Raw genomic sequence first — 72089 nt, 5'->3', positions numbered from 1 at the left:
CAACCAATAAATAAAAGTGTTTTTTTTCCAAATTATTTATTAGGTTTTGGGCTTAACTTAGGGTATTGGTGTCATTTTATCTGTCCAGTATTGAATTTAAACACTGTAAAATGTCTTCTCGGTACAAAAAAACTGTCTCCACACATTTAGCATTGAAGCACCATCTAGTTGGAGCTGCTTTCGGTAGACGCACTTTGACGAATTCATCTAATATTTTCGTTCTTTTTGGTGATCTCGAAAAAAAGACAGAAAATGATTGGACGGTGGCAAAAAAAACTTTCAGACCAGTCGTTATGGTGGATGCTTTTTGCATAACTAAATTAAATTGGTGAGCATAACAGTGGATGTACTGTGCTAGTGGAAAAGTTTCGCGGACTCTCGTCTGAACTTCTCCAGTTTTCCCACTCATTATTGCCGCTCCGTCGTAGCTTTGCGCTATTAGCTGTCGAGGATGAATTTCCAAGATTCTCAGCTCTTTTAAAATTTCTTCTGTTAATCCTGTTGCCGTGCACACCTCTGGATTTACAAACTTCCAAAATCTTTCACATACTATATTGTCTTTTAAATATCTTACAACGAAAACCATTTGCGTTTTTGTAGAGCTGTCTGTCGTTTCGTCAACTTGAATAGCTACGTAATTAGATTTTTTTATGTCACATCTAATTTCTTCTTGAGTGACTTTTAATATTGAATCTAGCAATTCGTTTTGGATAGTCTTCGAAATTCCTTTGAATGAAGTTGACCTTTCTAAATGCTCCTTCATAACAATATCTATTTCCTGCATGAAATTTATTAATCCACGAAATATACCAGGATTATCAGACTCTTTAGACTCATCATGGCCTCGTAAGGCCAGCTCAAACGATCCGCAAAATTGAATACACTTTAAAATTTTTGTTAAAATTAAACGATTTTTATCGACAGTTTCATTGTGATCAGCAATCGATCTGCGGTATGCACTATCTAACTGAATTCGGATGTCTGTTGTTCCTAATAAAACAAAACTCATATAATTATTTATGTGTGCTGTTGACTTGCTATGCTTTTTTATTTTTTCTTTAAGATGTTTTAGATCACCAACACCAAATTCTGTCCATTGCTTTTCATTTTTGCAATCAAAAATTAAACAATGAAAACAAAAAAATAAATTCCTTTCATTGCAACCACATATCCATTCACAAAAATGATAGCTTTTCTTGTTGAAATATCTGTTAACATCTTTGCTTTTCTCTTTTGTTGTTTGAATTATTTTCATATCCGGCATGTACCTGCCTAATATCTTCGCTTGTAGACGTTTATCATAATTAAATGTCTCATTCTTTATTTCGTTTAAAATATAATCCACTGAATTAGACATTTTGTGTCAGTTCAAACAAATAAACCGTCGTAAATTCCACAAAACTTCACGAAAATGTAATAAATCACTAAAAACCAAACTTTGTGTGTAAATTCGTATAATAACTACACCAAAAACTATTTAAATACGTTTAAAACAACCAAAAGACATTCGTTGAAACTTGTCGACTGTCAGAACCAGTGTTGCCATATTTTGAAAGTGGAATTATAGTACAGAGCCTCCAAAATTATAGTATTTGGGGATAAAATATAGTACGCGTTGTCATCTGTTGAAAATGAAAATTTTCCCAATTTTTCATAGTCGGCTCATTTTTATTAGGAGAAATATTTCGCCGCGGGCCGCAGATTTCCAAATTTTCGAAGACTACTCGATTGCGAAATGGCAAATGCAAAATTATAGTACTTTTATATTAAATTATAGTACGATTTTCAAAATTATAGTATTTTGGGCGTACTATACCTATTTTATATCGTACATAGTACGCGGGCCAACATTATAGTACAAATACTATAATTATAGTACGGTTGGCAACACTGGTGAGAACAAAATACAGTATACAATAATTTTCGGCGTGGCAGTAGCATGGGACTCCATAATTCAGTCGACTTTATCATTCTGTTTCGCAAAATTAGCTGAAAATATTTTTTGTTTCACACTCGGACAATGGGCGAGAGGCCTGTAATGCACGGATCTTTGGAACTCAAAGCGTCGAATATTGAATTTATCTTTCTCTGTCTAATGTATGAGAAATGAGAGAGAAAATTTTATAAAAATACTAATTTTGGGTCAAGAATTGAATTGTCCGGCAATTGGCGGGGAATTCTCGCCTATCGAGAATACAAAACAAAAACAAGCGTGCGCCTTATAATTTCAAATCCACCGATTATTATTAAATATGACATTGTAGATATTATTAATATTATTCTGTCGATTGTAAGGTATTTATTTTGGGAGGTCATTGACTAATTGACCTAAGGAGGGAGCCGCGCATGACATGGTTATAATATAATATACACACCGATTGTTTACACAGTAGGTAGAATAAAAGGAATGACATTTTAGAATAAATTTTCCACTTTATCTTCCTATTGCTTTCAGATAGCAATATCTAAAATATTAATTTTAATCTTAGTTGAACCTTAGAGTTTAAAAATAAATATCGACTGTCAAACAAACGTGACTTATTTTTAAAATTAGTAAAAATTACCGTTGGTATTAGATAAAATATTATTTTTCATTCCAATTTTCATTCATACAGATTAATAATTGTGACTACGAATAAAAACTAAAGACTAATAATGGTGGATTGTTTTTACAGTTTAAGTTTAAGTTTTTACTCTTGAAAAATTTTACGTTGTCTTTAGGCTTTATAACTAATGAAGTAATTGATTGATGATTACATTATGTATGTTTAATATAAATTATATCTTTGTTACTCTTTCAATTTTTTATGATATCATTATGTTTATTTTAAATCAACTTAGGTATATACATAGCGAGTGTAAGTATAATTTCATCCGCAGATGAAAAGATTAATAATTAAGTGAACCTTTTACGGTACGCTTGATGTTATGATGTCTTCCCGTAGTTCAGTTTGTTGTCACGAAGAGTAAAGTTTGAACTCGCCGTTATAACAGAATCTCGTCAAACTTTGTTGCACTGCGAGATGTCAGCCATTTTAGTTTAAGCACACCAGTGTACTTACAAACAAATTTACTTAAACGAGTAACTCTGCACAGAATAATTATTGGAGACTTCACAATGCAAAACCTTCTACGCTATCTCGGAATTACTTTTAAATTTACACGTGTAGTTATTTTATAAAAGTTAAAAAAATATAATTCTCAAAGTTACTAAGTTACTATTGGTGCCTGATAGTAACACAAAGGTTAGTTTCAATCCAACATATTATGTTACGACTGCCATCAAGTATTGTTTTTTTAATTTAAAAAAATAATAGTTTTTTTTTTAATTTTATTTCTTTTGGTATGAAATTATTATATGATAATATTTTTTTTTACTTTTTACTCTAAATGTCATGTTGTGAACGTCTTGAATTAATATTTTTTTATGTGCCCAATGTGGCTTTTTAAATATATATATATATATAATATACATAGTTTTGAAAAACACTTTCTGAGAAAATATAATTTTATAACCAATAGAAAAAATCTTTTTTGAAAAAAATAAGCCACCCCGAGCGCTGATGAGTGGATATTAAATGTGGCCAATAGTTAAAATTTGTCGCAATTAGTATGGCACTGCGTAGCATAGAGGTAATGCGCGGATGGGGCGTAAACCCGGGAGATGCAGGGTTCGATTCCCTGCCGGGGTGGCTTACTTTTTTCAAAAAAGATTTTTTCTATTGGTTATGATATATTTTCTCAGAAAGTGTTTTTCAAAATTATGTATGTTCAATAATTAGAATGGTACATTCTTAAATCTTATGAATTATTCGTTGAATAAAAGAAATAGGTAATTATAAATATAATAGTAATTAATTACCGATAACTGACTAATCCAAGTTAAAATCAAGGCTTCAAATAGCTGTTATTTTGGTAATGTTTACTACTAATAAAATTCTATCTTTGGCTGTTTCTTAAGTATGATTCATTTTCATATACAGACTATTCTGACTGTTCTTTATCTTCCTGGCGCTACAACCTTATAAGTGTCTTGACCTTTTTCAGCATTTACCTCCATCCGAGTCTGTCAAAAGCTGTTTTCTTACAGTTTAAAATGTTCAAAGTCTTTAAATCCAACTTAAGACACTAACCCTACATAACGTACGGTGTCAACCGGATCTTCGTTTGCCTTGCGGTTTCCACCAAAAATTAATATCTTAATCACGTGACTCGTGTAAAGTGCCCCAATTTGATCGATTAAAAAATATGTGCAGGCTGTCGAATAAGGCTTACGATTCGTATTTCCCGTCTTGGCATATGAAAGATTATGACGTATTTAATGTGATTTTTTTATAAATCGTACCTCACATTACACTCACTAATATTTAGTATATTTACATGTTAAATACCAGCTTATGGGCCCACGTGCGCTGCGTAGGTCAAAATTGAGCTTTTATGGTATTTTCAGAGCATGATCCTGGACATTTCTTAAACGTTGTTGATAGTCTATTTATATAATTTTGAAGCATTATTATTCTTTATATTTATTTTAAACATTTGATGACTGCATAAAGTCTTTTTATTACATCAAATAGTATTCTTTTAAACCTCTCGATCTAATGTTTTAGAATATAGTCATATTTCATTACATCCGTGTACAGTGGTGTTAATATTTTTTATATTTATTCATTTTTAAACGCATTTATAAATATATTATTAAAATAAATGTTGCATTGTTATCAAACAGATAAAAACTGATATTTGAAGTTTTTTTTTATCATGCCTTGAATATACTTATAAGGAATCGAAATATATTGCGTACTGATATGAGGTGCAAGGTTTTTCCAAAAGGCCATCAAAATTATGACGTGGGCACACCATGTGCAGGAAAAGTTTAGCTGGAGGAAACCGTTCGTGTCTAGACGGAAAGCGAAACTTTCATCGAGATAAACAAGTTTAAACGAATACGTCAGAGCTTATCATGTGAGAAGCATCCGGCCGCCGCCATGCTTTTTCGCGCAGATTAATACGGCACGATTACGCGGGAAGGCTCGCTCGAGGTTAATCCGATAAGAGACTTTAGAATGCTGTGGTGTTCGCTTCATGTTTTGAGTTAGCAGTCATTAGCGGGGTTCGTGAATTATGCCCTCATACTTATTAAGGGCGCAAAGTATTACCATAAAAGACACCAAACGTTATTTTAACCCAGTTATGACACACTGTCACGTTATTATTTTTCATTCCTCGTCAGAACCTCACAGATAATACAATACATATTTTCTTTACGAAGTTGTATCTCTAAATTAACTTAGTGCTGTCTGAGTTTTATTTCAAATAAACAGATTACTTCATTTAATTGTATCTGATAATTTCTTTGTTATTATTACTTGAATTCCAATATACTATACTTCAGAGCGTTATATATTGTTCACAACATTAAATGAAAAACGAAGAAACTGTATTAATAAAGAAATAGAGCAGGGGCAATCAAGTTGTTTGTTGTTGAGATCACCTTTTCGCGTATAGGTATAGTTTTAAACTTATAAAGAATTTTTAATACTTACCGTAGCATCCGAATTTATTTTGAACTCGCTTCGCCATAAGGTCGTATTTCAACTGATGTGGGCCAAACAAGCGACCCACTCTTAAGCCGGCTTCTAACTAAGGAGTTATAGAGAATTTTAATACCGTAATATCCGAAAAAACCCGGGAAGTACGCAAGACGAAGCCCAACATTTGTAGTGCCTTTTTACAAATGACAGCCATATTACCAATTATGTATATTTAATATCGTGAATTGCTGCTCAAAGTTAGTAAGTAAGTCGATAGTTTAAGTATTTAATATCGGATTATGTGTCTATGTATAAATATGTATGCTAGAAAAAAAATCTAGGCCATCCAATATTATGTTCTTCTTCTTTTGCCATATCCGCCCCTTAACTGGAGTATATGGACACCACGCAGCGCCTCCAAGAATCCCTGTCCCTTACCACTCTTCTTGCTTCGTTTCAGGTCTAGCATCCCGTAGCTCCACCGTATATACTCTATATATAGTATTTAGCGGCCTTCCAGGAAGCCGGTATCTGGTAGACTTGAAGAACAGGAAAGCCAGATTGAGGTTCTCTTCTGGCATCCGCAGCACTTGGCCGAGCCAGGTCCAACGTCGCCTCTTTACTCTTAGCGTAATGAGAGGCTGCTTGGTGCGTTCTCGTATCTCCTCGTTGCTCCTAAAGTCACACCCAGTATCCGTCGCCGTCTGTTTTCGAAGCTCACGGTTGCTCTGAGCCTTCGTAAGGTACCGTGATTTGCAACCGTAAAGCAGCACCGTTAAAATGCAAGCATCGAATAGGCGGCATTTGGTTTTGACCGAGTACAATCGTGAGTCCCAGATACTCCGCATCGAGTTGAATGTTATTAGTTAATGTTTTCTGAGATTAACCAGTCGTAAGTATTTAAACGAGTCAATATTGAATTTGCATGGTTTTTTAATAGTATGTTTAATTTTTAAGTACCTATTTTAAAATAACCTAGTTGCAAGCATTTCAATGAGAAAACATCACATCGGTAAGGTTTTATATCAGAATAGTTATGTCATTCGATATGGAAAAAATTATAAATTTTTCATGCAATATGTTTTAGCTGTTGAAAGAAAAAAACTTTTATATTATAAATACTGAATAATATCTTCGAAGTTTTCCTGACAAATTCCTCCATAACATTTTATATTATTATAAATCATATTTTCCAAAGTTATCTATAATAGAAATTCAGAGATTTCGAAATTAATAAATATCCGTATTTATTTGGATCAGTATTGTTATGAAGTTGTTTTGTAAGAGATCTTTGGTCAACATTTAAGATTGATTTTTATCAGTATTGAAGCTACTAATCAATAGCTTATTTATTTCTTTATTTCCTCGTTGCCGTTCTTAATTTAGTTCTGATAATCTGTTAAAAACAGAAATATATAATTACCACTACGATCGACAAAAAATTACGTGTTGGCCTTTTGACGATAGCAGTCAATAATTTTTCCTTATGTGAGAATGTTTTCAGCTTTTCTGAGTTGGAAATTAAATCATGTTCAACACATTTTCCATTTTTAATCTTTTATAAAAGCCATCAAACTGCAATCGAACGTACATAATTTTTCCGATAAGTAAAGAGCACGCTAAATTTTGTGATAAACTAAAAGAAACAGGTGCATAAGCATACTAATCTATCATAGTGATAGTGCATCAGCGTTTTGAATGAACACCGGTGGATAATATAACTATAATATCATTGTGTTAATTGTGTTTTTTTATTATCCACAGCAGCGGCCGCGGCATGCGTCGTCGGTTGGCATGTGTGTGCTTGGTGGCATGCCTTCTCGCAGCGTGTGCCGCCCAAGACCTGAGCGCGCCCTGTACCTTCAACTCGCTCTGCTGGTGCAGGCCCAGGGAGATATCCTGCGTCTCGGTACCGTTGCACAAGCTACCAGGTAAATGGTCACAACCGAAAAAAATATTCATCCATCTCAAGCTCGTTGAATAAATTGTTGTGAGCTATAATTATTATTCTACTGAACCAATGATACCATCACAATATGACTGAAGTTTGGTCCAATCACTTCGATATAACTCACAATTAATTGAAATATTTTAGAAGAGAGTTGTTTGAAACAACATAATATTTAAATTATTTATTATTTGTATAGATAAATGTATCATATTTTAGTAGGACTATTGATGAAAATAATGATGTATAAATGTTTAAATATAAATAATAAATAACATAAATAGGATGTTTCAAAAAAAGACATCTGTAAAATATTTCAAACGTGGGTTAGAATAGTTCTAGATTTAGGTGACAAACTGTACATGCTGCTGTAGTGGCAGTTGAATTGATTTGAAGCAGCTCGTTTAGTTTGCCCATTCCACATGAAATTTTGTAAGATAAGCAATAATTCATAGATCTAACTAAGCTCGGACAAAAATAAATGAAAATTTATCATAAGACAGATACATACATTTAGAAAAATCTCAGGGTAAAAGTAAATAAATAAGAATATGTTTTAAAAATGACACTTTCTGATATCAAAGAATAAATTGTTATATAAACATAGTTTGTATGCAAGTGGCAGCGTGTCCGGTAACTTGTACGTATGCAGTTCACCGTGAAATATTGTAGCGGAAATATATGGCCGTATATTAAAAACCGTCCAACCTCTTTGGGACGTATAGGACTGACATGAAATTCATGTCTAAATAAAACACGGTTCCTGTCGCTTTACCCTTTACAGGAAGCCGGCAGAAAATAAATTATTTGTTAGGTTAGGTTAGGTATTCATTCTTGAATTCATGAATTTTGCCAAAATCAACTATAAGAATTGAATTAATGTTCATAATTAAGTCTAAAAAAATTAGAGACGGTGTAGTATACGGTCACCTCTTTCCGATAAAGAAGCTCACGGCGAACTGTACCACGGTGAAATGTTTTACGTACAATTTAAATGTCACCAAGTGGCAGAAGATGGGATATGTATTCGTTTTTTTTAATCTTCTCTAAAATAAGTGGTTAGTGTGCAAGTGACAGTATTTGCGATCTTGTTTTGTTTTTTTAATCATGTATACCAGGGGTGGCCACATTTTTTTTTGTCTAGGATCGACTAGTTGATAAGATTATTAATGGCGATCGACTGATATCTCTTGTAAGTATATCATGCGAGAACAATAAAAATCCAATTTTTATAATTCAAATATGTAGGTATGTATTATGAAAACAGATATTTTATACAATATATAAAAAATAACGATACGAAAAAATCGAATTAATGACAATAATATAATTATTATGTATTTCACTTCTAAAAAAATTAAGTACACATTAACTATAATTTCGACATAATTACACAATTTACCTATAGATATCGAATATTAGAAATCTTAAAATTTATTTTTTATTTTCATCTGAAACTGCATTGCATGTTTTCAGCAATTTTGTCGTATTGCACGTGGTTATGAAGTTACCGCTAGACGTAAGCACGCAGTCAAATTATCATCAGTCAATCGTGAGCGATGCTTCGTATTGATCGCATTCATCGAGGAGAAAACCGATTCGCATAGATATGTAGAACCAAAAAAGCAAGTTTAAAATGCTGTAACTTTTGAAAGATGTGGATATTTGTTTTCACAAATTCGGCTGCATAAATCATCACGACTTAAAGCTCTGGCTTTCAGGACCATATCGCATTTTAGTGTCAATATTTCTCCCTAAAGTGTGGCAAGGTGTGTAGAATCGATATCTAAAGCGGTGTTTACATTGACAACAAGTTGCTGGCATCTTCATTAAATTTATGAAAGTTTGGTTTTAAATGTATTCACTGCACTAATCAAATAATCAATTATTGACGTTTTTCCCCCTTGAAGTTGTAGATTCAATTGATTTAATTTTTCTGTTTTTGACTCGTTTTGTTATGTTTTCGGCAACGGAAATCCTTACCAACGGGCCCCGATCCTTCACGTGGTCCAGTGGAAGGTTTATGTCAGTAATAAGACTCGATGGATGTTAATCTTCAGAGATGTTTATTCGTCAATACTCAATTTACAATTACATGGTGTATAAATAAAAGGGAAAGAACTCAATAGAGTTCGATCTGCAGTGAAACAGCTCGGTGAGCAGAGCTGAATTATGTTTAAACAAGTTGAATGGTCCGAGTTGAACGAATCCAAGGATCATTTACAATAGGATTAATATGAAATAGTAAGTAAGTAATATTAGTGACGCTTAGTTCATGTACAAGGGTTTATATGTGTGTAGTAACACAGCTAGATAGGGTGGATAAATTGGGGTTGATCAATAATATAATATTGAGTAGGTACATTGTAATAGTCGAAATTAGGGAATCCAATCCCGAGCCAAAATTCTGATCCCGGGATTTCGGGATTACAATTTGACAATCCCGGGATCCCGGGACTGGTCCCGGGATTGGCATTTCTTTCCATTGTTAATATAATTTTTTTATATTTACACATAACATTGATAAAATCGGTCAAAAATAAATCTAGTATAATTTATAATATTTAAGACATTTATTGTTAATATTGTATATCTACGTTCAATCTTGGAAATACATAAGTTTAATGGAGTAAATAATATTATATATATATATATAAATAATAATGTGAATTCAATACGAGATTGCTGTTTCTGATAGTAATGACTTAACGAATGGATTAGCGAGATTTAAAATAGTAAACCAAATAATCATAGTGTACCTACTTATGGCCTTTCCGCTTCATAAATCTAATTAGTCAGCCAAATATGAAATTGCCGTAAAACGTATGAGATCATGGTGGAATTACGTTGTTAAAAGTGCGAAGCATTGTTTTTTCCAATCTTTCTCATTTTTAATAATTTATGTGAAAAAATAAAATGAATCGGCAACTTACACATGGGTATAAATCAAACTTCATTCAAACTGAGTTTATTTCTAATGTAGCTATTTTTTATTAAAAGTATTTTTTTTGTTATATTTTCGCTTTTATTTTATGTTCCATAAAAATTGATAAAAAATCAATCCCGAAATCCCGGGATTATGTTTATCAATCCCGGGATTCATAGGTATCGAAAATAGCCCGGGATTGGAATCCCTAGTCGAAATCATACCGATCGAATATTCTTATCAATAGTACATTATTAGTAACTTAGGGTGTCGATGAATTAAATAAAAGACAATTTATTGTCATTGGGGAGATATTATAAAGAGGGGAGTTACAGATCCATGACAGTTTGAACAAGAAATACTTAGAAAAATATATTATTATGTCCGCGATCTGGTCGATCGCGATCGACGCACTGGCCATCCCTGATGTATAAAATATGTGGATATAAAAATAATGAGATTTTAAATTGGAAAATTTACATATAAATAAATAAACTTTTATCAGAAAACACCCTTTACACTTTAATAAAAGTTTATGTTTGTATTAGCTAAACATACGATTATATATTAAAAGTAGGTAGGTAAAAATTATAGTTCAGAATCAGATACTCTTTCACCCGGTCCGTACGTAATTGATATTAGTTTTAAACTTCCTCAATATTGTATGTATAATATGTAGTTAGTTGGTATTGGTAAACAATCAGATGAACAACATTCAAAGTTTGCGATTTGTGGTTTGTTAGGGAAGACCCCCAGATGTTGTTTTCGTAAAATAAACACTAAATATCTAGCAATTTACGTGGATGGAGTGATTTTTGTATTTATGGAAAGAGTTTTATGTAATGTACTTATAAATCGTTGTTCATTGATACTATAATTGCAAATACGGTCTTAAAATAACCAAAATTAAGATACAGTCACATTTTAAATATAAAACAATAATAAATATACATCAACGCTGGGCTCGAAATGGACCGAAACGCACCGGAGCGCCGTTCTGGTTCATAAAATCCCCAAAATTATCGCTCCGTCTCGTGTAAATCTCGTAATTTGACCGTCTGAGCGAGATATGTCATATAATAAAAAAATTTAACACAACCATTTTTTAAATACATATATGTATAGAATTAGATAAGTAACAGTGTTAATATTTTCGTAAAATTATCGAGCGCTCCGGTTCGTAAAATTCTCCATTTCAAGCGATGCATCAACGCATACACGGGGAGTATCTTTTTGTTCATTATAAATAGTTGTCAGTATCCACAATAGATGATTTAATTTTGTGGCATTAATTTTAGAATTCCTAAAATTCTCTTGGTAAAAAATTCTGTGTTAGGAGAAACTGACCACCTCTAAATCTGTTGCCTTAGTCATGATTTGTGCAATTTATTGTGTATAACATTTGAAATATCTAGGTATATAAAATTATAATATGCATGAAAAGATGTATTATAGGTAACTATAGTTACCGCCCACGGTGGCCGTGCGGCTTAAGCGTTAACGCCGTGGGTCCCAGGTTCGATTCCTGGGTATGGCAAGTACACATATTGTTTTTCAATTTGTGTGTGTCAGGGTATGGACCTAATAGGTTGAGCAAGTGGCTGACATCCATTTCTCTTAAAAAAAATCTGTCAATACAAACCTCTACTCTGTAGAGGACCATATGATCTTATTAGGATCGGACATGGTCGAAAGAAAGACGAATAGTTCAATTTACAATTTATAAAAATATTAAATATATTGTCTACAATCGTATATAGACATGATAAAAACGTCTACCATAAGATATACTTCATCACCAGCCGGGGTCAATCCACTGCTGGATGAACGCCTCTTCTCGCTCTTTCCACTCTTCTTGATCCCTAGTTCTTGCTGCCACGTACATCTACCAAACCTTATGAGTTCGTCTATTCAGCTGGTTTTACGGCGTCCCTGTGGGCGTGTCCCTTTGAAATTTTTCAGCCCATTGCTATTTCACCTGCTTAGCGTCCTCTATCACATCGCGGACTTTTATCGGCTTCCTTACCCATTAGTTTATTTTGTGAAATTTACGCGTGATGCCCAACATGCACTTTTATATTATGTCAAGTTGCGTTACTCGTAATTTTTGGACTTCTCTTACATTAAGAGTCAATGTATCACATGCTTACGTGAGCGTTAGTAGCACACATTAGTTGAATACTTTACTCACTTCACTTTAAATAACGCAAACTAAATTCACTTCCGGCGATTGACAAAAAAATAATCAATAACCGGCCGCTTTACCATTCAACTCGACGTAAATTGTTATAAATACAAATGTCATCTTTAATAATATATTAGAGCACACATATTATATAGTTTTAAAATCGATAGAGTATAACTAGCGTTACAACCTATTCAAGTATATATAAGTAGGCACATCAATTGAATCAACACTGCAATAAAATTATGTTTTCAAATTAAGATATGTAGTTTTAATACTTTGTACTAAGTAACTATTTGAGGTTGCACTCTGGATGATAGCTGAGCTGAGACCATACCATTGAACTACGATACAAAGCTTAGAATTTAAGGGTGATTTTACACGATGGAGAAAAATAATAATAATATAAAGCCACAACCAATTTAAATATAAAAATATCGAAACGGGCATAATTCCCGATGATTGGTTGAAATCGACATTCATCACTCTACGAAAAAAGGCGAATGCAAAGGAGTGCAGCGAGTTTAGAACAATAAGTTTGATGAGCCACATGTTAAAAATTGTATTAAAAATCATCCATAATAGGATTTTTCGAAAATGCGAAGAAGTGGTTTGAGCACTCGCGAAGCACTTTTCAGCTTGAATGTTCTAGTGCAAAGATGCCTAGATGTTAATGTTGATGTTTATATGTGTTTCATCGATTACGAGAAAGCATTTGATACTGTTAGGCATCCTAAACTTCTCGATCTCTTACAGGAGAAATGCATCGATGCAAGAGAAATTCAACTGATAGCTAACTTATATTGGAATCAAACAGCGAATATTAAGATTGAAAACGAAATCAGTGGAGAGGTAAAAATTTCTCGCGGTGTAAGACAGGGGTGTATATTGTCACCTTTGCTATTTAAGATGTACTCGGAAGCTATTTTCAAGGAAGCCTTACAAGGTGAATCGGTGGGTATTATGGTTAATGGCAAACATATTAACAATATACGATATGCCGATGATACTGTGCTGATTGCTGATAGTTTAAAGAGTTTACATCAACTGGTAGAGAAGGTTAATGAGGTCAGTAATTCTTATAGTTTAAAAATGAACCTCAAGAAAACAAAACTATTACTAGTATCAAAAACAGCGACACCAGATACCAACACAAATTTTGTCATTAACAGCAAACCAATCGAACGTGTGACCCATTATAAATATTTAGGTACATGGGTCAATGAGAAATGGGACCAGTCTTAGGAAATAAAAACTAGAATTGAGATCGCAAGGAGCGCCTTTCTCAAAATGAGACGCCTCCTTAGCAATCGAGATCTTAACCTAGGTCTGAGACTGCGTATGGTACGTTGTTATGTGCTCTCAATTCTTTTATATAGTATGGAAGAATGGACGCTAAACCAAGAGATGTCACGGAGACTTGAAGCTTTCGAGATGTGGCTGTATAGACGCATCCTCAAAATTCCTTGGACTGACCGGGTGAGAAATGTTGAAGTTCTCAATCGAATGGGGAAGGACCGAGAAGTTCTACGTAGTATCAAAACCAGGAAACTATAATACCTCGGCCACATTATGAGAGGACAAAAATACAGCATTCCCCAACTTGTCATTCAAGGAAAGATCAATGGGAAGCGTAGCAGAGGACGGCGTCGCATTTAGTGGCTTAAGAACCTCCGTGATTGATACGAGTGCAGCTACACCGAACTGTTACGGGTAGCAGACGACAAAGATAAGATCGCCTTGATGGTTGCCGACCTCCGCTAGGGGATGGCACAATAAGAAGAAGAAGCCTGGTAGCTTTTTGTCGGTCCTATTATAATATGGAATGGAACAACGCTATGAAAACTTGAAGTTTTTGAAATTAGACTTAGATATCGGAAACATAAAGTTACTTGTATCATGGTGACGATGAGAATAATATAGGCTGAGGAATAATTATTAATAAGAGTAGTTGGAATTCGTTGGTTAGATCATGCAGTATCGTGAAAGCTTCTGCATCATGTCATCCTACAGCCAAAATGTGTGATGAAATACATACACTACATAGACATATACCGGCGCAATTATGCATAAAATCTAAGAAGAGCTTCAGTCAGTCATTCAAAGAGATTTCGAAGTCACCCGCTGTAGACAAAAGTAGCGAAATTGACGCTCAACGATGCCCGATAAAAAGCTGCCACTTGGGGACACGCAGGGATTTGTAGCTTGGAGGACAATGAATCAAATACAAACAGTGACGTCGCTAGGTAGTGTCAAAATGCCGCCACATTTTTTTATACAGTACTTTTTATCATCATTTCGTGACTTCAATATCTAAGAAATGTGTTGTAATATAATTTAAATGCCATCTCTGCTTCAATAGACAATATTGCGAGTCTACGGTTTCAGATTAGTACAGAACAAAGTACACCTGGCAACTTCCAAAACTCGTGAGTTACGTATGAGTGACGAGTGAGGTATGTACGTGGCATTGCTGTTCACCAAGAACGTGCCATCCAAGGAAAACGGAAGTAAACCAGACATCGCGAATCCGACAAAAAAGTCCTGTTAAAACTTTTATAATACCTAATAAATACGTTATACGTTATGTTTCCAACCAGTGAGCTGAATTTTTAATGGAAAGATATTTCCGTTATTACTAAGTTTAAGTAGTTATTTCTATGTATACCTAATGATTCTCCTCAATCACCCCCAAGTAACGCTCAATATACCTACCCCAAAGGGACGTCACTGAATACAAACTAGAGTAGAGTATATGCTTCATAACTTTGCACTTCAGCTCTGGAATGAAAATGATGTAATATATTCTTAGCTTTTGTCTTTTACATATATAATCTATTTATTTATTTATTACTACATATATTAATGCAAGTGAATATCATTTGATTTAATTTTGTGCGAGGTAATCAACAATTCCACGATGGCCGCGCGGTTTAAGCGTCGGCATATATTGTCGTGGGTCCCAAGTTCGAATCCTGGGTCGAGCAAGTACACATATTGTTTTTCAATTTGTGTATGAGTCAGATTATGGACCTAATAGGTTGAGCAAGTGGCTGACATCCATTTCTCGTAAAAAAAAATCGTAATCTGTTAATACAAACCTCCACTCTGTGGAGGCTCATATGATCTTATTAGGATCGGGCATGGTTGGAAAAAATCAGGCAAAGAGGTGTATCAGTGCAGAAAAAAGTACAAAAAAGTGCAAAGTTATAAAACGTGTACTCTAACTGGGACTAATGACAATATGAAGAAGTGGGGATACTCCAATGATCCTTCAAACAGCGAATGTGGCGCCGAGGATACAGGTATATGTGATGAACTATCCTATCGTTGCAACCAGCTACCCCATCGATGATTATGTGTTTAAAGCTAATAAGACGGCCAACATGGTGGCCAAGGCATGATTGGGAAGAGTTAAGAGACTTCTTTTGCACGGAAACGACATAAGCAGAATTATTAAATAACAATTTGTGGTAAGAAAACGATAGAATAATTACGTCATGCTTTAAAGCGATACTTCAGTGAAACGGCAAATAATTTTCAACTATAGGCGCGACAAAATTTTTGACTCACTGGCAGTCTGAGAGTGAACGTCGAGATGTAAATACGTCAATTTGTTTCGTGATGGCGATGGGGGTATTAATTCTTAAATCGTGTAAAGATGACTAAAAACGTTACCCATTTACTTTAAAAAGAAAACATGTCAATGAATATATTATTATTGTTACTAATAGAACAATAAACAGAACATTAAATGGACGCATGTTGGCTTTATATGACAAATTATATTTCGGTCGGCATGCGTATTTGCACCAGCGACCCGCAATCCGCGCATCGCCTAGCCACGATCTTTTTAGACCATGCCTCAACTGAGAATCTCAGAGACATATATTATGATCTTATATATACAGCTATGTTTAAAACAGCAACGCACACTGTTACTCTAAAGATAATATATATACGTAATCATATTCATAAAACTTTGATAATAATTATATGATGTTAAATAGTGGTTCAAAATTGCATATAATAAAGAAATGCAATATATCCTATATAAACTCAGTGAAACATTTCCTGAGAAACATACGCAGTTGTTTATCGATATTATGTTTATGATTATCATGAACAATCACTCTGTTTTCGTAAGATAAACAGTCAATATTGATAGTGTAAACTTCAGTAAGATAATAATAACTAGACCGATAATAATTTGTCAATATATAAACAAGTCGTCAAAGTAATTAAATTATTAATTGGATTTTATGTTAATTGTATAAATTTGTGATTTCCCTTAGTAGATAACTAAGTATATATACATAATATTATAATAGGTTTTTGTATTGAAGCTTTCACTGTATATACCAGAGATGATCAACTTATTTCGCGTCAGGAAATTTTATGTGAAATTTGTGGTGAACTGTTATCGGAAATACTTAAAAATACGTAATAAAAACTACCAGAATAGAACAGAAATACAAGTGAAAATCGATAGGTGAGTAAATTAGAAATACGAATTAATGGTATATAATTTATATAAAATTCTGGTAGGTGCTTGTAAGTGGTATTTATCAAATATATCGACCATGGAAAAGAAAAAGGGCGTAGTCCACACAAATCGAATTTTACAGGAGGCATAAAAACATTTTTCTTATGATTTTCAGTCAAAGTTAAAATACAAAATAGACACACCCTTGAAGTACATGATAATTGATAATATGGTTTTTATATCCCTAATCTGATATTAATCAGTGAGTTAATTGAAAAAAATGATAGTTAAGTCGTTTTTCCCAAGTCACGTTCTTCTTTCTTTTTAAAAATTGCTAGCTAAATTTAGATAATAAATCAGCATTTGCAGCTTACATTCTTTGGACACAATGTATGTTTAGTCGTGTACAACGTTATTATGCAATAAAACCTATTTTGAAAAAACTAAGGGTTACGCCCTTTTTCCTTTATATATTCGATATGATAATAATGACAGGGTTATTATCAAATATTTGACACCAATCAATATCAAATTAATATTCTCATTCTATTACATTATAATCTATGAAATTGGAACCATTCTACTGACTGTAGTTACCGATATTTTAAAACCGAAATTACAATATATTTATCAATGCCGAAATAACGGTTTTCAATATCCAAAATACCGGTATTTTCGGTATTAAGAAAGTAGACACTTATTTTTTCTAAAATTAATTTAATGTTATTTATTCATTACTTTCTACTTTATTGCCTATTAAATTGAATGTACGATATTCTGCACTTTTTATTTAACGAGTTAATCGATCAACATATTACACTATTAATCAATTATTAATTAGGTAGATTGATATTTCATTGTCTTACAATACTTGCTCAGCTTAAAAAAACATACAAACATTTACGTACTTTCAGAATTATTTAATCCGATCACGAGATCAAATTATTAAATGTAATTGTAAAAATCAGCAGTTCTACGAGTATCATCTTATTAAACATATATATTTTTAAGATTAACAGAATATTATGTAGGTACTTAGATATTAAAATAAATTTTTAAAGTGATGTTTATCGATAGATAGTTTTTCCTGTATGTTTCAACAAATATCCCTATTACTATATAGAATACCTGTTTTCAATAAGAAATAATGAAATACCAGTATTGATATTTTCATTTGGTATTGCAATCCTGAACTGTGGTGGTCTCTTTCCGATTAGACAGCTCACGGTTAATTATGATACGGTGAAATACGTATGTACAATTGAAATATAAATGAGGAAAATAATGTATTAAATATAAAAATAAATTAAGGGAGATAATTGTTTAAAAAAAATATATATAAGTTATAATAATATGTATTATTATTCTATTTTAATCATTTTAGACACAAGCATTATACTTTCCTGCTTTAGTAGACATTATAATATATTTTATATTATATAGCACTGGTTTTCAAAAAATTTTGTGTCAAAATCCCTTTCTGTAGTAGGCATTGAAGTTATTGGCTCCAAATTACACCACGTCTTCGTCATCGTGAGAATATTTAGAAGCTAGTAGGTGACAAGCAGGACGTGTTCAATCAACAGAAACATCATAAAGTATAGGTTTTATGATGTAAAATTTTAGGTTAGTATATATTCTATACAGTATTTATTTTTAAGAGCTTTCTTAATTATTGATTTAAAAACATTCTCTATGCAAAAATGTAACTATACGTGGATAATAAATATTATTATGGGAATATAGATTTTCCTAAATTTATACAATAAATCTTGACTAATTAGTCTATTCAGTAAGTTTTTCTTATTTATAGATTATAAAAACATTACTTACTATAATAATATTTAATACTATAACATTATTAAAACAGTTGCTAACTTATTAATAGATTCATTTTTTTATAATGTAACTCATTTATTATCCTATAACATATAATAATTATTATACCTACGACTGGAAACATTGGTAATATAATAATATATTCTCAAATATATTATAAATATTGTATGTATCATAATATTATCATCTACACATTCCGAAATATAGTAATAAAAATGCCAACGCAGTTGTATCATTGTTTCATGAATTTATCCAACTGTTTTTTTTATATAAATTTTTTGGAGTTATCCATAGAATTTCGGACAAAAAAATCCTTTTGTAACCAAAAGTCATGTTTTTCGTGAGTTATATCTTAATGTTTTCTACTAAACGTCTAATATTGTCCGCGTGAAAAAATACGAGCAGAAATAATGTTGCCATATTAATCATACCGTGCCACGTTGCCTTGTACGCTATCTGCTGGTTTCTGAAACTGTGAAATATTTCAGGCACTTTGATATGTAAATTTATTGTACTGTAATAACAACACAACACCCACGATGACCTAGCGGTAACCTGTTGGCATATAATGTCGGGATCGAATCTCGGGTTTGGCAAATTCACATATTGATTTTCAATGAGTCTTTAGACATAGAGATTGAGATCACAATATTATATTTATATAATTTTAGTATATAATGGGTTATGGTTATTATGGGTCTAAAGTATATAAAGAAAATGGCTTCGTTAATGCGTCAATGACATTGAGCTACTTTACAAGAGAATTTACAGTTTGCCTGTAAAGTCGCCCAGTGTCATCATCGAACAAGCTTACACGCAGATTGTAAACAATATACCGAGAAAAGTTGAAAACCGGTCAACTTTACACGCTACACGCCGGCGTGTGGGCCTACTGCGTTCGTGCAGTAGACCGTAGTATAGACCTCCCGGTGAAAAAACGAACTACGTTCTGTCGAAATAGTCGCTGTGCTTCTTTTCTTTGCTTTTCTCGTTGTCAATCGATCTATAATCCGTGATTGGGTACGATACTTATTTTAAATATATTATATTATAAAGGGAGTATACAATTCGTGATATTTTACCCAACCTCAAAATCGACGTCTAATGTTACCATTTCTATTGACCAAGCTACACTAGTAGTAAGTATTTAAATATAAGATCCGTTTCTCGTAAAAACAAAATCGTTAATAAAGGCCCATATCTCGTCTTAGCATCAAACATATTGAAATGATGTTAAAATTTATAATTAAACGTGGTTCTCAAACCTCAAAAGTTTGAGAGCCGGTATGATACAGTAACGATACAATGGAACCATTGCATTGTCACAATATGTCATATTGTGACCCATTTCGGAAAATTATTTTTACGAGTTTAGTAATTTATTTAGAGGCACTACAGTCACCGGGCATTGTTTTATACTGATGCATTATTTCCTATAGTAACTTGGTAGTGGCGAAAGATGCCTGTTGAAGGTAGGTAGTCTGTGGTAGGCAATGAGATTATTAATGGACAACGCACTCAATACAGTAGCTAACAAGTAAATTCGCGCATAGCGACATTCGCACATGTATATTTCATAATTTCCATTATGCGATATCACACATCGGAAATTTAAAGCAATACGACCTTTATTGTAATTGCGTTAGAACAGTGTTTCTAGTATCAATGTTCATTTGATCGAACCAGTTCGAACCGAACCATTTGGCAGACCCGACAAAAAGCATCAGGAATTTATAGCAATATCACCTTTATTGTAATAGCGTTAGAACAGATTATGCCATTCGGCAGACCCGACAAAAAAGTGAGTGTCATTTTTTTCCAGATGCTTCGTCCATATTATTATATTATTATAATTGTCATTGATAGTAGATAACTGAAAGACAGTCTTAGGACAGCCATATTTACATGACTTAAGTTTGAATTTTGTTCATCTTCATTAATTTACTGAACAAAAATATTATATTTTACCTTTTTACAATACCTAATAATCACTATAAAAGACAACAGATACCTACAAAAAAAGATATAAAAAGTAATGCCCAACCTTGTTCAAACTCGGGCTAGAACATTCTACTGTCTCGGTTGTTACTTACTATGTCGAAGGACCCGTTCGCATCGAATCAAACTCAAAAAAATAATTTCAATTTAAATTTATTTATTTTACATATTGTGGACATTACAAATTATAAGTTTAAGACGTTCACAACATGATATTTAGAAACAAAGAATATATTATATTGTTAAAATGTCAGATAGCCTCAATTGTGTGCATGTGTTTTTTTACAATACGCGTGTAATCGTTTGTATGTGTTGTATGCGTGAAATGTACCAGATTAGTAGAAGCCTTTATTAGATTGTATTATATATAGTTTGTTACGTATTTGTGGAATTGCTAAGTGCCGTCTGGTCGACCAAGTTTGGACAATCAATAATAATACATTCATACAGAGATTTAATTAAAAAAAAATATTTTTTATATAATAATTATATAGTAACGAGTTATTATTTAAATACGTATAAAGGCAATTAAAAATTGTTTTTATTGAGAAGGTAGGCTTTAAATAATCGCTTTGTATGGAGTCTTCGCCGCTGTAACCTGATGATGTAGTTGTAGAGTCTTTTATGACGGCTAATGAATTTCACTCTGGAGAAAGTGTCTCCTGAATAATGCATTAAAATACTCTTATATAAGCAAACTTACAAAAAAATGTTAAATAACTATATAAAAAAAGGTAATAAAACAGCTATCTTTTGTACAATGGAGTGCCCTTGGAAAGAGTACATTCATTTCCATCGCATACTTAAGTTACATTCACGATTAGGGAATCCAATCTCGAGCTAAAATTCTGATCCCGGGATTTCGGGATTATAATTTAACAATCCCGGGATTATTTACAAATAACATTTATAAAATCGGTCAAAAATAAATCTAGTATAATTTATAATTACTATTTAAGACATTTTTATTGTTAATATTGTGTACGTTCAATCCTGAAAATACATAAATTTAATGGAGTAAATAATATTGTAATATAAATAATAATGTGAATTTGATATGAGATTGCCGTAAAACGTATGAGATCATGGCGGAATTACTTTATTAAAAATGCGAAGCATTGTTTTTTTTCTAATCTTTCTCATTTTTGTTAATTTATGTGAAAAAATAAAATGAATCGGCAACTTACATATAGGTATAAATCCAACTTCATTCAGACCCAGTTTATTTCTAATTTAGTTATTTGTTATTAAAAGTATTTTTTCTGTTATATTTTCGTTTTTATTTTATTTTCCATAAAAAATGATAAAAAAATCAATCCCGAAATCTTCGGGATTATGTTTACCAATCCCGGGATTCATATGTATCGAAAATAGCTCGGGATCCCGGGATTGGAATCCCTAGTCACGATGATAATTGGAACTAATACTATTAAACTGAAATGCTGGTTGTATAAATTAAGTTACGAGGGTGGGTCAATAAGTCCTTAGAAAAGCCGACAGGTGGCGCGACTAGTACTGCAAGCGGTTTGTTTTCATGCAGCGGCACTACCGATTCAGTATGCTGCGAAGTTTCAATCAGATTGGTCGGGTTGTTGTGTGTTTCTCGTACATTTAAAAAAAAACTTGTGGAAAATGGAAAAATGGAAAATGGAGAAAATTGAGTTTAGAGTTGTTATTAAACATTTTAATATAAAAGGGTTAACAGCAAAGGAAATAAAAAATGAGTTGGATTTAGTTCACGGCATATCTGCTCCTTCACTTGCAACTATTTATAACTGGTTAAATGAATTTAAACGTGGTCGTACATCAACAAAGGATGAACCACGCTCAGGACGTCCTGTAGAGGTGACTACACCAGAAATGATCAATAAAATCCACGATATGGTGTTAAGTGACCGAAGATTAAAGTTGAGTGAGATAATTGAGGTTACAGGGATCTCAAAAGGTAGCGTCATTTCTATTTTACATGACAAATTGGGCATGAAAAATATTTCTGCTAGATGGGTGCCGCGTTTGCTCACAGTCGACAATAAACGCAATAGGGTGGTGGCCTCTAAAGCCCTGTTGTCGCTCATGCAACGCAATCCGGATGAATTTTTTCGTCGCTTTGTGACTGTAGATGAAACATGGATACACCACTATACTCCCGAGACGAAAGAACAGTCAAAGCAGTGGATTGCGAAGGCAAACCATGTCCAAAGAAGGCGAAAACCGTAAAATCAGCTGGTAAGGTTATGGTTACTGTATTTTGGGATGCACGTGAAATTATTTTCGTTGACTATTTGGAAAAAGGAAAAACAATAACAGGGGATTATTATGCATCTTTATTGGACCAGCTAAAAAACAAAATTGAAGAAAAACGGCCTCATTTAAACAGGAAAAAAATCCTCTTTCATCAGGACAATGCCCGTGTTCACACATGTTTACGATCAATGGCTAAAATTGAAGAATTAAAGTTCGAATTGGTCGACCACCCACCGTATTCGCCAGATTTAGCCCCCAGTGACTTTTTCCTTTTCCCAAACTTAAAAAAATGGCTAAGTGGACAACGTTTTTTTTCAAATGAAGAAGTCATCGATCGGACAAATGCTTATTTTGAGGACCTTCCGAAAACTTATTTTTCTGACGGTTTAAAAAAAATTGAGAAACGTCTAACCAAGTGTATTGAGCTCCAAGGAAATTATGTTGAGAAATAAAAAAAAATACAAAAATAAAACCTGTTTTAATGCTTTTTTCTAAGGAATTATTGACCCACCCTCGTATAATGAGGGATCTGTTCACTTCTGGATGAAGCCGTCCACAGTAACGTTATCCAAAAAGCTGGACAGGGAATTCTACCAAGTCCAATTATATAAATATAGATGCATGATAGACAATGCATAATAATTATTGCAGGTTTTTTTCGTTTTCAAAAATGATCGTAGTTATATACAAAGCAGCCAGGCCACAATTTTGAAAAAAAATGAGTTATTGTGATTTCCATAATCTCACACGTTAGTTTTACATTCTGCACAAATCAGCCAAGCAGCTACAAAAATCTCATATAAATGCGTTTTAAAGATTTTGCAAATCGCAAGAATATGATATTTTTGATTTGCATAAAGCAACCAAGCTGCTGTCATACAAAAATTTCATATAAATGCGTTCTAAAAATATGTGATATTCGATCTGCAAAAAGCAGCGACATGATAATATTATATACTTACCTAAATATTAAAATTCTGACTGTAAAGTATGTTTTTTTACATTCAATTAATAAACATTATTTTCTCAATTACATTATATGTTTTTCATTTTATTATATAAAATATTAATTATTATATAAATATTATATAGATTTTTCATGTAAAAATTAGTGCCAGGCAAGTAATATAAATTATAATTTACAAGTTTTTAGAATTATGTTCAGAACTTTGAAATTTCCATAATACTTGAATAACTTAGATTGTTTTATTTTTTAAAATAGATGCAAAAATAATGATTTTTCTTACAAAAATAAGAGTTAGCTGCATTCAAGAATGAACATTCTAAAAACAGTATACAGAGGCTTTGTGTATTTAAAGAAACACATTTTACATAAAAGTGCTTTTAACTCTGTTTGAGGTTTGTGCGGACTGGCTGCTTTGCGTATAACGACGCTCAAATAAAACTATATGTTTTTCATTCAAACTACGTTGCCGATTTCGACATTGTAAGTTAGTTGCATATCTTTTGGTTCTGCGTTACTCTTTTGAATATAACCCATTCTAACTTTTAAATTACAGTATGTAAGCATGCCCAAGAGGAAGTCGGTTCAACAAAGCTTCGGTTAGTAAATATTCATATAGACTCAAGTCAAGTAGTTTAAAAAATTATGACGATGACAGCTTAACTGCTGCCAGGGGAATGCGCTTCGAGGTCAATAGATTCGAGACGAAACGTGTACGTACACATGAGGTTTACCTCTGGAGATCATGTCAATGTAGATTCTAATATATTGGCAGTTTTTATTTTTAAATAAATCAGAAAACTGTACTGATATCTGGTATTTGCATCATATTGAAAGAAAGTATATAAATATATTTAGGAGTATCGCATTGACAGGTACCCATTAAGCATTTTGCACATATTGACTACTTCATGGAATAATACACCAACTCAAAATAGTGTGTTTTATGTTTTTTGAGCTATTGTTGCATAGAAAAAAATACCACACCAGCCAATTTTTTTTTGGATTCTTTTATCGAAAAACACCGAAAATACTGTTTAAAATAATACTCGTAAGTAGAGTTATGCTTTTATGTATTTTTTTGTAATATCTTAAATAACATAGAATAATAATCCACATGTAGTTGGTATCACAAGTTATTGCTATTATTGTTTAAGATATAAATTATAATTTAAATAATATTTGCATAAAAAAAACGGATTTTGCTACACATTTTTTTGATTGGTTTTTGTGATCTCCTGAAAAGTTGATAATTTAGAGTTAGTGTGTTATTTCATGACGTAGTAGATATGTCTTTAGCAGTGTCTTTTCCTTTGTACCTGATGGCACACTGAGAAAAAGAAATTTGTTTCCTGGAAACTAAAATTTAAATGATACTTTATTAATATTGTTTATAAAAAGATTTAAATTTGTTTTAAAATTGTATAAGATAAAAATAAAATATGACATAGCTCAACAGAAAACAATGACTTATACTATCAGGCAGTTTCAGCTCCGTTTTTACAAAAGCATGTGTGGAAACACAATATTATGTACCATCTTTGGCAGTCAATTTGCGATCCAGCAGTCCAGGATATTTACCATGGGCGTCACATATACAGTTTATATTTTGTAACACAAGATAGAAAAGGAATTAGTACAAATAAAACTGCCGATGAATTTCAAGTTACGTGTTAATAAGAGAGCGTCATGTCTGAAACATGTCGTGTGATTTTAGATTATAGTCATACTTTAATTCCATATCCTGGACGTATACAACCATCATTATCAATGAAATTACATGAGGAATAAACGCACAATACTATTTGTCTTCCAATGCTTGGAGAGCGTATTCCTTTTGCTGATCACATCATGTAGTTCTGTCTCGGTCCTGTCTACGTTAATGAAACTTAGCGGCATCTCTCCAAATATATCTAATGAAGAAGATCCAGAAGAACCAATATGGCTGCCTTTCACATCTGAATTATTGGAATAATGTTATTTTTTGGTGTTGCCATTGAGTAGAACGACTATTGCCATAAAGTGAACGAGCGTTTCTTAAAAAAATATTATTTTAGAACTACACTTCATGGCAATATCATTAAAAAACTCTTAAGTAAAAATAAATTAATATTATTAGAAGGATGAAATTAATTTTGAAATCGCATTATATGTCAAAACGCGAATCTGCATACCACCTGTTTTCATTTTTATTTTTTTATTCCATTTCTATGAGTGCTAAGATACGTTATTCGAAAAAATACAAACGGCAATGGAGATTAAATTTAATGACTGCAGTAACTAATTGAGTATTCGACTGCAAACCGAATTCTAACATGCCAACAACTCTAGGTCAGAAAATAAGGCTTTGTGCACAGGATCGCTTTTTAAACTTAATAAATTTTCTTCAGCAGTGTAGCTATGTTGTGTACCGTCATATCTTGCGAAAAGATGGATGACTCACACAATAAAGTGTTGGAAAATACTAAGAAAATTATTCAGAGAAGTTAATTACTGTATTCTGTACTTTTGACATTTAAAAATATATTTGAGTGAACATCTACGCCTTGGAACTAATCAAGATGTGAACTTTTAACCTTTTTAGTCTACAGTTCCAGCCTCTTGCAAAAGACTTCAATTTGCCTGAAGATTAGAAGAAAGAAATTATGTATGGCAAAGAGATAATGTACCTTTCCTTGTGAATTTTTTGCGGCACATTTAGAACCTCACATATTATAGTTTGGTAGAAACTGGACTCTAAGTAGTATAAGTAGTAAACTTAACAAATAATAAATTCAAGACGTCCTAAATTTCACATTAAAAACAAAGAAACATAATCATTATTAGATAAACAGTATCCATATAAAGGGTATAAAGGTAAATACAAAAATTATGAAGTACATGGAAGTACACAAAATAATAAGCTAAGTAAACACTGTGCTAAGAATTTATGAAACAACATCCACCAAAACTCATCATTAGGCAGGTAGAATAATATATCAATATCCAAAACAATTCGGTTGAACACAGTTATTGTTCGCCGCTCAATTTGCATTACCAATGGCAAGTTCTGCATCTTAAGAGAACAAACATCTAATGTACTCGTTTTCTAAGATAGTTGCCAGGGACACATTGTCATGTTACATTTCATTGTAGCGGGTTTGGGTCGAAATCCTGAAGGCTGGAATCCCGAAGGCCGAAATCCCGAATGCTGAAATCCCGATTGGCTGAAATCCCGGAAGCCGAAATCCCGAATACCGAAATCCCGAACGTTGAAATCCCGAATGGATCCCGACATTTGAATGTTCAAAGACATAGCTTATAATCAGTATCTTTAGAATTATCTTCAAATGTGTTAATCATGCCCATTTTTTAATAATAAAATGCCTAATTCTTGTCAAATTTGGGATCAAAAAGATTATAAAATATAGTTTTTTATCGTACATATGACACTATATAATGTTAACATTAATTTTACTAACGGTTTCATAAATGCGTTTAAAAATAAATAAATCTAAAAAATCTTAACATCACTTCACATGGACGTATATGACTATATTCTAAAACATTAGAGCGAGAGGCTTAAAAGAATTATATTTTATGTAATAAAAATACTTTATGCAGTCATCAAATGTTTAAAATAAATATAAAGGGTAATAAGGCTTCAAAATTATATAAATAGATTATCTACAACGTTTAAGGCATGTCCAGGGTTATGCTCTAAAAATACCATAAAAGCTCCATTTTGACCTACGCTGAGCATGTCGGCCCCTGCAACGCACGAGCTTACGATGGGCAATAATTTTTATAGTCAATTAAAAAATGAATCATTCTATACGGAAAGTTTAAGTTTACTGAATGCCGAATCTATACGCTTTGAGATTAAAAAGTACTATTTCTTTCATGTTCTATCGACATACTAGCAGGCATTTCTTTTTCACTTTATTTCAATTTAACACAAAATTAATTATAATACACTTTCATAAATATAGCAACATAGGCAAGTACTACCAAGAATGACAAATGTTTTATTTACTCCGCGTATAAGCCAAAAAAAGGACGTAAGTATATAAATGTAGATTTCTTTTAAATTTTAGATTATAATAAAATGTAAGCATATAATATAATAAAAGAAAGTCAGTCTGATAAAACTACGGATATCAGCCTCGAGTAAATAAGCATTGAAATCTTTGGAAAGGGTCTCCACCATCAGGCCGTACTTCAACTGATGCGGGGCCCAAAGAATAGACCCATCTTGTTTTGAATTAAGGAAATATTATAAAGAACTATTAATATGGTAGCTTCCGACAAGGTCAGACGAAACCCAATATTTGTAGCGCCTGTTATGCCCACTAGGTCCACAAAAAATCTTTTAGAATCCATTTATCAATACCAAGTTATGATAGTGTTATATGCACGTATCTGATCCCAAGCAGATATCGATATTCAAAAGTATGGATATTCTTTTGACTTAACATCTGATGTGAATATTAAAATAGCATAGGTCATACAGAAATCCACATACATCAACTGCGGGAAATCTTTCAGATATGCAAATAATATTGTTATAGTAGCAAGTTGAGTATTAGTTTTGAAAGATATATCTATTATACTTGGAAAGGGTGTTCAGAAAATTACGTGAGACTATAAAGAGTCGAACTATTGAAAGTTTTATGTATATATATATATGATATTTCCCCTATATCACGTCTGAAATTCAATGTCTATTATCCGACAGATATGAGAAAGTAAATAATTAATATATTTGTTTCAGTTTAATTCAAAACCACTCTTTAAAAAAATGTACTTAGTTGTTTAATAACGTTATACTTAAGTATATAAACGCTTAATTTGTTCCCTTTCTTAAATTGAACGCATTCAGGAAAAGAGCCCTTATGTTTCCATCAATGTACAGTAATTCAGTAGGGGTTTCAATATGTGTTATATCAGTGGTCGGAATGGAAAATTTCAGGAAACGGAATGAGAAATTTTAAATTTACTTTGAAATTACTTTGTAATAGTGTGTATTATTATTTACTTTTTTTATAAACGAATCAAATTGATTCATAATATTTTGGTAATATATACTTAGTTTTACCATAATATAGAACAATACACTTTTAATTGATTTTACTGGAGGCATAACTAAATATTCATTAATTGATTATAATTTACTTTTAAAATGTTTAATCGGATGCAAATGGTATAATTATTAGTGGACAAATTATATTAAAATCATATTGAATAAAAAAGGAGGTAAATGATTTTATTTTATGGAGATATAAAGTAAGGTAACATGTTTATTATAACGCACATCTGGTGCAACAACGTTACAAGTGCTAAAAGTAAAAAAATGAGAAAAGTGTCAAAAAACATGCCTAATATGTCTCCGCACCTGGTGCGTCAATGTCATAAGTGTAGTTTTAATAGTTTCTGTCAAAGGTTTCATAAGTCAAATCATGAAACCATGTGACTCTATCAAGTTCACAATCTTTAAATGTTTATCCTGAAAAAAGTGTGTTTTGCACTTATAACGTTATTGCACCGGATGTGCGATAATTATATTTTATTTAAATAATCTTTGAGTAATTAAACTTATAAATGTCATTATTATATTTTACTACGATTTTTAAAGAAAAAACACCATACAAATAATATTAAAGTAGATATTTTTTGAAATCGTAAAAAATACACTCAAAAAACTTTCAGTTGATAGTAAAACGATATTCAGTGAACGATAAATCATTTCAAGTAATTTTTGAAACGTAGAAAAATTATTCAGAATCCATGAATACCGTAGCTTACTCGTAGAAAAGCTTTTATAACCCAGAACAAGCGCAATGAAAATGTCATAAACCGCCTCTTCATACTGGTTCCGAATCCCAAGCTACAATACGAGCCCTGTATTTTACGTACATTCGGGAAATAAAAATCGCACGAGTTAACATGAGTGCATTCCCGAGAAAGAGAAAGCAAAAATCATAGGTATGGCTACGATAAAATAATGAGGCTTGTTGAAAAAAACTGAAATGCTTTTCATATAATTGCTTTCGAGTATATAAATACTTCACGTCCATTATTCGTAACTTCTACATCATCGAAACCACGAGCTTTACGGTTTGTATTGTTAGTCCACAATTATTTTGTTTCATTAGTGAATTATTGTTTTTAAATTTAGATTATTAAAAATTGAGTGTAGTTATGCAGAAAGCAGCCAGTTCAAATTTTGCTCAAAAGTGACTTAAGCCTTGTCCACATGGTGCGTTTTGAGTCGCGCGCATTGCAAGTACATGCGACCTCATTGAGCCGTCCATATACACTCGCGCCGTGACGACTGTCGCGCGTGGTCGAGGTACAGGTGACCTCATTGAGGTGTCCAAAAGCACTCGCGGCGAATTACATGCGCCATGTGGACAAGGCCTTAAGTATATTTTGATAACTCCTCCAAGCTGGATTCAGGGTTGGAATTCTCAGGGAACCCTTCATCTTAGGATTAATGTAGAAGATGGTTTTTGTAGTGGATTGAATCATATGGTTATTAACGATCTCGTTATTCCAGAATGCCATCTAAGGTTACCCAGCACATTAAGCTGCAAATATGTTGGTAAAGTTAATATGCACTTAGTCATCAAAACATTTCGGCTATTCTTAGAATCATCAATATTACATCTAATTAAAATTTTATTATTTTCAAAATCGATAGCATTATCCAGTAAATATATATTGATAGATATCATTTACCTCTCATAAATTATAAATACACATTGTATAGCGAGCGTCGTATTCCATTACGAACAAAAGAGATAGATCTAAAAATATCCTTAAAACCTTATTAGACTTATTTACGTTGCAAGTCTATTCACCTACTGTAATATTGTCAAATATTATATTATATTATATTATATAATATAATATAATATATTAATGCAGTCGCTCAAAGGTTTTAATATTTAATTTGGCAATTGTGAAAAGAAATGTTACTCATTACTACATTAAGTTAATGTTGCGAGTAGGTATATATTATTATAGTTTAATTTAAACGATTTTCATGTAGTTAGTAATGATATGTATACTTTATTCATTTATTCTACTAAGCATTTATTTCCAGGAATTCTTGTATTAATTCTCCCACTTACTATTTTATAATATATAAACTTTTTGACTGAGGGTTTTAGAAGAATTTTCTGTAGGAGTTATGAATATGTTGACACCTGTATAAATATGCTAAACCTACTGCTTCATAATTAAACGGTCAAGGTCGTACTGAGTCAAGTAACCTAGTTTTGCATATTTGAATATATTATTTATTATTGATAGTCAGAAACTCAATAATTAGATTTAAAATACCTTCCGTAGATTTCGCTTGAAATATCAGCTGTCGCCATTTTATAGTTAGTTTACAAAACCTTGATAAAACAAAGGAACAAACACAGAATATATTACATCACATTACCACGTTCGATCCTAAGAGATTTATAAAGTAATCCACAGAATGGAGGTTGTATTAACAGGTTTTTATTTCTACGAAATATAGATTTTAGTCACTTGCTCAACCTTGAATTTGGCATACCTGGTTTCAAACCCGTTATCCAAGACATTATAAGCTTACAGCGGTCGACCATCATGGAAATTAAGAGCATATTAATAAGATGTACATGTGAAAGACATTTGCCGTAATTCGTAGACTTTGACGGCAGTTTTGGTATATTACATAATACAGCTATGCATGCTAGCAAGCTTCTAGGATTCATCATGAGACAAGCCAAGTCATTTAAGAACTCAAATATTTTTTCACGTATATTACGTTTGTACGGAGTATTCTTGAATACCGGTCCACTATATGGAGTTCTTATGAGCTTGTTTATATTATCATATTAATAACATGGTCATATTTCTGCGGACACGCTCGCATTCAAACACTTCCTTGTTAAGACCTTTTGGTGAACATGTGCGCATATTAGTATAACTGGCATTTTCTATTTATTTGGAAAATATTGTAATTACTACGAATTTACAAAACTGTATGATATATATGATACATAGATATAAATGAAAAATGATGAAGTATTATGTACGGCCAGTTTTTCAAAATGTTATACTGCTTTATTTTTGGTTCCACCGCTCCTTATTAAAATTCGATGGTGGAACAATATCTTTTCTTTTTATTGAAAAATATTGCAGCATTGTAATTTTTATATGACGTGCATAAAGGAAATCATTTTTTTTTTTAAATCCATATGTTTATTATTCGGTTAAATATTTACTGCCATACCTCCAAATAATAAAAGATGGTTATAACAAATAACAAACTGTACGCATTTTTTATATGTGGCATGTAGAATTGTTAATTCGCCACCTCGTTTATGATTTATTGAAAAGGAATACAGCATCTTTTTTAATTACCATCAGTTATGATAATTATTGATGACATAGGTAATCACATTTTAGAGTACTGTTCTTATCTTGTTGAATAATTCTAAACCAAACTATAATTTTGTATAATTATTAGTATGATTATCTTCCAAAGTACCAATAGATTTCAATATCATTAATGAAAACGAACTGTTTTTATAGTGCGCTGGCAATGCAGTTAAAATCTATCAAATTAACAGAACGGATGATTATCACAATCACTCATTAAATTTGCACTTAAAAATATTATCATTTATATTTTAATTTAAAATGTGTGTAAGTCACCAAATTCTAAATTATTTTTCTTTTTCAAAGCAGAACTGAGCAGCGAAAATCTGGTGCATGCAGAAATAGCCGGCGCTGGACTTCGAGGAGTGGAAGGAGGTGCTTTGGATGCCCTCACTCTTCAGTCCCTAGCTCTTCCAGACAATCGACTGCATGCTTTGCCAGACAAAGCATTCAGGTAATGATCCATTTTATGCATATTATTATACAATACATTATTTTATATAATAATAATGTGACTGTCTTTCAGTGGCGAAGACTGCATATTAGACGATTATTTGAAGCCTACCTTCGTAAGAAAAATATTTTTTAATTGCATATTGACTTATTTATATAATCACTTGATTATATATTCTATAAAATAATTTATTTTGACAACGAGAGATGCCGTATGTGTAGGAATTATAGTACACAGATAATTACAAAACACAGCGCGCCATTTGTTTTGTCGTAAATAAAGGTAGGATTATGTTTCAAATAATTCTCAATTTTTTTAATATAGACTTTACGTCACGTAGCTTCACTCAGTCTATCGAATTGTATGAACTAAGGTAACCTCCGATCGCAGAGCCTAAAACTAAATAATTAATAATTAGATAATTAAAAAAAAATAATTTCTATTGTGTTTAATCGAATATTAATAATTAATACAGACTGTTTTTAAAAATAAAAAAGAACTTCTATCTTAATATTTTTGATGTGTAGGTCTAAATTTTTTGAAAAAATACGTACTTAATTTAAACTGATCGTTTAATTTTTATATCGTCAGTGAGTTTTTGAAGTTTCATTAAATTAGTGTGTCGTTATCATTAGTGTGTACCTATTCATTAGTAGTAATATCGTATTATCTTCTTATTTCTTGTAAGTATACCTATCAAAAGTGTCTTTATATGTTAATATAAATTATACTATTATATAATTTGTAGTTTTAGTACAGTATATAAGAGAAACTATTCTCAGAATAATGGATTTCTTACTTAAACTAAAACATTAATAAACAAATAGTGCATGCTGTTATTTGTATAACCTTCCAATAGTTATAACAGTCGATGTAGGAATACTGTTTCTGCATAATTCAGTAAAACATATATGATCTAAATGGAACGTGTCCTCAAATCGAATAATTTTAACTGGGTTTAATCATTGTTTCAATTCCAAATGCAGTATTTCCAGCTATCATTCACAAACACATATACATAATAAAAATACAACAAGAAAATACGTTAGATAGTGGAAAAATTATAAATTTCTTCTAAATTAAAACAATATCTAGAATTTCAATATTTCTTCGCTTAAAACTTAACGAGTCACGTAAAACGTTAAAAAATCACCTATTGAGTATTCGCCAGTGTGAATGATACAGTCATACAATATCGTTGAATTTTCTTACTTTACTGATCTCTTCGAGATAGAAGCCGCAAGAAGAATATCTATAAAGGAAGATCAGAAAATGAAAATATTGAGTTCGGAGTAATACACTTTAAAAGATATTTATTTATAAAGCTGGGAGATAAAAAAGGCTGACGATACTGAAACCGACAATCCATTGCGAGATTAACAAAATTACAAACTCAAAGAGATTAGAGCGAAGTTACCTTCGTATAGTTTTATTTACAATCCAGAAAGTTTTCAGCGGTGTAGCAGGGGAAGCGCTTTGTTAAATGTTTATTTGATACCGCATTTAAATTTAATGTAATAAATCAGGCAGACGGAAGGCCTTTTAGTTTTATGGGGGCCGGAGTTTGATGTAAAAAAAAAGAGAGACACATTTTGTTGTTTTTACCTTTGACTAAGTTTAACGATTGCACAGATTTTCTTTGATGAAAAATTGGGTACTAACGCGATAGTTAATTGGTTTTTGGCGGGTCTCGTTGTTGAGGGATGAGATTGCCGTGATTGGGGATGACCATGACCTTTATGTTGTAACTTACGAGTTGAAGTCGCCCGGTCGACATGACGTCATATGACATCATTGTGACGTACTACCGGAGTTATAATAGCATTCGAGAAATTAAAACTACTCAAATACTGGCGTTATTCTTTGTCCCCATACACAAATAGGTGTTTCAGCATAATATTATCTATGGTGAGCCGTGTGCTTGGGCGGCTCACCTCAATGCGTGTATTGAGGTTACGTCACAATTACGTCATGTCATCGGGTGACTTCATGTCACAAGTTACAACATAAGGCCCCAGGAGGTGTAGATGGAGAGATGAGAAGTCGAGATTTGGTGGTAGCTCCGATGGATGGAGGAGCGAGTTTTATTTGCAGCGTAAACAGTCGGTACAAGAGTATGTTACAAAAGCGTTATGTTACAATACTTATGATACTGTTCCGAGGTCCAAGTCTCGGTGGAACAGAATACGATGCGGAGCGACTGACATGAAGCTTACTGATTGGACTGAGATTAAGATTGATACTAATAGATATTTAGACCGATTAACTCATCAACTATGATCTGCTAATTATATGCATACATATTTGATAAATTGCGAGTCATTGCTGATGATGTTTGCAATTGAGAAATTGCAAATTCATCAAAATCAAAATCAACATCATCGAACGTTTTGATCCCATCGAAGAATGTCACGCGTGTAGAATAATGTTGACTGTAGATGCGACGATTGTGTGTCAGTTTAAATGACTTGCTAATTTTTACACTGTCGAAATAATGCTGACAAGGCCCAAACTCATTGACCGCTACACTGCCCTTCTAAGGAAGAAGGCAGTAACTGACTTTCACACACTTTCGAGATAAATGACTTAATGTGCTTAGTACTGTGAATTAATAAAAAACGGTGGTAATTTTTATTAGTAGGATGGTAAAATACAAAAAAAGTAATAATAAACAAGCAGTAACTGCAATGAAAAGGTGCCTTTTTATATTTTATTTTATTGCTTTTTTATATTATATTATATTATAGAATATTGCCTTTTTGCTAAAAAAAAATATTATTTTAGAAGATGTCTATTTTTTAACTAAGGATTTTAACGGTATTTTAGTGATAATACTGATTTTAAAGTAAACAGAATATATAGCTTTCAAAATTATCTAACGGGTAACATTCATAACTCAATTTCACAAATTTTGCGAGATACTGCCTTCTTCCTTGGAAGGGCAGTACAGGTTGCACACTAATAAAGGTATTATATTAAATTAATATAAAATTATATTAATTTTATAGTCACCCGGTTTCTAATAATTGCTGGGGAGAATTTACTTTTTGGATTACCATCTGTTATTACAAAATGTATGTAGTTTTGGTCTCTCTTCAGTAGCTATCAATCGGCTTGCCTTTAGTACCTGAAATGCTACTTAGTCGTGTTTACCAACATAGCATATTATATTTCGATTCACATTCAACATTCAAACTCGATTGCTTCAAAACGATTAAACTAAACTAAGCTGGGGTGACGATTTATTAAATTTAGATACGCACCTGTATATTGAAATATATATATATATATATATATATATATATATATATATATATATATATATATATATATATTATATACACTATACATATACTCATTAGGTGATAAGCCCGCGACTGGCGCGTTTGAGTTACCTGGCTAATCGATATAATTAACGTGTTATTTAAATGTGTTAATTAAAAATTAATTAAAAGCTCAGCAGTGAATGAATAAATTATTATCACAGATGAGAAATATTAATTGGTTACTTTCTATAACAATGGCAAATAGCTTCCAGGCAAGTTTTCAATTTGAACTGATATGGTGCATTTATTGACAGTAAGAATTTCCGCGTGATCAGATGGCCTGGTAACATATTGTATTATGTTCGTTTTGTTAACAGTACCACTAAATGTTCATATTATTACCAATACGTATCATTATATATTATGAAAAAAAGAATTTTTAATAAGTAAACATTTTTCATTTAAAAAATATTAAATTGTGTAAATATGTAGTTATATAAAAAGTATTAACAATTGCAGTTAGGGTGAGGGATGTTTATAAAAAAAATCTTCTAATCTGTGTGCCGCGATACCAATGGGCAGTCTCGAATCACCAACTTCCACCACTTGATAAGGTGAATTGCTTTGATTTCAAGTCGACCGGCCAATCGAGTAAATACCTCGACTCTCATACAGCTAAAATAATAACAAAACAAACATAGTTGGCAGTTGACACTTAAATGTAGTATATTAGCATTCATTCTAAGTACCAAAGACAAACAATAATACGACACTATAATATTATTACCTAATTTGGTTGTTTTGTATTGTAAGTAGGTACTCATACAAATTTATTTATCGTGGGATTACTGCCAAAAGTTGGTAAGTCTCGAAATCATGTTATGGAGTAATTGAAATTTCAAGTTTGAGATGTCCTCTAAAATTAGGCATACTGCTAATTTTTTGTGCTTCATGTGCATGTTCTATATTATATCGGATGACTTTGAATAATTTTAACTCTAAATACCTAAATTACTGACTTACCAACTTTTGGCAACAACACCACTAATTAAAATGAAGATTATGGAAGTAATGAGTCATTTTGTGAGTATTCAGAGAAACTGTTTAATGTGAATAGTCAATATGGGATTAAGGCTATACCTCAGTTGAGGCATGGTCTAAAAAGATCGTCGATGCGCGGATTGTGCAATGACGCGTGCCAAACGAAATATAATTTGTCACATAAATCCAACAAGCGTCCATTTAATGTTTTGTTTATTGTTCTATTAGTAACAATAATAATATATTCATTGACATGTTTTCTTTTTCAAGTAAATGGGTAACGTTTTTAGTCATCTTTACACGATTTAAGAATTAATACCCCAGTCGCCATCATGAAACAAATTGACGTGTCCACACCTCGACGTTCGCTTTCCGATTGCCAGCGAGTCAAAAAATTATTCGCCGTTTCACTGACGTATCGTCTTAATAACAGTGATAAAAAATACAATTCTTATAAAAATTATGAGTAAAGCGAAAAGTTTCATTAATTAATTTAAATAGTGCTCCGTGACACAACAAGATTGAGAACCACTATTCCACAATAATGCTTAAAACATTATTTTAAGCTGTGATTGATACAGCATTATAATATAGAAACTGTTTCATCGCAAGCTTGTAAGAGTCTGTTTAAAAACAACTCACATTATCGAAACAAAACGCCTGAAAGCAGCGCCCATTATATGCGAACTTTACCCTTTGAACGCGCGGGCTTAGAAGTGGGTTGATGTGAATTTTCTTTTATAGTAATGATATATATGTTACGCCGAATGTGCGAAATTGAATGTAACATGAAATGGGCAAAATTTTGCCTTAATCATGAAAAATGCAAGCCCGTTACCTTATTCATGAATTAGACAAAATATCTAGAGAGTGCGTTAATTCGGCAGTAATTTTTCTGTCTAGTTCATGTCTTGGACAAATTAGATAGTAGCGCTACGGTGGTATTTTTTGCAACTAAACTAAATGTATCAAAATGCTCATGCATTGGTCAAAATGTACATATATTATCTATGGTCAAAATAGATGATCGCGCTCCGGTGGTATTTTTTGCAACTAATCAAACTAAACAAATGTGTTAAATGTCATTGATTATAATATAAAAATATACCAATCAATAACTGCAATGGCGTTCATATCTATTTACTATGCGCAAAAAAAAATCAAGAACTATAATATGATAACGGAAGAATTTTATTGAAAAGTATTTTCTTGATTTGATTCGTGCTTGGTCGATTGAATGTTTGTGATAGTTTGTTGACACTTGATAGCTAACCTCAAAATGGACATTCAGTTGAATACTTTAATTCAGAATTACAAAACCAAACCTAACCTAACCTAATAATAATAATATTATATTATGTCCAATTATAACTAATAAAACCATCCGTATTAAATTTACTTTTTCTTCTGTCATGTTGACAGTTCAAAAATTCCATACCCTGGCGAATTCATGTACCCAGCAGAAAATTTACCTAATTCATGAATAAGGCCACAGGCTTGACTGTTACATGAATTAGCCAAAATTTTGGCCATTTCATGTAATAGTCAATTTCGCACATTCGGTGTAACATATACACCAGATTAAAATGTCACATATCCAGATCAGATCCAATAACTAAACAAACGTGGACGTATTTCTGTTTGTTTTGCAATTATAACATTATTGTATTTCGGTCTAGTTAAGTTTAGGAATGATTTTAAAAGGTACACACCTACACAAGTTTACAACATCATAAAAACGGCAACTCTGAATCTAATCCCAGAATAGGAATACTAATCAAACTATTCTTTATTGTTAGAGTCTATTTATAACAAATATTTTATCTAGTCGTCGGTATATACTATAATAGATACAATAATATACAGGGGTCAATTATTTTTTTTTAAACTGACCAACACTATCTGCATACTGTAGTCAGAAATTCGTATGTTTGACAAAGTTTAGTGTGCATTATGTATATATGACCTTCAGTGGCGCACCCAGGATTTATTATTGGGGGGGGGGGGGCAATGAGGAGAATGTAAATTAGTCCCATAGGATCTTTTTCTTCTTCACAGCATAATTTCTCGTTTATCGGTCTTTTGTCTATTGCACTCGGTGTACCTACACCATGGTCCCCACATTCTGAAACGGGCCCTCAGGCTACGATATTTGGTGGGCCCCCTACCTACCGCCAAGATTAAAGGCAGTGTGAAACACTACATTAACGTTCTTCAAATTGTGTTTCAGTTCAAATTAAGGGTACTTATACATTGAATTATTGGCGATTTTTAATACATCAACTTTAATAATGGAACTGTCGAGTATCGATACATTATAATCAAAAAATATATAGTAATTGTATAATAGTAATATAATAGTAATTGAAAATGTTCATGGCTATGAAGTATAATAGCGCCGCAGGCAACTTTTTTTACTATTAAAGGTAATTTATGGTGTGTGTTTATCTCTCTTATCTGGTCAACCCGACACGCCGGGCCCCCCACAGCCTGGGCCCCCAGGCTAGAGCTCTTGTCAGCCCTCCCCAGCCATGACATACACAACTCCGGAATTCGGGTAGACACCGAAAATTTTTTACATTTCCATTAGGGATTGTGTTTCTAAAAAAACCTGACATTAGTGTTTTGAAATTTTTGTGATAGAAATTAAAATCTAAGAAATTTTTCTAAAAAGGGTGCTAGAGAATTATTACAAATCATTTTTTTGCCGCGTCTTTATTTGTCTAAGCCCAGAGGTATAGTTTATTGGCTTTCAATTTCAATGCTTAAAATCATTCTGATAATTTTTATGTTTGGGGGGTGCCAGGGCCCCTTGCCCCCCCCTGGGTGCGCCACTGATGACCTTAATAGACTAACTCAACCCTTCGTCAGTGATATATTATGTTCGTAACTATTTTACGCTTTTAATACTACAACCGGTCACAAGGTTGAATTACAGTAATTATGACAGTGAATCAGTAAAGGAATAGTGAAAAAAATGCTGAAAAATACAGGTCTGAGAAAATTACAAATACAATATAATTATTGTAACCACACCGGGAATTGAACCGAAAATTCCCTTTTGAGAAACCAAAAAATTCGGAAACACATCTTTGCATATTGAATCACAGAATAAACTTACGTTAAATATGGTTACGTGTAAATTGAACGTGTGCAGTTTTCACCATGAGCTGTGGTATCGGAAACGTATACCCATATAGCACTGAATAAAGTAATGTAATTTTAAATATTAATACTATCGACTGAAGGTACTTGACGGAATTTGAATTTAAATTCTAATGGATTCAAGCTCTGTACTATTCCATTAAAGTCGTTTTTTGCGACCCGGGTTTCGTCTTTCGGCATCTTCAGGCGCCGTGTATACTCACCAAAGGCAAACACACACTGACAACGAACTCTCTTTACTCTAGCTTATATAATAAATCAATACAATTAAGTAGGTAAAAACTCCATTACCTACCTATCACGTCAAAGGTTACAAAAAATACAATAAACACATATATAAACGAAAAACGAAATATATATATATATATATATATATAGTTTTTAGAACACGTTAATAAATAACCATATACTTAAATCTGAATCAAAATTTAAACCATCGCCAAATCATGATTTTAATAAATGAGGATTATTATTTTATGTTACAGTTACGACATTTAATTTTATTATAAAATTGCGTCATTTTTATTCAAATTTTCATTAATTATTTAGGATTTTGGACAATGTTTGATCTATAGAATAATAATATTATTATTATTGATTGTGTTGATAAACGTCATATAATATTATATTACAATACATTTGTAACTGTCTTTTGTTTCAGTTCGATGGCCTTGACATTATCTTCTTTGGATCTCGGATATAATGAGTTTTCCGGAATACCTTTTAATACCCTAAGGCTTTTGAAGATTTTGAACTGGCTTAATTTGCAGAAGTAAGTTTTTTAGATACTCATAATAAATAATATTATGAAATTTATTCAGTACCGCGAGCGGAGTTAAATCAACGAAAATATTATATGAATGGCGAACAGCAAAAAAATATGAATATAAAATGGTATTTTGATACATAGTTACCTACATGTCGTACCATGCATTTATACCATGCTTTTGTTGTTACAACTACTTATATGAAATTAAATATTTTTTAAAACTTTAATAATATGTAAAAATAATATGTCATTAGAGTGTTTATTATTTTTATTTCAGTAATAACATCGTAAGTGCAAGTGGAGATTGGGCAAATATGAAAGACTCTCTTACGAGTTTAATTTTGACCGGAAACAACATTGCCCAAATCAAGAGTGGTTCTTTAATTCAATTAAAACATCTTATAAAAATTGACATAGACAATAATAAGATACAGACAATCGAAAAGAAATCTCTCCCGCAGAACCTACAGTCAGTCAATCTGGCGAATAATTTACTGGAGAACTTCCCCTTCGACGTGGTGTCGTCCCTGCACCACTTGCAGAGTTTAAATCTACGCGGGAATTTAATACAAAGGATGCCACACATAACCTTCAAACATCATAAAAGCCTGGAGAAACTCGAGCTAGGCGATAACGGCCTAGAAGCGTGGTCTAGCAATCTCTTTAACGAAACGCTTGTCATAAGACACCTCAGCCTAGAGCTTAATTACTTGAGAAGCATACCCTCTTACGCGTTCAAAGGGATGAACACGGTAAAATTAGTGCTTTCGTATAATAAAATAGAAACAATAGATGAGGAAGCTTTTCACGGGTTGGAACACACACTGGAACAATTAGACTTGGAACATAACCAACTCTCGTCTATTCCTAGAGCCGTAATGAGTTTGAAAAGGTTAAAACACTTATATTTACCGTCCAACAAAATCGCTACAATAGATTACCTTCCACAACACATTAAAGTATTGTCATTAAATGGTAATTTACTAACTTCTATTCCGAAAGAAGCATTACGGAATTGCAGTCTTACTCATCTAGATATTGGATATAATTTGATTGCTTACATAGAAGACGGCGATTTTGATACTTGGGGTGAATCAGTAAGAACATTGTATCTTAGGAGTAATAAAATCACCCGATTGGACGCTGGGGTATTTTCATCCCTACCTCAATTGAAAGAACTAAGCCTAAGTTTCAACGATATTCACTATGTTCATCCGGATATATTCAGTAATATGTCTCATACACTGAAAATATTAGAGATGTCTTTTTCAATGTATAGAGATGACTTTCCAGAAGATGTTTTAAAACATTTAGAAAGTCTTGAGTGGCTCGCTATAGATAATAATAACATACAATCTCTAGCACCTAACTCATTAATGTATTTAAGAAAATTACAATATTTAAGTATAGAATTCAATAGAATTTCAAGTATACCGACAGATTTTTTCGAAGTTTCTTCATTGGAGAATCTAAAAGAAGTGAAATTTTCTTATAATTTGTTGGAGTTAATTGACCCTGAGACGTTTAACTCTTTACATGAGTTACAGATTTTAGACTTGTCTGTAAACAGGGTGAGAAATATTTCGAGTAACGGTTTTAAAAACCTTCCGAAATTATTGCACTTGGCGCTGATGGATAATCTGGTGACTGATATCGGCGAAGGTGCGTTTACTGATCTTCCGAATCTTCTCAAGTTGGAGCTGCAGAAGAATCAACTAAAAGAGTTTTCACTGAGGGTGTTTCAAAATGTATCCGACCCCGAAATGCCGTTAACGTTAAATATAAGTAGAAATCAAATAGTGTGGCTGGACGGAAGCGCCGGAGATGTGTCCATAGAAACATTGGATACTTCGCATAATCGACTCGCTGATACGGCGACTTCATTTCTGTCAAAGATAGCGAAGAGGCTTAAACGGTTAATACTATCGTTCAACGAGATCGGGCACTTAGATACGAATTCATTTGAAAACTTAGAAGTATTAGAAATATTAAATTTAGACCACAATTACATCAGTTCAATTAGAAGACGAGCTTTCCTAGGATTAAACATGCTGCAGATTCTTGATCTGTCATACAACCGAATAGAACAATTATCGGTTGAACAGTTTTCAAACTTAAACAATTTACGGTTTCTAAATCTGAGAAGGAACCATCTGAGATCACTACCAAGAGATGTATTTAAAAATACAATGTTGGAACATTTGGACTTGAGCGTGAATGAATTTATTGTGTTACCAGCAATGGCATTCTCACAAGTTGGATTTACTTTAAGATATTTAGACATAAGTCACAATAGTATAGAAGGAGTTGATAGTACATTGTTTCAAGAAACTCCATTTTTACTGAGTCTGGACCTCAGTAGTAACAGATTGACTATTCTCTCAGACAATCTTTTCAACAGTATAGGAAACTTACAAGAATTGGATTTAAGTTCAAATCCGGTAAGAGCAAATTTTAAAGAACTCTTACATTACCTTCCAATTACGAGAGCGCTAAGTCTTTCAAATATTGGATTGAAAACTTTTCCTAATATCCCATTACGAAATCTTACGTCGCTAAATTTAACATTTAATCACATAGAAAATGCTAAAGAGGCGGCTGTAAAAGATTTGGGAAATTTAAGATATCTTCACCTGAAAGGAAATTCAATATCGTCAGTTCCTGCACATATTTGGCCACATATGAAAAGTCTAAAGATGCTAGACTTATCAAAAAATCCTTTACAAACTTTAAACAAACAAAGTTTTGAAGGATTAGAGAATTTAATACATTTGGATATAAACAATTTACATAAACTAACAAGCTTTGATCCTGATACGTTTTCTTCTTTAAAGAGCTTATCGTTCCTTCGTACAGAATCTAGACCCAATATGAAAGATTATCACTTAGGAAACATGGTAACTGAAGTACCTGGGCTTAGAAAAATTCACGTGCATATGAAAGAAGAAATACTTGAAGATCAATTGAATGGAATCTTTGTTCCTAAGCTAAGGCACTTGGAAATATCAGGAGGTGCATTGAGAAAAATATCTTCAGATGCTTTTGAAGGTTCCGAAAGACTTTATGAACTGAGTGTCCAAATTAGGGATACGAATATTCGAGAGCTTCCTCCGGGGCTTTTTGGAGACTTGGGGCAGGTGCCTCAGCTTTCTGTGGATCTTAGTAGAAATCAATTGACGGCGCTCAGTCCGGCTACACTTTATCCAAATACGACGACTTGGGAGAGATTGGCTACAAAGCTTGTTGCTGGTAAGTACATATTAATATAAGTAGATAATTTGAACTTAATTCACTGAATTTTTGATACTAGTCATAGTATCATAATATTGTAATATGTATAATATATTTTATTGTCAAGTCTTGATGAGACTTTGTATTAATTAAAATAAAATAAAAAAATGTAGTACTTATTCCACATAATTTAAAAATAATCAATACAAGTTTTGTCTGCTCCAATGAGACACCGTCAACTGATGTTTATGACGACTTCAGTTGACGATGTCCCAAAGTATCTACGGCATATAATTGTTTCATTTTAATTAATATATGATATACTATTTTTTACTAAAATATTTATTATTTACATAAGACTTTTTAAAAAAGTTTAAAATATTTAAAAGAGCGGTCATTTTATCTACAATAAAAATATGATAATTGAATAATGTAGTGTTACTGTCAAAAGCTGGTAAGTCTCAAAATCATGTTATAGAGTTATGCAATTTGAAGTTTGACTACCATCTAAAATCAGGCATACTACTAATTTATTTGTGCTTTATATGTATGTTCTATTTACTGGATGACCATACATATTTATTTCTATAATATATAAACACATAATACGTTGTTAACTCTAAATACATACCTAAATTGTCGAAAGATTCTTTAATTAAAAACATTTCCTTTACAAGTGTCAAGAATACGTGTCACTGTCAATCATTTCCTTAAGAATTATATATATATTTCTGATTATATACATTATTTGATTGTAATATATAAAACAGTGTGTATTTATTACAATGAACTTCCGATTAATGTCATAATATAATAGCCTATCTTACAATGTAAAAGAAAAACCTGACAATATTTTCTATTAGTCTAGGTACTACAAAGATTCATTCCAGTTTTTTCTTTAGCATGTAGTAGTAAATAGTTCTACTGATTGGAAGTGGGTATGTAATAATGTTTATATAAAAGTTAATACACAATACCTTTTACTGCATATGTGTCTTAAAAAGGCGTGCTATTACATTAAACACTAATGCATATATCATTATATAAGATATACAATTATATGTCAACAATAACATTTTGCTAGAGCCGGACGTATGTTGCCATTAAGTTGGGATGTTACTTGTTTACCTTAATTGATCACAAAGCAGATTGCCTCCTGTGGGTCTATTCTATACTTATCGAACACTAAAGTGATAAATAGTATCAAACTTCAAGCAGCAAGAAAGGTGCTGTTAAAATATAGCACTTATTGCAACAATAAAAACCAGCTTCGCGTAATTGTTACAATAAGTGCTAATATTTTGATACAAACCTACCCTAAGTTTGATAATATTTATCACTTTATCACTTTAGCGGTCGATAAGTATAGAATAGACCCACTGATTGGTGAAATTTGGTATATCTCAATGACAACATAGTGTTATAAGAAATAGTTCGCATGAGTTATAGACAGATCAATAAGAGGCCATCCATGGACTGAAACCGTATGCGGTTTAGATCCGTGTGCCATACTAAACTAATAATTTTTGTTCATTTTATTTTTTATTTTATTATTTTCACTAAATTTGTAAGTGTAAGTGTATAGTATAAACGGATACGATCAGATGCTTATAATATACTTTGTGGAAATATATTTCCATGACCAGAAAAGATAAGCTTAGTATAGCACACGGTTCGAAACTGCATACGGTTTCAGTCCATGGATGGCCTATAGCAAAGAGGCAAAAGCACTCACTCGAGGAGTGAAAAACGTGAGTTTGAAACCCACCTGGTCTAACCTTTTTTCTAGATCTAAAAAAAATATATATTCTCAGTTTTTTTTCTATATTAAAGGATCTTTCAATCTTAAAACTTATGTACTTATATTCAGTTTTAATAATGAAGATATATACATTATAATATTATATATTAATAATTATAGTTATTATATTAGGTTATATCGCGACCAAGCTATTAGATATTTCGATTAAAATAAATATGAGTCGCAAACGTCAAGTGAGAGTATCAAGTTGTTTTTGTAGATTTATTTAGGTATTTTGTTATGGGTAAAACAATAATTGAACATGGTTAAATCAAATCTTCGTAAAATGCATGTTTTAAAATATATTACACCTTAGAAATAGTATAATAATTTAATAGTATGTATCACTTTTTAATAGGAGGCCTATCTGTGACTGATAACCCCTTGCCTTGTGACTGCGGTGTAGCTTGGTTAGGAAGGTGGGTACGTCGCTGGTCCAGGGAATCTGGCTCTGCTGGAATTAGATCGCCTCCACCAGCCCACTGTTCCTGGGCAGCCACTGGAAGATCAGCCAGACTTCTGGGGCTGTACCCCGAAGACCTGAGATGCCATGCAAGCGCGTTAGCTGCAGCGGCTTACGCTACGGCTCCCACAACTCTAGGAATGCTATTGGCTGCGGTACCTCATACTGTTAGTTGGATGATGAGGTACTAGAACTGCATTGCATTATTGACTATGTGTATTAATGAGAGTTTATTTATTTTAATATGGGTTACCAATTAGTAAATTCGATTAAAAAACAAACTTATTCTATTATGAGGACACTAATTGCAAAGTTGGTTACATACGTTCCATACATTCACAAGATACTGACAGTCAGCTTAAAAATAATTGATTTTTTATAAAATATCACTTGATATTTACCACATAATAATTTGTAGAAATGTTTTCTACGATATGCGATTTGCTCACAAGGTTAGTTTTTTAAAGTATGGGTATTGAAATTTACATTTTGGTAAGTGTCGCTAGATTTCAAAATCAGCCAAGTCCATAATAAATGAATAGGAGAAAAAACAGCTTTTTCTCAAATACACAGTCACAAGTCACAAGGTGAAAGTTTATATTATTGCGAGTATAGAATATTTAAAATTAATAAATTCCACATTTTGATAATTCAGAAATGTTAGAAAGTAGTAGTTCTTCAGCAATTCACAAACAAGTAAAAAATACCCAAAGGTGAACTTGGCTGATTTTGAAATGTAGCGACACGATGTTATAATTATTGTCAACGCTGTGTGGTGGGAGTTAAATTGACGTATAATGTATTATAAATAGGAAAGGGATAGTTTCAGTATAATTCCAAATCATAAGTAAATGAAGAAGGTATTGAAAATTTAAATCGTAAAATCGTAAAGAATGTGTTATATATTATGTTAATTATCATAAAAAATAATAAAAGCTGAATTTATTACAAATATAAAAATACATGATTTCACATGTCACTTCACATTAAACAATTAAAAATGCGATTAGCGAAATCGTATAACTTTAAATACATTGCAATTATTAGGATGTTGATTGTCAAATTATATATCCCAATCGGGCAATGGATATTGCTAACTTTGATTTTAACTTAATTTTAATAGCAAAACGATCTGGAGTTGACAGTGAATGAACGAAGACCGTATCGTGTAGAAAAGTACTTGAAGAACGAAGATCTTTATAAATGTGATGACTACAATATTAAAGCTTTGCAACTAATGCCCTCATGTATAACAAGTGAATCAAAGTTAACGTTTTGACTTTGGTTAATAATAATTATTGTTACATTCAATTTAAGATATCGGTTTTTTAATATTAACAGAAACCTAAAAAAATAAATGTTTGGTTTAATTTTTAATAATCATTATACACAGATTTATATCTGGCCACTTCACAATTTAATTTTAATTAACGGCTATTATTTACATAAACACAGTAATTAATATTGTTATTATTGGTGCGATATTTTCGTTTTACTTACATTATTGTATATAATATTTTTGTGTTTCCCTTTATTACAAAATATAATATGTTAAAAGCAAACAATCGACTAAAAATTCTTCATTATTCTAAAAGCTTTTTTTATTATTATAACTCAAAACTATTCAGTCAATAAAACAAACCATTTCTTATTCAGAAAAAAAATATGAAAGTGAAAAATGAATGCTTTTGGGCTTATAAATGATACGGAGCTTACTAATGTATAGTTTCAATCAATTTCAATCCTTGTTATTAATCATAAAATCAAACTCAGAGATCCATAAAATGTACCTGTATTTTTTTCTGTTTTTATTTATTATTCGGCAAGTGAGAATCAATATAACTGGTAGAATTCCATTGAATTTGTAAAATAAACTGATATCTTGTAAACAATAAATCTCACAGAGTTTCCATTTGATTCAAACCCTAAATCCCATCATCGATTTTAAACTAAGTTATAAAACTTTTCAACAACAGCTGTCAACTTCCCTTAATCCAAACTGTTCAATTAACAAGTATTTGTTTTCGTTTGATAATAATATTACTCTTTTATACAAAAAGTAGTTAACTCACAATTTTATAAAAAAATGTGTAAACGGTGTGTAAAAATGTGTAAATGGAAAAAAACGATTTCATGTTACGAATTAATATTTTGTAACCGAAATTTGTGTACAGCTTTTTTTGATTGTTGTGCTTGGAAACCCAGAAAATTAACTATATTTTAATATTATAAATTGACAAGCGTTATAATTTTAAATTTACAAACGTGGTTCTATGTGTAATTTTAAACCACTAAACGTTATTCTCTATAAAAATAAATAAAAACCATACGTAATTCTGTTGGTGCTCTAAAGTCATATGACAATAGTGTCTAGTCTAAGTGTACGGCTTGAGTGGACAACGTTTGGTGGGGCGTTGAGCGGCGTGCACAACTAACATGGTTATACGTTGTGCACGCCACTCATTGTCCCGTCAAACGCTGTCCACTCAGGCCGTACACTAAATGAAATTTTTCTTTTTCTATGAGTTCACGTCTAAAATTAAATGTTATTTATTCAGTTTATATGGTATCTGCTGATATCCAGCACACCAACGTAGCAAGTTTAATATGCTCTATCTTGAAGCGATAGTTTAAATAAAATTTGTCCCATTTTTGGGTTGGTGAATTCCTTCACAGATGTATCTAATTTGCTTTATAGTACTATTCAAATGTATTATGTATTTATAGGATTAAATTCTGTTGAGAGAGTAACAAATAATAAGGTTTTACCTAAAAGATGTTTCCTGCCGTAAAAAATGTTCAAAAAAAGTCGGTAAGTAGACATATTCATAATTTTATTCTCAAATAAATCTCAGTTATGGCTGATAATCTTCATCTAAAAGAGTCATTTTGTATGATGTAAGGGCGGTAAAAGTGCGCTCTAAAATCTTTCTGTTCCGAAAACATTTCCACAAAGCATACTTTTCCACGTGAACGACTTAAGGGGAAATGTTAAATCAGATGGGAAATGGAAAATCGAGATGGCCGCTGTGGTCACACAGCTACGATACCAATGCGCTCACAAACCACCTTCAATATTTATTACATTTATCTTATAACACAACCAATATAATCCGTCAGTAAAAAAGGTTCACAATTAATCAAAATTTAATAATAGAAAGCTGAATCACGTTTCGTAGAGTTAAACATGTGGATCGGAAAAGTTTGAAATACATTATATAACTTTACAACAAATAACTACAAGATAAAAATAACTTTTTATATACAACGTTTTTAAATTTTCTGTTGAGTCATATAAACTTGACTTGACTAGCTTAAACGATCAAAAAAAATTGTATTTGACAGAAATAATACTGAAATGTCATATTGACATTTCATATTGATTTCCATAGTAACGCACGTATATATTAATAATTTAGTTGCTAGGACCCCAGACCCCTAGTAACCAATAATAGTGGATTGGATTACGGATTTCTTCCAAAATAACTTTTCATACAAAACAGAATTAACTGAAAATGAATTCAATTCTACTTAAAGATGGCTAAAAGTATTTAAATAATGTATTGGCATCGCGTTCTGGTATAATCTAAAAGTTTAAAACGTCTAGCTAGTCGGGAAGTTAGTTAAAAATTGATTGCAAGATTTGTACTGGATAAACAACCACCGGACAAATAAGAATACGAGCTAAAAAAAACGTTGTAAAAAAATAACGTAGGTGACTGTAAATGATGTGAGATATTATTGGAATAATTAATTAAAAAATAAAGAAAGATAGTTATTATTTATAAAATGTGAAAGTTACGAAGTTTGAGAAACTGCCGCGTAACTAAGAAATTGTGCAGCACCATAGGTTTTTTTTGTAATATTAGAAAGCGTACTAAATTTTAGTTTCCTATACTGTTTTAAGTTATCGAAGTCCACACTCTACTCGGCTATATAGTATATAATAATGGTATAATAAATGCATATCTGATCCTATAGTATTATTTATGAAGACAGAATATTTCGATTCTAGACGCGCGGTTTATGTTTATTAGTATTTTGTTTCATTCAATGTGTGCATTGTCTACTAAAAATATCACAAAAGGAACCGAATTATTTCATATTATTATTACACACCACACCATTCATTTCACATGTAAGAATGTATGCAGGGGCGCACACACAAAAATGGTTTGGAGGAGACGTAGTCAAAGATCTAGCAGACACCACTTACTTCACATTTAGGTACTCTGCATTTAATTATAAGCTCTAGTCGCTTCAAATGTAGAATATCCGTGCATTTTCCTTACCCAAACACTCCACACTTTGAGTCTAGCGATCAACACCTGGGCGCAGGCTACAACTACGGGTGCTCACATACGAGATATAGTATATTAGATTAGTGTCCGTTTGTGTCGTTAGCGCTGTTTTGTCTTTCAAATATGGTTATCATACGGGTGTTTTGGTGTCTGGTACATTCCACAATTCTCCTTGCCTACAATTTTTCGCTTGTATTATTCTTCGTCGCATAAATTTTTAATGATTTGAAATATTTATATCTTAAATACAGTGTAGTATTATAGTAAAAATCCACCATTATAAATTGTCCGATGTGTAAGGGCGCCGCATGTAAAAAATTGACATATCATTCAAAATTTTTATACTGTGTTGAGCTTAGTTCTAAATTCGAACACCGGACGATTTATGATGATGTGTCAATAGTCATCATCATCATCAGCCGAGGTCAATCCACTGCTAGGTGAAGGCCTCCCCAAGCTTATTCCAACTCTCTCGGTCTGTGTCATTCGCTGCCACGTATTTCCGCCAAACTTTACCAGTTCGTCAATCCAGCGGCTTTTAGGGCGACCCTGTGGCCGTTTCGTGCCCCTTGGGTACCACTGGATGACGGCATTTGTCCAGCGGCCATCCTTTCGGCGAGCAATGTGCCCCGCCCATCTCCATTTCAGCTGTTTGGCAATGTCTATTACATCGCGTACTCATGTCTGCTTTCTAACCCATTCGTTTCTCTTATGGTCCTTTCGCGTGATGCCCAACATACACCCCTCCATGCCTCGCTTTGCGACTCTTAGCCTTTTGACATCTCTCGTGTTGACGGTCCACGTCTCGCAGCCATACGTGAGCACGGGTAGCACACATTGGTTGAACACCCTACGCTTAAGACATAATGGTAGGTCACTCTTGAAGATACTATTCAGACGTCCGAAAGCACTCCATCCCAGCTTTGTTCTTCGAGCAATTTCATTGTGCATACTTCCGTCTATGGGCACCTGCTGTCAATAGTAATACATAATATTTATCAGTGGAATATTAATTATATTGTCTTATAGACAGCTATACTGGCATCCAAATAAAGGCACATGTTTTTCTATTTCCAGTAAATGAACACCAAAATTCAATAATTACTTTTGAAAATTCTACTGCATACTTCTAACGGAACACACTACCAGAAAACTAATATTATGGTTAAATACTACTAAACGTGAATATGTGACCATAGACAGCACTGGTCTAAAAAAGAATCGACCAGATAAAAAAAACCTCAACGTTTTGTGAGATTTATATTTGTCTGCATAAACAGACATTGAAAAATGATACGTCAAATCTTATTAGCTCGATCATTTGTAAGAACATTTCAAATCCACACTGCCAAACCCCAAAAAAGTGGAGAATGCAACAATTTCCAGCGCAAAATAACGTAACCAACAAAATGCGTAATGAAAAAAGAATACGTAAGTTGCAATTTGTAATATAGGTACTCGTAATATTGTAACGTTGTTTATTGTAGAGTCAGGTGTAGAATAAAAACGTATTATAGGCAGATATGACTTTTATATAATATCGTTATTGCTGTTAAAACCTCCGATGTGACAATTTTATCAAAATGTTTTGTTTTCATATTTCATATAAACCTCCAAATTACACGGTAATTATATTGAAGCTATTACAAATGCTCTATAATATGTAGGTACTGGTTATATGAATTAGATGAGTCGAGTTGTATAAAGACTTAATTAACTATTTTTTTTTATTCAACGAATAATTCACAAGATTTAAGAATGTAACATTCTAATTATTGAACATACATAATTTTGAAAACACTTCTGAGAAAATATATTATAACCAATAGAAAAAATCTTTTGAAAAAAGTAAGGCACCCCGCAGGAATCGAGACTGCATCTCTCGGGTATCGCGCCCATGCACATAGACAACTATGCTAAAGGCGCCATACATAATTGTGACACATTTTAACTAATGGCTTTTAATACTGTAGCGCTTTCTAAATTGAGCTACTATTGGCGATCGGCTTTTGTATTTTAAATCAAAGTAGGCATTATTTTAATTACTAACCGACGTCACAATGTACCTACCTTTATGTTTTTGATCATAGTTAAGTTTTTTGAGTCTCGTGTCACATATTTGTCAAAAAGTTGCCAATATGGACACGGCTTTAGAGATTTAAATACCTCGATAACGATATGCATGAAAGTGAAGCTAAATAAAAAATATAAATGATTATGATTAAATTACCTGCAAGTAAGTCGTAATGGTTTTACATTTTGTTTCCTAAAGCCGTATTTAGATAAAAACGATAGCTTGTTTCTCGATTCACCAAAGTTTAAAATTCCGCAAAGATTAGCAATGTCGCATACCTTCTTTCGGGTTGGAAGTGTAGATGTAAGACGTCGCGTCAAATAACTTTAACGTTTGATAAGAACGACAGTAAAAAAGTTGCAAAACGAACAGTTTTCCTGCTCAAGCGAAATTGACAGATTGCGCATTTTATGAGAGATGATTATTTTCCACGTATTTTTTTTGAGAACTTATGATTTGACTACCCTGTTTACAACTTGATTATATTGTAGCATGTCAGTAAAAAATAATAAAAAATATATTTCTTTTTTTTTCGTTTTCAAGCTGTAACCGATTGTATTATTTTATTCTTGCAGCGGCTATTCCAACTAGTTAACGCGATAACACCTTTCCGTTATTTTGCATTATCCAAATTAACACGGATATCTCTCAGTTAATTTTTTTTATACAAAATTTAAATTACAAGTTAACAAGTTAACACACCCTTACGCATACGCCATGCCACTGATCTAAAAAATAGTATGCCACTTTAAAAAACTGTAATTATCCTTCCGATACATCTAGGTTAGTTTAATTGTCGTATTATATATTATGGCGTTTATAATATATGTAACATTGTACAAAGATTCATTGTCTTTGCAATTTGTTGAAAATATTTTATGTTCTGCTTAGTCAATTACATTTATTTTAACAGCTTGCAGGCGTATAATATGACAACTGTGACTTGGTGGTGACGCTATTGTCACAGTGTTAGTATAACTTTTATTAATCTCCGCATCTCAATGTGTAATTAATGTTCTTTATCTCACTCTTTAGTAGATAGCGCGGCTGTCCGGATTTGTTTTAAAAACTATTACAGTTCATATCTCGGGATATCTAACTTTTGGAATTCGACATAACATATTTATCACTTTTTCGGTGATTTTGGAGTTAAGTAATATGTTGGATAGAACCTTTTGTAATTCGTTAAAAGATTAAATTTGCACAATAATAATAAAAACAACTGGAATAATATAACTTTACAAATCATCGTGAGAGTAAATATTTAGCCGTGTGTATCCGTAACTAGTATGTATTTTCTTAAGATGCTTGTATTATTATAATATTGCGAAATCTGCTTATATTATGTTCCCCGTATAAGACGTATACGAATATTATAGACGTACTGTGTCCAAACTCGCGCATTATAAAAAAAGTAAACTGAATGTTTGAAAAGTAATATAATATTATGATTATTTATAGTGCTTAAAATTATTAACAGGGGTTGTTATTTAAATATTTTACAATGGAATTCTACCAAATGTATGCTAACTGAATTACTTCATAACTTTATTTACCTAAAATATTATAAAACATCTCTTTATTGATTTTAATTGAACACCTACGCTTGCTCGCACATCTAAACTCGTCTCATCTGCAACGTGTCAAATACGTCGATGTGACGTATTCGTTATTCACAAAATAACACTGCTGGAATAAAACATTTTAGTTTGAAAAAACATCTGGAGTCATGTGCAACTATTTTCACCCGACATTCAGCGCAGGCAGGTATAATCCCGAAATATTGCACTTCGTCATTCGATTTGGCTTATCGTGTGATGTCACTGTCCTCGCACGGCCTTGCCTATAATAAGCAGATAAGAAAGTTGCATGTTGCGCTCAGTTTTGATTTATGACTATTGTCGCAGTCGGACGATTTTCAATGTGCGACCGGGCTACGATTTATTATCAATGTTGCCTGATTGTTGTTTATAATCGATTGTACTTTTTGTTTATTACTTGTGATTAGTCAAATAATGGACTTTGAATAAGTATATAAAATAATATAATATGACATTTAAATACTGTGATAAAATGACTACATATTCGCAATTCAAGTGGAAAAGTGAAAATTGAGAGAAAGTGTGGAAATAGCGATAATGAATTATTAGACATAATAACACTTTGTAGGAAAATTAACACACAATAATTAATTATTATTATTATCCATTTCACCAGAAATTTGATATGATAAAATGCACTGAATATAATAATTATTATTATTATAATATTATGTTATTTTAGTACTTATAATAATTATTGTAAATGTATTTATAATAATTTGTTATTTATTATGTCCAAGAGTTCTTCGATTTTAACCACATAAATTATTTAAATAAATGACGTAATACATAAAAATATGTAAAACGCTTATTTCACAATATACGGTTTTAACCGTATGGAAAAAAATCGAACGGTAAAAATCCGAATCGGCAACAAGGCAAGATTTTTTCCGTCACAAGCTTAGTTTGTGGTTGAGTGTTATGCTGTTTGTACGGTTTGAAACCATCTAATGTGAAAGCGTGTATTAGGTCATGTATACCACTGAGCTATCAGTGGCCGTCCGGGCGCCGTGAATACAGTGATATGGACGGCTGCTATACGTCTCCGTTTCGGTTTTTAACCTCGCCGTGTAATGTGAAAAAGACCATGCTTTTCTTGACGCCAGTAAAAGAATGTCGCTGTTCGATTTTTTGCCGTACGGTCAAAACCGTATAATGTGAAAGGAGCGTTATGGTTTAATATTTATCAAAATAATATCAAGATTTTATATTGTTAAGTAAGTTGTTGTGTAAATATTTAAACCAAATAAAACAACTATATTACTATTATTTATAATATTTTATTAAAATTTAATTATGTAATGAAAAAGTAAAAGATCGGGTGTCACATATTAGAAATTGTTCAGAAAATAACAATTTGTAAAATAATAATGAAATGATTTTAGAAGATACTCAATGTTTAAATTAATGTATTTTCTTCTGTCTCCATCTATTTTTATTGTCACTAATACAACAGTAAAAAAATATAAAGGTATATAATAATTATATATAATATTTGTTAAGGTTTATATAAATATATCTAAGAACTTTATACAACGCCTTAATTTTGTATTTTTTCATCGACAACCATTCTCTTAGATATAAAATTACAATGTACCAGTGGCGAAGGGAGAGATAGGCTGTCAAGATTCGACATAAATATAAGATATGTATGGTTTTATGGCATAATTTTAGATATTTTATAGATATACGGATATTTGTTGACTATTTTTTACTATGACTTGAATTAGGGCATTGTTTAATTGAATTTTAAAAACTATCTATACATTGCAGTATTAGTTCAACGAAACCAAAGAAGTTTGACTAATAATGTTTAGTATGCACTATTTATGTCGTATATTAATAACCTAGTTCCACCCTTCACCACGGCAACGTACTCAATTTGGTAGAGAAGTGGACATCCCACCTTTTACTTTTGATATACAGATATTAAACATCATTACAAATAAATAAACTTACTAATATTTATATTTCGAAATAAGTCAGAAAAATTAGGTACATACATCTTGTAAAAAGTTAAATTCATTGTGGGATATACTACATTTTTAATTATTCATATAATCATAAAGAAATATTAAAAACACCCAGTTGATAGTGATTCTTAAATAATTTTTATACTACTAATTATTTAATGTGGTATTGAAATTACAGTTGTGTAAAAATGTTTTTTCCTGCTTGTTATTATTATTTTATCTTCCAATTATTATGATAAATTTACTATATTATAATTAATTAAGAAGAAAAAAACATCATTTTATTTTTGCACTAACTGTCTACCCCTGTATAAAAAAATAATTAACATAATATTATTTGTAAGATAATATGTTGAAAAAATTATCGCATAAATATGTTTTTAAATAGCAGTATGAAAGTATTTTCACATATTTTTCATAAACCCCCTCTGTAGATATTGTAAATAAAATAAACAATTAAATAAAAAAAAATCTGTTTAAAATAACAATAAAAGTTAGTTTTAATATTTTATATTGTCAAAAAGACGATAATTTATTTTTATTTTATAAAAAATGAATTTGTAATCTATCCAGAATGTGTAGAGAGCAATTTGAATTATTTTTTTGGTTGTATTATTATTAAAATAAAATAATATTGAAACGTGACAATTAATTTGTCAATTTTTGTGTATATAAAAGATGACATACTGAAAACAATCTGATGAACCGAACATATTATATGAATGTAAAAAAAACACACATAAGTAATAGAATTATTTTATAGATAATTAAATAGTTATTATTTATGAATTTAAACGGGATCCAAAGTGTAATACGTAAGATAAATAAATTTAGCACGTATTATTCGTCCAAATGTTTATATTTAAAGCTAACACATTTACTATGTATGTATAAAACTAAGGTTTGGCATAATTTGAAATACACCAAAATGTACATTGTAAACAAGTGATATGACAATTAGACGAGTAAAATTAATTGTTTTTTTTTATTTGAATGCCTACCATTGTATTTTTTTGACATACTATTAAAGCAATATTATTTTTTTTAACTGGGTTCAGTGATTCATTTTGAAACAATTAATTTTAGTCGATCTTAATGCTAGAATCTATTCAATTTTAAAAAGAGAATATATTATAATAAAAATCTAATTAAAATAATACAAAATGTCACATTGTATTTTTTGTCAGAATTATTGAGTTACCTACTGAAAATAATTACTGAATTATTAAAAAAGGTAAATATGCAGTTTTTATCAGAAGGATTAACTATACTTTGACTGACATTTAGATGAAATATAAAAAATTACTTTCTAATGGAAACAAATACCTATTTAATAAATATTGTTTTTTAAATGCATTGTTTAAAAATTCTAAGAAACAAGTGTCATAATCTGTCAAAATATACAAAACCAAAAAATCCGTAAAATGAAAAGATTTTGAAAGAAACCTTTGAAAAAATGACATTTGGTCTACTAATTATTATCATATAAACTGACTAGCAAGGAACTCGTTGAAATTCGATTGAGCCATTTTTATGGTGAATACACAGAAGGCTCTACCCAGAAGAAAGGTTTCTTCAATATCCTTTTTTATTATTAACAAAATAAATTATTCTACGCGTAAAAATTTATATGTACAAGATCTAGTAAAAAATGCGTTTATAGGTACTATTTTTTTTTAAATACAAGTTTGAAACATTTCGAAACCCAATTTTACCCATAAAGTATATTTATTTGACATATTTTGTTGCAAAAATTATTTAGACAATTTTTGGTGAATAGAGACTAGAGTATTATAAGTTTGTTATTGATAAAAATTTAAACATTTTTATTTGTTGATACGATATTTTGTCTAAAATTTTAATTAATTATTATCAATGCTAAGGTTTACAGTACAATGTATACTCTAAAATATAAAATTTATTTGAGTACCTATATGATTATCTTTTTACATCAAATTGAATAGATTATTGTCATTATTAAGCACGTTCGGTAAAATTTACGAAAAATGGCCGAAAGTATAAAGCCGCTACACGGAAAGCGGAAAACATTCGAACGAATGGGATGGTTGTTAATTAACTTTTTACCGACACGGTAATTTGTAAGAATTTTAAAAGTACGTTATTTTCCACATGGTAGAAATATTTGAATATGTTTTCTATATACCTTCCTTCAAAATTTGTACGTCAATTAGTTAATAAAGAAAATCTTTAAAAACGACAAACAATTAGTTTTGTCAACTATTTTATTTATTTAATTCAATACAGGTATCGTCTTTACAAAATGTTTGATAAACTGGAGTAAATACAAAATTTTCATTAATGAGCCGTATACCTAATCAAATATCTTGGTTATTTTTTGGTTTAACTGTAAAATTTCATGGTGAATTGCTAAATAAATCACTTAATAAGTAAATAAAAACAAACATATTTACTTAAAAAAATAAAGGTTTTAAAATTTAAATGAGAATTTGACCGACATTTTCAAACACTATTATCTCAGAATAAGTTTTTTTAGTTGTTTCTCTATTGAACTATACTAATTCTTAAGATTAATTCTATAAAATTCTTTACCAAGAAATAGTTGGCAATTAATGGACGAGATAAGTTTATGAAATCGTGAATCTTGAGTTTAAATCCTGGGTCCTTCTTTTTGGACTATTAGACGTATGTGATGGTTACTAGATTATTTAACATGTGGCTCTCGATATATTTTTTAAAGGTAACCTCTTTGTTTGTCGACAAATAATCACATCGGAATGTAGCGATAATTTAAAAAAGCTAACCTAATCATTTATTAAAACTAAAAAGGTAGTTTTTTTTCGATCTAACATTATTATCAAATATTTGTTTCGAAATACTAATCGACACAGCATTGTTTTCCAAATATTTTTTATATTTTCACGTCGGAAAATAAGTAGTACATAAATGAAAATTCGAAACGATTTAAATGTTTTTAGGTTTCCGTGAATCGGCTTCGTGGCTTCGGCTAATTGTCATTCATAAAAGTGTTTTCGTTTAAGTTACATGTAACCATTATTGAGATTGCATACCACGTGAGTCAACGATATGAGGCAAGCCGCCTAAAATAGCGAAGTACAGTAATGTGATATTTATAAGTAAAATAAATCTTTTGTACATGGAAATTTCCATTTTTAGGCGTAAGATTTATAATAGTATAACATAAATATATTATTTAAGGGTAGCATGTCCTTAACGAGCATATCATTTGTATTGATAAGAAGCCAAACATAATATTTTAGACGTTTTTGCTTTTGAATTTGGAAAAAAGCAAGGGCGATTATGATAAGTAGGAAATAAAGTTTTTCTTTAAACTCTACAACTTGTTTCATTTTATATTTTCCTTGTAGCAACAGTTTGATATTGGCAAAAAACACAGTAAGCAAAAGTTGGCAGTATTTTCCACAATACAGCAGTGATGGTGAACCTATGGCACGCGAATGTTTTATTTTGAAGAGAAAAAAATACCTATAATAATTGAAGAATATTTGTTCTACAGATAAATATAATATAATAAATTTTAAAAATAATGACGGCATAGCCACGTGTATTTTACTCGGTTTTTAACATTATTTTTACCTATCGATGCGCAAACGGAAACTACAAAATTCATGCATAAATGACAGATCACCTTGTATAAAAAATAGCAGGAATATACTCTTCAGGAATAAGAATTACGATCAATGTAAATATATGATTGCACAAGTCGGTCATGCATCACACACAATATTATTGCACTAACCTGATCAGGTAGTGAGGAAGCCGCGCCGTGGATTTTCATCGATTTATAAAGCTTGAGACTACTATAATGAGAGAATGCCACATCTGATTGGAGAAATTCCGGTGTCAATTAGTGCGTAAAAATCAAAATAACTAATACATTAACAAACAATTTCATTTGATATTCACAAAAATATGGCTGTACCAAATAAGAAACAAAAACTTACTTGGTAGAGCTAGTAGTAGACAGTTTCAAAATTGGTAGACAAAAATGTATGACTACAATCTCTTTGAAAATTTTGTAAACAAGGAAAAAATATTCAATGAACAAAAGATACGTCTTCGGCTGGAAACACGGTGAAAGATGGAATCTCAAAAACTCAATTGTAATTTTTAAACCTATTTAGGTAATAGAATTCTTAAAAACCATGTTTTTCATTTTTTCCCTCATAAAAAACTACTCGGAACGTCAGACAGTCGAAAAATAATATTTGGAAAATTTTGGCACTCGTACGTAAAAAGGTTCGCAAACCCTGCAATACAGTATACACTCAGGGAGGTACTCCAAATCTACTTTTCAATGAAACTTGATGTAACGTATAGCTAAGACTTTCTGTAATTTATATTATATTTAAATATTTATATTTTATATTTATATTTTATATTTTATATTTATATTTTATATTTATATTTTATATAATTATATAGAATAAATAAATCGACTAATTTGATTAGAATTTTTACAAGTCAATGAGATAGACAAGATTGGATCCACTGTTTTCTACTCAACTCAGCTGTTCCATTAAAAAAAAACATATACCTAACTCAGTGCCGTTAGACATAAATGTGACACTAACACTCGATTAAATGTAGCCGCGCATACCTCTACCCGCACGTCATCATCTCACCACTCCACCGCTGCTATCCGAGCACTTTATCTACACTTGATAATTTTGAGATATCGAGATACATTAAATTGGTACTAGTAATACATTCTGTACGCTGCGAAAGTTTCACTAATATTGGTTTGGTGGTTATTGAGTTAAAATTGAACAACCAGACAAATAACGACATTGTAAAAGTAACCAATAGTAAAAGGAAATTGTGTAAATATTATGAAACATAAGCAAAAGTTTGCAAGTGAAAATAATGTACCTAATTTATTACATTTACGCAGCCAAAATCAGAATTTCATTAAAGCGACTCTTTTCATAATTTTATTTATTATTAAACCTGTATTTACGATAACACTGATAGAAATGATACTACTAATAACATTGATAGCACTGATAGCACTGATAACACCGATAGCACTGATAACACTAATAACGCTGATAACACTACAAATTCTGAAAGATTTAATAAACTACGGATCAATTTATTTTCAACGTGTTTTATTACTAATACTCTATATCTGAGATATGCAACATTTTTTGTTTGCTTAACCCTAAAAAACCTTTCTAATATTTTTACACCTATATTTTACTGCGAATGTCTATATTTAATGTTATAATTTGTCTACAAGTATACTTCTACACTTAAAGTATAAGTCCTTTCATTGTATCATCATTTATTCTAAATAATGATACAATATAAAATATGCCCAATATTTTGTGATAAAATCATAAAATGATAAAAAATAGGGGTAGCTCTATAAAACGGTATATTTTGATTCGCTCTACATAAAACACGTGCAATAAAAAATAATACACCATATAAATATACATAAAAAATATAGGTACTTCTACAAAAATCTGATAAATCATTGAGCTTATTAATTCCAATAGTAGAATAAAGATGTTCTAGATCAATGTTTCTAAACCTTTTTACACCACAAAAACACCACAAAAAATTAAAAAAAAAATTGCGGACCATCAACATTGGAATAAAATAATAAATATTTATATTTACACTATTTTTGAAATAATTGTCGAAATATAATACAACCCCACTTCAAATGTTGGGTTTCTAGGTAACTATTTTTGAACTGCAGAAAATTTTTGCGTCCCACCCAAAAATCTTCGCGGACCATCGGTTAAAAATCTATGTTCTAGATTAATAATTTGGTAACCGCTATCAAACCCAAAAAATACGCAACCGTATTTGAAAATATGTTCTTGCGAAGTTAGCTATTACAGAGCATAATCCATATGTCCATGTCAGATGTCAGCGAGTTATACGTTTGAACTTAATAAATGTCGTCATATTATATGACTATAGCAGACCATTACTAATTCTCCAGCCAAGTCCATCGTAACCCCTTTACGATAGATGTCAGGAGGAGATGTATATTCAGCTGATATTGTACACTAGCATTCACTTACGACAGTGGTCTGCTATTATAAAGAGTCACATATTACGTCACTCGTAAATACAGAAACCAGGATGAAAAATGGACTGATTTGATTTGAATGTAATTTATCAGATTATATGAACAACAGTTGGAAGTACGCGCGCACCCCTTTTGCCGCACTACACCGTTAATAGTTGCCTACTCGTCATGAATTTATTGTTCAAGTGTTTTATTTACGAGAAATTTTATCTTTTAAGCTCGAAACTAAACTAATTGTGTACCAACAATGTAAGTTTCATCAAAATTTGTCAAGTAGAGTATCCTCCAGATAACCTTGCCATTGTACACAGTGACAAGGATTTATGTGTATACGCAACCGTATAATTGTATAAGTAAAAGCCAGGCACTTGATTGGTTTACTCACGTACGCCATATTATTGTATTAGTAAATTCCAAGCACTTGATTGGTTTACTCACGTTTTAATTCAAAAAAATCTATTCCAAATGGCAAGGTTAGGTGGAGGATACTCTACTTTTTGATTTATAATGAAATAAAAAATAGACAGGCGTAATATTATATTTTATAATGCAAACAAAATAATAAAATACTATAAAGGATTATTGAATTTATGTTCTTCATTCTATCGGATTGAAATTTATTCGAAAAATACCTACTGCTGGCCCTTTTTATTTTTAGTTTTTATAACAGTAATAATGTAATTTACAGCAATACATTTGAGAAGCGCAGAATATGATATTAAGGTAACATGGTTTTACGTTACAAATTTGCAGGCAGTTCTGGAAGCCACTAGAATTTCTTTTCTTAGATAAAGATCTCCTCTCGGACATAAGTAATTCATCGGTTTTAGAGGCAGGCTTCCCCCTTGGGACATAACAGAAAGGCCTTAGCTTTTAAGATGACGTCTGAAAATTGTAACAGAGGGCTTCTCAAAATGTAGTAAAATTATACTCATATCTATACGTTTTATTTTCATACTATTGTAGTGGGAATAAATGTATTTTTTATTCATAGCTGAACTGTAATAAATCAAGTTGAATGTGCTAATTGTTTTCGAGATAATCATACACTCATGAAGTGTGGCGGAGTTAAAAAAAAATGAGATTATCATCTCTCATATCTAGATTATATGACTTCTTTGGGCTGAACACGTGCAGAGCATAGGTAACGATGAACTAATATTCAAAAGCAAGAGTTTTGTGAAAGTCCTGTACGGCAAAGAGGAATTAGACGTCCTAAAATTCGATGGGTTAATGGTCTCTAACCAGAATTCATTTAGGATCGACGTTATATATCGTCATAGATTTTTGGGTTTCCACCGTGTGTATTCCTCCTTCTTTCCTCAACGTTTCGGGCTCGTTGCAAAGGCCATTATTATGATGTTATATTATATTATAGTACCTATATGATTAAGCTTAGAATCTGCTATCTACTTGACGAGGACAAAATCTGGTATTGGTTATAAAGTCAAAGATGATAATGATTATATAATAACTTTTAGGCTTAAAGTTACTTTACAATATATGGTAGAGTGTCCAGTCAAGACATCATCTCAGGGATTAATGTGACAATTGATAACAGATATTTTTCTACCCCGAATAAAAAAAGAATTGAGAATAGTAATGCATTCTCTTTGTCGGATCAAGCAGGCGACTCACAAGGCGCGAAATTTCAAATTTCTAAAAATTAATCGGGCATATTTAGATAAGAATTAACACGATAGCGACAATGTATTATTTATTTGATACTGTCTAATAGATATACATGGAATTTATTGGTAGAGTTAGCTTTATGAATCCCAAAGAGGCGTTACGGAATTATCGTATGACAATTATTTACAAGTTTACTGCGCGTACATTGTATGATATGCAGTAAGTAGAGAAACCTAATATTCAACACATATAGTAAATACATATTACACCGTCGGTCCCTATTAAAAAAGTCGGATCTGCAAAATGCTATTTTTCAGTACGAGCAATCAAAGACGTTTCATCAAATATCCTTTGTGACCTATTGCTTGTCATAATGAATAAAAATACGGGTTATAGAAACTTTTCTAAACGTTTATAAAAACATCCGTCTGTCCCGTGAACATAGCAGCAACTGTCAGATCCGACGCATCTTGCTCATCCACGCCCAGCCAACAATGTCGGTAGGTGAGAACCGACATTGTTATTCGGACACTCTCGGTAGATCCGTCATTTTTAACTTGAATATCTCAAAATTTTTCAAACAAACAAAAAAAACTGTGATTGTGGTATAAATGTTTAAAGTGTTTAAACTTTTACGTAATAATACGAAAATGACAAAATTTCAGATCCGACTTTTTTAATAGGGACCGACGACACGTAGTCAAGAATAAACTTGAGAATCATCAACATTACACAATATTATGTTTTTTTATCTATCATCATTGTTATCTAGACTCTATTTTAAGAATTTCTAAAATAACGTCAACCTATTTATAGACGAAGCGATTTTGTTATTGTTCTCCCAATTGGCATCATCAATAATAAATTAGTTTTGCACCTTGGGAGAACAAACAACTGATGCGATGGTTCCGGTTTCTTATATAGTTATCAGGGACACACATGCCAATATTACCGAGAATGTCAGAGTTCTCATTTAGATCGCGTATATGCAGGAAAAATACGTGGCCAAATTTAGATATTTTCTAGTGTTTAAACTACTATATGCAAATATACCTAAGATAAAGTTAGATGGATAAAGCCACGGATAGTAACCATACAATACCAAGTAAAAGAATCTTAAAAAAATCTTTTTAACTCGCTCCACTATAAGGTCGTATTTCCATTGATCTGGGACCCAAACAATCGACCCACTCTCAAGCTGGCTTCTAACTAAGGAATAAGATCTCAGACTTTCACATCAGTAGTTATTTAAACTTCATATTACGACAACGGTGTTTTTTCCCTACTATCCCATTTGTCATTTTTACGACTCGGATTTCACCTTTTCGAATTTTAAGGTACCCTAAAATTTGAAAAGCGAAATCCATGTTACAAAAAATTACTCAAATGAAATTGTATAGAACTAAAAGAATTTAAATTCAAATTCCTTTAAGTAGCCTCAGTTGATAGTATGTATTAATTTTTAATAAATTAGTTATTATCGATTTTTTTTATCAATACGTTACGTGGATAATAATAACAATTTTCACAACATCATTAAAATATAAATAAATTACAATTTCATAAAATTATTGATTTAGATTCAATTAATGATAATATATTAATATAACACCTTGACTAACCTTAATATGTTTAATCACATCTAATGATTAAATGCGCAAAGATCTTTTAGAACTTTTTATGTCTTGATGTGACAGTTGAATACAATAGAACCTTATACTCTTTGAGAGGATATTTTCTTATTACACTACTTCTATAACTATAGTATCTTTTGAGAAGCTGTAAACTGTATCGCAATGAAACTACATTAAGTCTAGTTCTTCTTTTACATTTACCCCTCACTTGTTTCGTTACAACAATCTTCTTCATAATGTAAGAGCTTTAGGGAGGTGGGGGGATTCTCGAGCGCTCCTTTGTGATGGCGCCCTGTAGAAAATAGCAATCGACCATAATCATGAAATATCTGAGTACTGCCCTGTGAAAATATCTATGCTGCATGAGAACTCTGTACATGTCTTTTGGTTTTTTATTTATTTTATTAGATGCTTAGTGCTTTTTTGAAATACAACAGACTAACGTAATATGTTTTCTTCTATTTATAGACCTAAAAATAAACAATATATTTTTATTTACACTTACCAATCTTAGTAAAATTGCACCCCATTTGAGAACATGACTATAGGTATGTAAAAGAAAAGGACGTTGAGTTTTAAAAATTTAATATTGAATTATGCCAAATTAACTATACATAATCATATTACCACGTTTTTCTTAGCTCGTATTCTTATTTGTCCGATGGTTGTTTGTCCGGAACAAATCTTGCAATCGATTTTTAACTAACTTTCCGACTAGCTAGACATTTGAAACTTTTAGAATATATCAGATCACGATGCCAATGCATTCTTTTAATACTTTTAACCATCTTTAAGTAGAATTTAATTCATTTTCAGTTAATTCTGTTTCGTATGAAAAGTTATTTCGGAAGAAATCCGTAAAAAGTAAAACTATTATTGGTTGCTAAGTGGGTCATAGCAACTAAATTATTAATATTAATATATACGTGCGTTACTATGGAAATCAATGACATTTCAGTTTTATTTCTATCAAGTACAATTTTTTTGATTGTTTGAGCTAGTCAAGTCAAGTTTATATGATTCAACAGAAAATTTAAAAACGTTGTATATAAAAAGTTTTTTCTATCTTGTAAATATTTATTTTTAAATTTTGTTGATTACCTACCGTTAAAATATCAGGATTTCCATCGCAGGAAAGGTTTGGGTCTATAAAAGTCTATAGTATGGACGACAATATTATTTTTCCGTTTAAGCAAAAATTTTGGAATTTTATCACCGGGTATTATTATCAATATGCGATGTCATCTTATCATTTCTATATGTGTGTATCACTTGTTTAATAATAATTTTGAGTAATTATCAAAACTCTATTTTTGGCAGAGTTATAATCATCATTATGGGTTTTTTTTTTATTATGCTTTCAATATAATTAAAAGCATTCATGACTGAAATAGTCAAACAACGTAAGTTGATATGATAAGTGGCTTAGGATTATGAACATTAATATAAATAATAACATTTTATAGCAAAGTAGGTCAAACCTATCAACTCACGGATATTCAGTTATATATTATTGTTTTTATGTATTGCCATAAATGTATTAATAATAATCATTAACAATAATCATATCAGTCGGTATATTCTATACAACAATAGCTATCAGCGGCTATCGATGGTAGTTTATTATATTTATGTATTGAGGTATTTTTTTTAGAATTATTATTAATAACCATATCCTTGTTTTTTCGTACAAGGTGGTTGTTAGTAATTTTGAACAGTCACAAACACCCAGGCTTTGAGAAAAACACATAAATAGTGTGTTTCCTGACCGGGAATCGAACCCAGGATCTCTGTAAAGTAGTAGGATAGTAAAAGGCAAGCGCCTTACGCACTGCACCACGAGAGCCGCCATGTATTGAGGTATTATGATTGTTAGGTATAATAAGTGAGCCGTCTAAACTGTCGAAATTGTCTATCTCGCTCTAAAAGTTAACACAGCCAAGAGAGGGTAGTTTAAAACATAGCAGTTTAGACGGTTAACTTATTGTAACAATTATTAACCGCTTCAATACATAAATATGATAAACTGCCGTCGATAGCCGCCGATAGCCGGCATGTGTATAAAATAGACCCACAGGCAGAGTAAACGTCGAAATCAGTGCCACCGGTTGGTGGTAGACTCGTACCCGTCCATTTCCGTCATAAAACTTATGGAAAATGCAGTACGTAGCGCAGTGTAGGTCTTGGTATATAATATTAAAGAGTGTTCCAGTGGTCGTTTAGTGCTTCTTGGGTACCACATTTGCGGTTGTCTGGAAAGGATGATGATGTTAGGTACTGTCGAATAAGATCTTCTTGTCAACGTGTTAAAACCGTGAACTAACAAACCCCTCCTATTTAGTTAATCGCACTTAGACAACAGCGACTTCCGGTTATCGCCTAGACCTCCTTGTCGGACGGTAGGTAAGACATTTGTATTGTATTAGGGCCGCCATAATTGGCCCAATCAGTGTGCATTTACTATTGTTGAGTGCGGATAGTGCCTGAAGATGTCGAAAGGAAGATGACAAAACCGCTGTGTTCGCAACATTTGTAAAAGACTTTAAAATAAATTAGCACCATATCTTTTCACTCAGTTAATACATTGGACGCTAAAGACGCGCCCAGCGCGTAATGATTAAGGTGGCCATTCGATATAATTAGCATGCTATTTAAATGTGGTAATTAAAAAGTAATTATTTAGTCAGCAGTCAATGTTTAATTTCGATTCCCATGCAAGTTTGAATTAATACTCGTATTTTACTGATTCTTAGAATTCGAAGAACCAATAAATTATCGAGCATGCCTCAAACACAGGTATTTAATAATATCGAATTACCTTTGATGACATGTAAATAACAGCTTTTCTTGCAAGTCACGTATTTAGATTCTCACATATTATTTTAGCCAGACAACTTAAAACAGTATTTAGTTTAATGGGTTATTTTTGGATTATTATTTATCAATTAATATTATTAACGTTCATAAGGACTTTGATATTTAAGTAGCTGAGAAGATTTGATCATTATTTAAACTGTTCAAGTAGGTATGTTTACAAATATGTATTTTAACTTTTCTTGATAACAAGCATATTCGTTGTTCCATCCCCCCACAATTAGGAAATCCAATCCAGAGCTAAAATTTTGATCCCGGGATTTCGGGATTACAATTTGACGACTGGTCCCGGGTTTGGAATTTTTTTCGATAGTTAATATATTTTAATACATTTTTATATACAACGTTTGTAAATTCTGTTGAACCATATAAACTTGACTTGAATAGCTTAAACGATCAGAAAAAAATGTACTTGACATGTCATATTGATTTCCATAGTAACGCACGTATATAATTATAATTTTGTTGCTAGGACCCCAGAACCAATAATGGTGTCGAAATAACTTTTTATACAAAACAGAATTAACTGAAAATGAATTTTATTCTACTTAAAGATGGCTAAAAGTATTTAAAAAATGCGTTGGCATCGTGTTCTGATATATTATAAAAGTTTCAAATATCTAGCTAGTCGGGAAGTAAGTTAAAAATCGATTGCAAGATTTTTACTGGACAAAGAACCACCGGACAAATAAGAATACGAGCTAAGAAAAACGTTGTAAAATAGCATTGATAAAATTGGTAAAACATGTCTAGTCTAATTTTAACCTACTATTTAAGATATTTATTGTTAATTATCTACTTTCAATCTTGTAGATATAGATTTAATGGAGTAAATAATATTTGTAATACAAATTTAATATTAATATGAAAGTAAATCAGTTTTATTTATTTATTCAAGAAAAGATAACAAACATATTGTGTTGACTGATACAATACATTTTCACAAACTCAAAAACAATCCGAGTTTCTGACAATTGCTATTCAATTGTCGATGTTGTATTAATCAATAATTAAATTCAATGAGAAAATTATTAAAACATACATTCATAAAATTTGGCGTAGATACAAGTGCGTACTTGCACGTCCGTGGCGTCTAACCGGATTTATTATTTTTCTGATGTTGTTACAATTGCGTATGGCAGCAAAACGTGCTTATTTAGTACCCGTGAGCATCCGGCGATTCCCCCTGTGACATGTGACATGTGCAGGTATATACACGTCACTAGCATACTGATTTTGTACGCATGTTAATTGATCATGATTGATAAAAAAATCAATCTCGGAAGTTTCAGGATTATGCTTAGTAATCCCGGGATTCATATGTTCATTATATTCTTGAAAGTGTCAGGGATTCCGGGATCCCGGGATTTGAGATCATGGGATTGGATTCCCTACCTACAACCGAATCCGAAGATTTCTACGTAAACAGTTCATCGCAGGACACTTATTCGTGTGCCGCAGTACGTGAAACATAAGTTCGTGTAACATTTTATCAAATGACGAATTCTTCGTTGAAAATTTCACCGTGGAGTATATTTGTACGTATGCATCATGTGGAAAATTTTATGAGATGTCTTTATTAGGTTAGGTTAGGTTGGGTTAGGTTAGGGTTAATCTAATTGGAACAGTACTATTTGCAAACTATCGCCGCATTTTGTAAGATACGTACAAATGTATTCCACGGTGAAACGTTCAATGAAGAACTTGTCATTTGATAAAATATTATACGAACTCATGTTTCACGTACTGCGGCGCACGAATAAGTGTCCAACGATGAACTGCATACGTACAACATACATGTAACCCCTAACACCAATTTCTCATAAATCAAAAAACTGTTACGAAATCACTTCTAGAGGCAGTCGAAGTCTACTAGAATTGTAGAGACAAATTAATAAAAAATAGCTACTTACATTGGCCCCATAGTCCAATCAGTAAGGCACTCGCATAAAATAAGAGGAGACAATTTCAACAATAATAAATCAAAAATCGACAGTTGATAATTCAATTCAGTTCTAGTATATTATTCCATGCATACGATACATTAAAGACTTGTTTTTGCATTTGTATTTTAGATGTACAAAATAATATGTCACAAAGACTTTATGATGCAGAAAACCTCAGTAAGATAAAGCGTGAAGATCAGATAGGTTGCGGTTAGGGATTACAATACCGGTATTTTAAAACCGGTATTCCAGTATTTACTTATACCGAAATACCGGTTTTAAAAATCCAAAATACCGAAATTTTCGGTATTAAGAAGCCACACTCGTTTACGTTTTTGACGATGAATTTAATGTTATTTTTTCATTAGTTTGTCCTTATTATTGTCATTAGTTATATGCTGATAAAATGAAAAATATTGACTGAATCCAACATAGGTGAAATCACAATATGACACAATTCATTAAAAAATACACCCATTTATAAAATTGTCTTGATAAATTAACATCTCTGACAAATGTTTAATTATTACTATAATTATTATTATTATTAATATTAAAAGTGTTGAAGAAGCAATTCCTCCAGCCCAGTTTATTTTTTGAGGGCTTTAGTTGAAATTATCGATATATTCAAATTATATGGAAAAATCACTAATTCTACAATATTGTCATTAATACTCTATATTACTTAAATATAACCATAATAAATATAGGTAGGTAGGTTTTTTCTATTACATAATGTTTTAAAAGATATTGTGAAAGCTATATTTACTGATAACGTGGTACTTACGTTTTAACGAATACCGGTATTAATACCGGTATTCAATAAGAAATACCGAAAAACCGGTATTGCTATTTTCATTCGGTGTTGTAATCCCTAGTTGCGGTGATGATGAGATTTCCCTGCATAGTTGTCATACATTGACGATGACAATATAACAGATTATGAAAATATAGAGAAACACTAAACTGATATTATATTTTTGTTACACTTGCATACGCAAAACACTCATTTTATAAATAAATTATTTTTGTTTAATGATTGTTACAATACATATTATAAACTCTACTTCAGGCCAGACTTATTACATACAAATAGCTATAAAAAGTCAGACTTCTATCAAATTCTATTATGTTACTATAAGTATGATATATCTATAAAAAGAGCCGATTCGTCGATACATTATATTATATTTGGGGTAAAATAACAAATTTTTTCATAATTTACAACCTTACCATCAAGGAACTATCGATTTCGTATTATCTTGAGTCA

At 31.6% G+C, this 72089-nt stretch overlaps 1 protein-coding gene across 1 annotated transcript; it reads left to right on the top strand.

The window, feature by feature from the left end:
* Positions 1-15837: 15837 nt before the first annotated feature.
* Positions 15838-46905, top strand: LOC147070067 (uncharacterized). The gene is made up of 4 exons (XM_085949906.1): positions 15838-15898; positions 32834-32978; positions 41497-44468; positions 46610-46905. The coding sequence occupies exons 1-4, from the start codon at positions 15838-15840 to the stop codon at positions 46903-46905; spliced, it is 3474 nt and encodes a 1157-aa protein (XP_085806032.1).
* Positions 46906-72089: the final 25184 nt, after the last annotated feature.

The sequence above is a fragment of the Rhyacophila brunnea genome, unplaced genomic scaffold (assembly GCF_057557595.1).
Source record: "Rhyacophila brunnea isolate RB1 unplaced genomic scaffold, BYU_Rbru_1.0 scaffold_22, whole genome shotgun sequence".
NCBI classification, from domain to species: domain Eukaryota; kingdom Metazoa; phylum Arthropoda; class Insecta; order Trichoptera; family Rhyacophilidae; genus Rhyacophila; species Rhyacophila brunnea.
The sequence above is the reverse complement of the archived record's forward strand: the minus strand, read 5'-3'. Positions and strand labels throughout refer to the sequence as shown.

Bases quoted from the DNA above. Each gene is read 5' to 3' on its own strand.
- LOC147070067 (XM_085949906.1), top strand. From the start codon at position 15,838: ATGAAGAAGTGGGGATACTCCAATGATCCTTCAAACAGCGAATGTGGC. The intron at 15,899-32,833 runs GTATATGTGATG...TTTTCAAAGCAG, and splicing joins ATGTGGCGCCGAGGATACAG to AACTGAGCAGCGAAAATCTG. The intron at 44,469-46,609 runs GTAAGTACATAT...ACTTTTTAATAG, and splicing joins GGCTACAAAGCTTGTTGCTG to GAGGCCTATCTGTGACTGAT.